The sequence below is a fragment of the Tursiops truncatus genome, chromosome 4 (genome assembly GCF_011762595.2).
Source record: "Tursiops truncatus isolate mTurTru1 chromosome 4, mTurTru1.mat.Y, whole genome shotgun sequence".
Lineage (NCBI taxonomy): Eukaryota > Metazoa > Chordata > Mammalia > Artiodactyla > Delphinidae > Tursiops > Tursiops truncatus.
In genome coordinates, this window is record NC_047037.1 from 86,755,787 (window position 1) to 86,827,875 (window position 72,089).

General features: G+C 37.7%; 1 long non-coding RNA gene across 1 annotated transcript; it reads left to right on the forward strand.

The window, feature by feature from the left end:
• The first annotated feature begins 23,348 nt into the window (after positions 1-23,348).
• On the forward strand, positions 23,349-52,012 carry LOC141278484 (uncharacterized). The gene is made up of 3 exons (XR_012331241.1): positions 23,349-23,413; positions 33,177-33,233; positions 51,936-52,012. It is a non-coding gene; the product is annotated as an uncharacterized lncRNA (long non-coding RNA).
• The last annotated feature ends 20,077 nt before the right edge of the window (positions 52,013-72,089 follow it).

A 72,089-nucleotide genomic window follows, 5' to 3' on the forward strand; every position in this document is an offset into this window, starting at 1 on the left:
ATATGAAGGAGTTTGGGAATCCCAGTAGTAAAGACATTTGTTTCCTCCAGCCTTTAATCACAGGACCATTTCTTCCTGTCACAGCTGTGAACATCCTTTGGAACTAAGGTTTCATTTAACACACTTTGGGAGGTATCATCCTGTATAAATCTTCCCATCAATCCAAAGAGTAACTGGAGCTTCTCTGGTTGAGAAAACATAATTTGTGTAGCACTTGAATGGCTTTAAATTTTTAAAACGTTTTAATTGGGAATTGCTGTTTCACGTTGTCAAGGGAATCCTTGTTGACAAAGCAGTACCTCAGTACCACAGATGATATCCCAGCCCTAGAAATACTGAACTTGATTGGTTATGGAGTTCTTTTAACACAATTTGCTAGTTTACTAATTGCGTTCCCTGTTGCTGACTTCATATGGTAGGGAAGGGTGAGGTTTGCATTTTCTTTTCACCTATAGCAATCTTTTGCTGGATGTTTTATGTGCGGGGGTATAGAATTGGTCAAATGATTAGTGTAAATTGAATGGTAATGATTATTTCAACAAAGCCAGGGGAATTTTCCCCTCATGCCAGAGGTCATTTTAAAGTGTTTTTTTTCTCTCATTGTTACACACAAAACATTCTAAGCTTGACTGGAGATATGAAACAAAGAACACAGTGCCACATGCTGACCTTCCTGCAGCCTTGAGATTCTGAAGATGTGCTGTGTGTTCACACGGGTTGTCACTGCATGATCTATTGCTTGATAAAGAAAGAGTCTCTATTCTCTGACCCCAATTCCTTCAAGCCTAGAAAAATTCTTCACATTAGATATTTTAAATTGACTTATCAAGTTACCATTAACTTCCCATGTATATTTGGGAAATATTTCTCAATGTATTTTAAAGAAAATACTTAGGTGTTCATGTTTCATTTTCCCATTGAAAACATGTAATTCATTTTGTTACTTTATGCTTTTCATAATTCTCTGATGTTGTCTATCCCTTGAGAAAATTTCTCTTTTTAAGATTCAGCTTCAGTAAGGGATACTATTAATGATTTTTTTAAAAAAATAAAGTCATAGTGTGGCTGAAATCAGAGAAATTTTACAGAAATACATAGATAACTAAAGGAGCATTTTCTATTAGGATTCTAGGTGTCTGATTTTTAGGGGTAAATTTTGAAGTGAATCCTGTGAATACAGGATTCTCCAGAGATTTAGTTTTCTATTTTAACCTTTTCATGGCATTTTATCACTAAACTTAAAGACACAGAAAAAAAGAGAAGAAATTGAATTTAAAGAGAGAATTTAGCTTCATCCTTCTATAATTTTGGACATATGATCATCATTTACTCATTCACTTATTCGTTGATTCACTGACTTATGAACATTTATGGAGCACCTGACTTTCTCAAACAAAACTTCCAATGTAATTGGATAGATATGTTACCTGTCTTGTGGCTTCCACCTGTCGTGGTCCTTGGAATGTGTCACTCATTTCCGCCCTTAAGTTTTTGTTCCTATTATTCTCTTCGGCTGTAAGTCCTTCCTTTTGACTCTCTGCCTATTTAAACTTTATGCATGATCCAAAGAGCGGTTCCAATCCCATCTCCTTAGGAATTCTGCTCTGTCTCACTTAAATACTTATTTAATAATCTTTCCTCTAAACTCCCACAGCACTTCCAGAATGAACCATATAATTTAGTAGTTAATTGTATATAGTCTCATATCATTTATCTATAAAAGATTTGTATTTCTTGTTGCATCTTTACGCTGTACAGTCATAAACACCAAAGATTCCTGTTTTTTAGGATCCTTCAGAGCACTGAGAACACAGTAGATGTCCAATAAATGCATGTTTATCGATTTACTGATTATTTTCATTTGTTTGGGGGGTACAAATCAGTTTAAGGGAAAGGACTTTTTTATCAGACTAACTAGACTGAAATCTCAGCCCTATCATTTACTGGCTGTACTTTGGGTAAATTGCTTCAATAAATTTCCTCATCTGTTAAGTGAGAGTAACAACAGACCCCCTGCACACATCATACAGGTTGATTGTGAGAATTAAGTGACATAGAACATGTAAAATATATACGTACTAGTGCCAGGAACCTGATAAAAAACTCAATGAATATCAGTTGTATTATTATTAATGCAACTAAATCAATACTCTTCTTTTTCATCTGAAATGTTTTGCTGGAAAGAACATTACTATTCTTTTTCAGAGGTCTAATCCTCTCTTAACATCTGTTTCTCAGAGGACTCAAATTAACACAGCTACCTAATTGGTTGTTTTAAAAAATATTGTTTACTTCTATTCACATATCACATATGTATAGGTTCTTGTGCTTCTGCTTACATCCATGATTTTGATTTAGAACGTTCTGCTATTTATATTTTAATACCTTTGTCAGCCATTTTGTAATAAGAGACCTCAGTCAGATTCCCCTTTGTGGAACTGAAGAATCCATAATTAAAATTAATAAAAAAAAATTAAATTAATAGACTGAAGACCCATAAAAAAGTAATACTTTTTTCTTTCTCATGGGAAATAAATGGATTAAGAAATATTAAAGCACTCCAAGGTTTTTTGTCCCTTCCCTTGTCACTCAGCAAGAGAACAGGATGTGTGTTGCTTGCAAAACTCCCACGAGAAGACTCTCATTGTCCAGAAATTCTGCTTACTTATAGCTTAACATTTCTACCAGAGAATAGAGAGGAGCTGTCCTGCAGTGTCTTAACTGAGGTTAGGAAGTTGTGTTTGGATATCACATGGAACTCACGTCACATGAGATGAGAGTTGTGGCTGGATATTACCCAAGGTTCATGACTTCCGTCATTGAGAGGTAAAAAAAGAGGGCAGGTGACCTCTTCTCTTCGAAGCACCTGCTCTTCATGCATAGGAGCTTGTCTGTGGGTGCACCATTTTGTCCAAACAAGCTTATCAACTTAGGGATCTTGGACCTACAATGTTTGAAGTAAAGCTCATCACCTTCAGTTGAGGGCTGGAAACAATGCAAGTGTTATTTAAATGGAATGTCTTGGGCAGGAAACCAATGAATAAAAAAAAATCCTTTGGTCTTTGTCCCTGGGTGGCTTAAAACTTTTATTTGGTGACATTAAAAAATCACAGCAAATGCCCAGCCCAGACAGGGGAGTTGCTGTTCACTTTAGCAATGTTCTATGACACTTTGATCTATTTCATTTTTTCAGCAGAATGAGGCTCTCAGCTCAATCAGCAACCTTGTAACTACTGCTCTTGAATACAAACACAACCTGTTAGAAAATTAGGATTTGGAGGAAGAGTATGTGGTTGTATCTGCATAAATAATATCACTATGCTGCTTTAGAAATTGGAAGAGTAGGTAGAGTTCTCTCAAATGGTTTTGGTAAGTTTGTTTACTGTGTCCTTTTTGAAGCATCAGCTTTACTCATCCAGGAACCATCCACAGAAGAGGCAGGTTGAGATTGAATAATGTATCTGTTTTGACAATTCTATAAAAAATGTGTAATCCAAATTCTTTGATGATGTGACAATTGAGAAGTCTAGGTAGGGAATATGTTTGCTTTCTTAAAATTTTGGTTGCCGACTTCCGGGAAGATGGCAGAAGAGTAAGACGCGGAGATCACCTTCCTCTCCACAGATACACCAGAAATACATCTACGCGTGGAACAACTCCTACAAAACACCTACTGAACGCTGGCAGAAGACCTCAGACCTCCCAAAAGGCAAGGAACCCCCCACGTACCTGGTTAGGGCAAAAGAAAAAACTAAACAGAGACAAAAGGATAGGGACGGGTCCTGCACCAGCGGGAGAGAGCTGTGAAGGAGGAAAAGTGTCCACACACTAGGAAGCCCCTTCGCGGGTGGAGACTTCGGGAGGCGGAGTGGGGGAGCTTGGGAGCCGCGGAGGAGAGCACAGCAACAGGGGTGCGGAGGGCAAAGCGGACAGATTCCAGCGCAGAGGATCGGGCCGACCGGCACTCACCAGCCGAGAGGCTTGTCTGCTCGCACGCCGGGGCGGGCGGGACTGGGAGCTGAGGCTCCGGCTTCTGTCGGAGCGCCGGGAGAGGACTGAGGTTGGCGGCGTGAACACAGCCTGCAGGGCGTTAGTGCACCGCGGCTGGCCGGGAGAGAGTCCGGGGAGGGGTCTGGACCTGCCGAAGAGGCAAGAGACTTTTACGTCCCTCTTTGTTTCCTGGTGCACGAGGAGAGGGGATTAAGAACGCTGCTTGAGAGAGCTCCAGGGACGGGCGCGAGCCGCGGCTAAGAGTGCGGAGCCCAGAGACGGACATGGGACGCTAAGGCCGCTGTTGCCGCCGCCAGGAGGCCTGTGTGCGAACACAGGTCACTAGCCACACGCCCTTCCGGGGAGCCTGTGCAGCCCGCCACTGCCAGGGTCCCGGGATCCAGGGACGGCTCCCCGGGAGAGTGCACGGCGCGCCTCAGGCTGCAGCGTCACGCCGGCCTCTGTCGCTGCAGGCCCCGCCCCGCACTCCGTGACCCTCCCTACCCCCCGGCCTGGGTGAGCCAGAGCCTCCGAATCAGCGGCTCCTTTAACCTCGTCCTGTCTGAGCAAATAACAGACGCCCTCCGGCGACCTACACGCACAGGCGGGGCCAAATCCAAAGCTGAGCCCCTGGGAACTGTCAGAACAAAGAAGAGAAAGGGAAATCTCTCCCAGCAGCCTCAGAAGCAGCGGATTAAAGCTCCACAATCAACTTGATATACCCTGCATCTGTGGAATACCTGAATAGACAACGAATCATCCCAAATTAAGGAGCCCTGTGGATGAAAGGCTCTTGGTGCTGCAGCCAGGACTCAGTGCTGTGCCTCTGAGGTGGGAGAGCCAACTTCAGGACACTGGTCCACAAGAGGCCTCCCAGCTGCACATAATATCAAACAGCAAAAATCTCCGAGAGATCTCCATCTCAACGCCAGCACCCAGCTTCACTCAACGACCAGCAAGCTACAGTGCTGGACATCCTATGCCAAACAACTAGCAAGACAGGAACACAACCCCACCCATTAGCAGAGAGGCTGCCCAAAATCACAGTAAGTCTACAGACACCCCAAAACACACCACCAGACGTGGACCTGCCCACCAGAAAGACAAGATCCAGCCTCATACACCAGAACACAGGCACTAGTACCCTCCACCAGGAAGCCTACACAACCCACTGAACCAACCTTAGCCACTGGGGACAGACACAAAAAACAACAGGAACCACGAACCTTCAGCCTGCAAAAAAGGAGACCCCAAACACAGTAAGATAAGCAAAATGAAAAGACAGAAAAACACACAGCAGATGAAGGAGCAAGATAAAAACCCACCAGACCTAACAAATGAAGAGGAAATAGGCAGTCTACCTGAAAAAGAATTCAGAATAATGATAGTAAGGTTGATCCGAAATCTTGGAGATAGAATGGACAATAGAATGGACAAATTGCAAGAATCAGTTAACAAGGACCTAGAAGAACTAAAGATGAAGCAAGCAACGATGAACAACACAATAAATGAAATTAAAAGTACTCTAGATGGGATCAATAGCAGAATAACTGAGGCAGAAGAACGGATAAGTGACCTGGAAGATAAAATAGTGGAAATAACTACTGCAGAGCAGAATAAAGAAAAAAGAATGAAAAGAACTGAGGACAGTCTCAGAGACCTCTGGGACAACATTAAACGCACCAACATTCGAATTATAGGGGTTCCAGAAGAAGAAGAGAAAAAGAAAGGGACTGAGAAAATATTTGAAGAGATTATAGTTGAAAACTTCCCTAATATGGGAAAAGAAATCGTTAATCAAGTCCAGGAAGCACAGAGAGTCCCATACAGGATAAATCCAAGGAGAAATACGCCAAGACACATATTAATCAAACTGTCAAAAATTAAATACAAAGAAAACATATTAAAAGCAGCAAGGGAAAAACAACAAATAACACACAAGGGAATCCCCATAAGGTTAACAGCTGATCTTTCAGCAGAAACTCTGCAAGCCAGAAGGGAGTGGCAGGACATATTGAAAGTGTTGAAGGAGAAAAACCTGCAACCAAGATTACTTTACCCAGCAAGGATCTCATTCAGATTTGATGGAGAAATTAAAACCTTTACAGACAAGCAAAAGCTGAGAGAGTTCAGCACCACCAAACCAGCTCTACAACAACTGCTAAAGGAACTTCTCTAGGCAAGAAACACAAAAGAAGGAAAGGACCTACAATAACGAACCCAAAACAATTAAGAAAATGGGAATAGGAACATACATATCGATAATTACCTTAAATGTAAATGGACTAAATGCTCCCACCAAAAGACACAGATTGGCTGAATGGATACAAAAACAAGACCCATATATTTGCTGTCTACAAGAGACCCACTTCAGACCTAGAGACACATACAGACTGAAAGTAAGGGGATGGAAAAAGGTATTTCATGCAAATGGAAACCAAAAGAAAGCTGGAGTAGCAATTCTCATATCAGACAAAATAGACTTTAAAACAAAGACTATTAGAAGAGACAAAGAAGGACACTACATAATGATCAAGGGATCGATCCAAGAGGAAGATATAACAATTGTAAATATTTATGCACCCAACATAGGTGCACCTCAATACATAAGGCAAATACTGACAACCATAAAAAGGGAAATCGACAGTAACACATTCATAGTAGGGGACTTTAACACCCCACTTTCACCAATGGACAGATCATCCAAAATGAAAATAAATAAGGAAACACAAGCTTTAAATGATACATTAAACGAGATGGAGTTAATTGATATTTATAGGACATTCCATCCAAAAACAACAGAATACACATTTTTCTCAAGTGCTCATGGAACATTCTCCAGGATAGATCATATCTTGGGTCACAAATCAAGCCTTGGTAAATTTAAGAAAATTGAAATTGTATCAAGTATCTTTTCAGACCACAACGCCATGAGACTAGATATCAATTACAGGAAAAGATCTGTAAAAAATACAAACACATGGAGGCTAAACAATACACTACTTAATAATGAAGTGATCACTGAAGAAATCAAAGAGGAAATCAAAAAATACCTAGAAACAAATGACAATGGAGACACAACGACCCAAAACCTGTGGGATGCAGCAAAAGCAGTTCTAAGGGGGAAGTTTATAGCAATACAAGCCCACCTTAAGAAGCAGGAAACATCTCGAATAAACAACCTAACCTTGCACCTCAAGCAATTAGAGAAAGAAGAACAAAAAAACCCCAAAGCTAGCAGAAGGAAAGAAATCATAAAAATCAGATCAGAAATAAATGAAAAAGAAATGAAGGAAACAATAGCAAAGATCAATAAAACTAAAAGCTGGTTCTTTGAGAAGATAAACAAAATAGATAAACCACTAGCCAGACTCATTAAGAAAAAAAGGGAGAAGACTCAAATCAATAGAATTAGAAATGAAAAAGGAGAGGTAACAACTGACACTGCAGAAATAAAAGAGATCATGAGAGATTACTACAAGCAACTCTATGCCAATAAAATGGACAATCTGGAAGAAATGGACAAATTCTTAGAAATGCACAACCTGCCAAGACTGAATCAGGAAGAAATAGAAAATATGAACAGACCAGTCACAAGCACTGAAATTGAAACTGTGATTAAAAATCTTCCAACAAAGAAAAGCCCAGGACCAGATGGCTTCACAGGCGAATTCTATCAAACATTTAGAGAAGAGCTAACACCTATCCTTCTCAAACTCTTCCAAAATATAGCAGAGGGAGGAACACTCCCAAACTCCTTCTACGAGGCCACCATCACCTTGATACCAAAACCAGACAAGGATGTCACAAAGAAAGAAAACTACAGGCCAATATCACTGATGAACATAGATGCAAAAATCCTCAACAAAATACTAGCAAATAGAATCCAACAGCACATTAAAAGGATCATACACCATGATCAAGTGGGGTTTATTCCAGGAATGCAAGGATTCTTCAATATACGCAAATCTATCAATGTGATAAACCATATTAACAAACTGAAGGAGAAAAACCATATGATCATCTCAATAGATGCAGAGAAAGCTTTTGACAAAATTCAACACCCATTTATGATAAAAACCCTGCAGAAAGTAGGCATAGAGGGAACTTTCCTCAACATAATAAAGGCCATATATGACAAGCCCACAGCAAACATCATCCTCAATGGTGAAAAACTGAAAGCATTTCCACTAAGATCAGGAACAAGACAAGGTTGCCCACTCTCACCACTCTTATTCAACATAGTTTTGGAAGTTTTAGCCACAGCAATCAGAGAAGAAAAGGAAATAAAAGGAATCCAAATCGGAAAAGAAGAAGTAAAGCTGTCACTGTTTGCAGATGACATGATCCTATACATAGAGAACCCTAAAGATGCTACCAGAAAACTACTAGAGCTAATCAATGAATTTGGTAAAGTGGCAGGATACAAAATTAATGCACAGAAATCTCTGGCATTCCTATATACTAATGATGAAAAATCTGAAAGTGAAATCAAGAAAACACTCCCATTTACCATTGCAACAAAAAGAATAAAATATCTAGGAATAAACCTACCTAAGGAGACAAAAGATCTGTATGCAGAAAATTATAAGACACTGATGAAAGAAATTAAAGATGATACAAATAGATGGAGAGATATACCATGTTCTTGGATTGGAAGAATCAACATTGTGAAAATGACTCTACTACCGAAAGCAATCTATAGATTCAATGCAATCCCTATCAAACTACCACTGGCATTTTTCACAGAACTAGAACAAAAAATTTTGCAATTTGTATGGAAACACAAAAGACCCCGAATAGCCAAAGCAATCTTGAGAACGAAAGAAGGAACTGGAGGAATCAGGCTCCCAGACTTCAGACTATACTACAAAGCTACAGTTATCAAAACGGTATGGTACTGGCACAAAAACAGAAAGATAGATCAATGGAACAGGATAGAAAGCCCAGAGATAAACCCACGCACATATGGTCACCTTATCTTTGACAAAGGAGGCAGAAATGTACCGTGGAGAAAGGACAGCCTATTCAATAAGTGGTGCTGGGAAAACTGGACAGCTACATGTAAAAGTATGAAGTTAGATCACTCCCTAACACCATACACAAAAATAAGCTCAAAATGGATTAAAGACCTAAATGTAAGGCCAGAAACTATCAAACTCTTAGAGGAAAACATAGGCAGAACACTCTATGACATAAATCACAGCAAGATTCTTTCTGACCCACCTCCTAGAGTAATGGAAATAAAAACAAGAGTAAACAAATGGGACCTAATGAAACTTAAAAGCTTTTGCGCAGCAAAGGAAACCATAAAGAAGACCAAAAGACAACCCTCAGAATGGGAGAAAATATTTGCAAATGAAGCAACTGACAAAGGATTGATCTCCAAAATTTATAAGCAGCTCATGCAGCTTAATAACAAAAAAACAAACAACCCAATCCAAAAATGGGCAGAAGACCTAAATAGACATTTCTCCAAAGAAGATATACAGAGTGCCAACAAACACATGAAAGAATGCTCAACATCACTAATCATGAGAGAAATGCAAATCAAAACTACAATGAGATATCATCTCACACCAGTCAGAATGGCCATCATCAAAAAATCTAGAAACAATAAATGCTGGAGAGGGTGTGGAGAAAAGGGAACCCTCTTACACTGTTGGTGGGAATGTAAATTGATACAGCCACTGTGGAGAACAGTATGGAGGTTCCTTAAAAAGCTACAAATAGAACTACCATATGACCCAGCAATCCCACTACTGGGCATATACCCTGAGAAAACCATAATTCAAAAAGAGTCATGTACCAAAATGTTCATTGCAGCTCTATTTACAATAGCCCAGAGATGGAAACAACCTAAGTGTCCATCATCGGATGAATGGATAAAGAAGATGTGGCACATATACACAATGGAATATTACTCAGCCATAAAAAGAGACGAAATTGAGCTATTTGTAATGAGGTGGATAGACCTAGAGTCTGTCATACAGAGTGAAGTAAGTCAGAGAGAGAGAGACAAATACCGTATGCTAACACATATATATGGAATTTAAAAAAAAAAAATGTCATGAAAAACCTAGGGGTGAAACAGGAATAAAGACTCAGACTTACTAGAGAATGGACTTGAGGCTATGGGGAGGGGGAAGTGTAAACGGTGACAAAGCGATAAAGAGGCATGGACATATATACACTACCAAACGTAAGGTAGATAGCTAGTGGGAAGCAGCCGCATAGCACAGGGAGATCAGCTCGGTGCTTTGTGACCGCCTGGAGGGGTGGGATAGGGAGGGTGGGAGGGAGGGAGACGCAAGCGGGAAGAGATATGGGAATATATGTATATATATAACTGATTCATTTTGTTGTGAAGCTGAAACTAACATACCATTGTAAAGCAATTATACTCCAATAAAGATGTTAAAAAAAAAAAAAAAAAAAAAAATTTTGGTTGCCAATAACTAATAATAATAATGTACCTTAAACCTTCCTTTAAGTGATGAGCTGTGTACTTCTTAATGTGAAGCGTGAATGAGATGAAGTAATAAGAGTCAAATAAAACACTATTTGTACAATCGTTTTTTTTTTTTTTGGCTGCTTTGGGTCTTCGTTGCTGTGTGCAGGCTTTCTCTAGTTGCTGCGAGCAGGGGCTACTCTTCATTGCGGTGCATGGGCTTCTCATTGCCGTGGCTTCTCTTGTTGATGAACTTGGGCTCTAGGTGCGCGGGCTTCAGTAGTTGTGGCTTGCAGGCTCTAGAGCGCAGGCTCAGTAGCTGTGGTGCATGGGCTTAGTTGCTCCATGGCACGTGGGATCTTCCTGGACCAGGGCTTGAACCCGTGTCCCCTGCCTTGGCAGCCAGATTCTTAACCACTGCGCCACGAGGGGAGTCCAATTCTCACAATCTTAATTGATTCTCTGTGCGTGTGTGTGTGCAAGGTGCAAAATGCCTATATTGTGGTCTGTGTTGCTTATCTCTTCCTCAAGGTTTCTTTGCGAATGACAGAATGATGCTTAAAGAACTGAATTCTCTAAATTTCAATAGGTTGTTCAAAAACAGCTGCAACACCAAGAAGAGAATGTATACACTTAACTTTGAGAGAATTGCAGATTTACTTTTCCATACAGTGTTTTCCATGAAGGTGCTCAATAAATATTTGTCAACTGCTCAATTTGCCCAACATTAAAAAAACAAATTGTGAAGGCATGAAACAACTCTTAACCATTCCTGTGCTCACATCTATCTTTTCATTTTACAATTCTTTCATTTTGCAATACTAAAATCTCTGACATTTGCACATGTTTTCCTGTGAATTTTTGCAGATAGCACAGCGATGTTACTGTAGAATATTAGAGAAGGAAGGGAGATCTTAGAGTATCTAGTTTTCACGTATGGCTTCTATCTGCCGGCATTAATATCCCCCAGGAAACTTGCTGGAGATGCAAGTTCACAGGCCCTACCCCAGACCCACAAAATCAGAGACTTTCAAAGGTGAACGCAACAACTGATGTTTTAACAAGTCCTCTGGATGACTCTGAGGCACACTGAAGTTTGAGAACCACTGATCATATCCAATCCTTTCATTTTACAAAAACAAAATGGTGACTGAGACTACCTCAGCGCTTTTATTCTGTGCTCTCTCCAGGCTTTCATATCACATACAGCTGCAAGTACTATCTATATGCTGCTGACTTCCAAACTGGAATGTCTAGACTTTTTTCCTAAGACACATATCCAACCGGTTGCTTGACACCTGTACTTGAGTGTCACAGGTACCTCAAATTTACAGGCACAAGCATTTTATCTTCTCCAGTGTTACATATCTCAGCAAATGTGCATGCTTTTGCCCAGCTGTTCAAACTAGAGACCTGGGAATCTTCTTTCATACCTTTCCCTCACCCTCCTTTATTCAATTCATCAAAATGTCAGTTGTACTTCTGAAATAGCTCAAAATAATTCCTTCTCCATCTCTACGGCTACAAGCCCAGTGCAAGCCATCATCATGATCTCTTATCTCCTTCATCCCTTGTTCCTCTTTTGACCATTCCGGTGATTTCTAAAGAGAGGAGAAAAAGCAATCTTTAAAAATTGGTCATGTCAGTTCTGTTTAATAGCTTTACATTGTACTTAGGATAAAATCCCAAATCCTTCAGCTCGCTTGCAGAGAGACCCAGATCCAATGTCTCTGCCTAATGCATCTCCCAGTGCATTCCTTTTAATTCCTAAACATGGCAGGCTCTTTCCAGTGCTTTGACAAATATCATTCTTTGTGCCTTGAAAACTTTCCCGTGTACTCTCTACTCAGCCTCTTCCTACCATCTGACATCAGCTGAAATGTGTGGTCTCAATGCCGGCTGCAAATTACATTCACTTGGGTGAGATTTTTTTTTTTTTTTGCGCTACGCGGCCTCTCACCGTTGTAGCCTCTCCCACTCCGGACGCGCAGGCTCAGCGGCCATGACTCACGGGCCCAGCCGTTCCGCGGCATGTGGGAATATTCCCGGACCGGGGCACGAGCCCGCGTCCCCCGCATCGGCAGGCGGACTCCCAGCCACTGCGCCACCAGGGAAGCCCACTTGGGTGAGATTTTAATAAATAATACTACCTGGACCTCAATCTCAGATTCAGTTCCTTTGATCTGATATGGGGTCAAGCACTCATTGATTTTAAAGCTCCTCCAGGTGATTTTAATGTGCAAACTTTAGAACTACTGGCTTAAATGTTATTTTCTCAAAGAAGCCTTCTCTGACTCACTTCCTGTTAGAATTCCTAATTGACTATACTTTTTGTTTATAGTATTTATTGCACATTATAAGATTGTATTTAATATTTGTCAGCCATGCTCAATTGTAAGCTTCAGGAGAGCAGAGGCCCTGTCTCTTTCCTTCGCCTGTATTTCCAGCACTAAAGAGTGTCTAGCTTAAGGTTGGTGGTCCGTAAATTACTGGTGAATAAGTTACTAAATTAATTTATAAGGTTTTAAAACTAGTTTATGGTAGAACCCCATCTAAAGCCAAGCTTCTATGACATTTCTGCTTGTATAATCTTAGAATGCAGAGGATCCAATGGTTTTTTAAATCTTACATGCCCAAACTGGGACAGTTCTAATTTAGCAGCAGCCTCCTCTGGTGGAAGATGACGTGGGCTGTTAGTTCCACTCTTTTTAATAGCAACCCCACACCACATGGCTACATTCTGCTTCATTTCTGAACCCTAAATTCCATATTGGTCCTAATGTCTCCTGAGCATATCCTGGACTCTCCTAATAAAAGATGTACTATTGGATTTTTATGAGACTTAGATATACTTTGACACAAACTTCAGTTCAAATTTTGTGATACAGAGAGCTATCAGGAAATAGTAGCTCTTTGGTAAAGAGGTGGTATTAGAAGATTTAGCTAGTTCATGTTCACATACGTACTATTTTCCTCTTTAATGTGCCACCTTATATTCTATTGTATTTCATTGATACATAGCTACAAGCAAAGAGAAAAAGAACATTCAACCGGTCAGACAATACTCCTTTGGAAAGGTCAAATTCATACTTTTGAATAATAACCCGCTTTCCCCCAAAATAACATACCCAGTAGGCAATAGTGGTTTGGCAAATAGCACTAATTATGGATACTGATTACTGTTCAAGGACTCATGGTGCTTCTTCTTTTCATCGTTTCTTTTTTTTTAAACATCATTATTGGAGTATAATTGCTTTATAATGTGGTGTTAGTTTCTGGTATATAACAAAGTGAATCAGCTATATGCATACGTATATCCCCATATCCCCTCCCTCTTGTGTCTCCCTCCCACTCTCCCTATCCCACCCCTCTAGGTGGTCACAAAGCACAGATCTGATCTCCTAGTGCTATGCAGCTGCTTCCCACTAGCTATCTATTTTACATTTGGTAGTGTATATATGTTAATGCTACTCTCTAACTTTGTCCCATGTTATCCTTCCCCCTCCCTTTGTCCTCAAGTCCACTCTCTACGTCTGCCTCTTTATTCCTGTCCTGCCCATAGGTTCCTCAGAAGCTTTTTTTTTTTTTTTTTTAGATTCCATATATATGTGTTAGCATACGGTATTTGTTTTACTCTTTCTGACTTAACTTCACTCTGTATGACAGACTATTAGGTCCATCCATCTCACTACAAATAACTCAATTTTGGTTCTTTTTATGACTGAGTAATATTCCATTGTATATATCGGCCACAACTTCTTTATCCATTCATCTGTCGATGGACACTTAGGTTGCTTCCATGTCCTGGCTATTGTAAATAGTGCTGCAATGAACACTGTGGTACATGACTCTTTTTGAATTATGGTTTTCTCAGGGTATATGCCCAGTAGTGGGATTGCTGGGTCGTATGGTAGTTCTATTTTTAGTTTTTCAAGGAACCTCCATACTGTTCTCCATAGTGGCTGTATCAATTTACATTCCAACCAACAGTGCAAGAGTATTCCCTTTTCTCCACACCCTCTCCAGCGTTTTTTGTTTGTAGATTTTTTGATGATGGCCTTTCTGACTGCTGTGAGGTGATCCCTCATTGTAGTTTTGATTTGCATTTCTCTAATGATTAGTGATGTTGAGCATCCTTTCATGTGTTTGTTGGAAATCGGTATGTCTTCTTTGGAGAAATGTCTATTTAGGTCTTCTGCCCATTTTTGGACTGGGTTTTTTGATATTGAGCTGCATGAGCTGCTTGTATATTTTGGAGATTAATCCTTTGTCAGTTGCTTTGTTTGCACATATTTTCTCCCATTCTGAGGGTTGTCTCTTTGTCTTGTTTCTGGTTTCCTTTGCTGTGCAAAAACCTTGAACTTTCATTATGTCCCATTTGTTTACGTTTGTTTTTATTTCCATTTCTCTAGGAGGTGGATCAAAAGGATCGTGCTGTGATTTATGTCATAGAGTGTTCTGCCTATGTTTTCCTCTAAGAGTTTTATAGTGTCTGACCTTACATTTAGGTCTTTAATCCATTTTGAGTTTTTTTTTGTGTATGGTGTTAGGAAGTGTTCTAATTTCATTCTTTTACATGTAGCTGTCCAGTTTTCCAGGCACCACTTATTGAAGAGGCTGTCTTTTCTCCATTGTATACTCTTGCCTCCTTTATCAAAGATAAGGTGACCATATGTGCATGGGTTTATCTCTGGGCTTTCTATCCTATTCCACTGATCTATATTTCTCTTCCTGTGCCAGTACCATACTGTCTTGATTACTACAGCTTTGTAGTATAGTCTGAAGCCAGGGAGCCTGATTCCACCAGCTCTGTTTTTCTTTCTCAAGATTGCTTTGGCTCTTCGGGGTGTTTTGTGTTTCCATAGAAATTTTGAAATTTTTTGTTCTAGGTCTGTGAAAAATGCCATTGGTAGTTTGATAGGGATTGCATTGGACCTGTAGATTGCTTTGGATAGTAAGGTCATTTTCACAATGTTGATTCTTCCAATCCAAGAACATGGTGTAATCTCTCCATCTGTTTGTATCATCTTTAATTTCTTTCATCAGTGTCTTATAGCTTTCTTCACACACGTCTTTTGTCTCCTTAGGTAAGTTTATTCCTAGGTATTTTATTCTTTGTGTTGCAGTGGTAAATGGGAGTGGTTCCTTAATTTCTCTTTCATATTTTTCATCATTAGTGTATAGGAATGCAAGAGATTTCTGTGCATTAATTTTGTATCCTTCTAGTCTACCAAATTCATTGATTAGCTCTAGTAGTTTTGTGGTAGCATCTTTAGGATTCTCTATGTATAGTATCATGTCATCTGCAAACAGTGACAGTTTTGCATCTTCTTTTCTGATTTGGACTCTTTTTATTTCTTTTACATCTCTTATCAATGTGGCTAAAAATTCCAAAACTGTGTTGAATAATAGTGGTGGGAGTGGGTAACCTTGTCTTATTCCTGATCTTAGAGGAAATGGTTTCATTTTTTCACCATTGAGGACGATGTTGGCTGTGGGTTTGTCATATATTGCCTTTATTATGTTGAGGTAGTTTCCTTCTATGCCTACTTTCTGGAGAGTTTTATCATAAATGGGTGTTGAATTTTGTCGAAAACTTTTTCTGTATCTATTGAGATGATCATATGATTTTCCTCCTTCAGTTTGTCAATATGATGTATCACGTTGATTGCTTTGCATATATTGAAGAATCCTTGCATTCCTGGGCTAAACCCCACTTGATCATGGTGTATGATCCTTTTAATGTGCTGTTGGATTCTGTATGCTAGTATTTTGTGGAGGGTTTTTGCATCTATGTTCATCAGTGATATTGACCTGTAGTTTTCTTTCTTTGTGACATCTTTGTCTGGGTTTGGTATCAGGGTGACGATGGCCTCGTAGAATGAGTTTGGGAGTGTTCCTCCCTCGGCTATATTTTGGAAGAGTTTGAGAAGAATAGGTGTTAGCTCTTCTCTAAATGTTTGATAGAATTTGCCTGTGAAGCCATTAGGTCATGAGCTTTTGTTTGTTGGAAGATTTTTAGTCATAGCTTCAATTTCAGTGCTTGTGATTGGTCTGTTTATATTTCTTCCTGGTTCAGTCTCGGAAGGTTGTGTTTTTGTAAGAATTTGTCCATTTCTTCCAGGTTATCCATTTTATTGGCATATAGTTGCTTGTAGTAATCTCTCATGATCCTTTGTATTTCTGCAGTGTCAGTTGTTACTTCACCTTTTTATTTCTAATTCTGTTGATTTGAGTCTTCTCCCTATTTTTCTTGATGAGTCCACCTAATGGTTTATCAATTTTGTTTTTCTTCTCAAAAATCCAGCTTTTAGTTTTACTGATCTTTGCTATTGTTTTCTTTATTTCTTTTTCATTTATTTCTGATCTGATCTTTATGATTTCTTTCCTTCTGCTAACTTTGGGGGGTTTTTTGTTCTTTTTTCCCTAATTTTTGTTCTTTTTTCTCTAATTGCTTTAAGTATAAGGTTAGGTTGTTTATTTGAGATTTTTCTGTTTCTTGAGGTAGGATTGTACTGCTATAAACTTCCCTCTTAGAACTACTTTTGCTGCATCTCATAGGTTTTGGGTTGTTGTGTTTTCATTGTCATTTGTTTCTAGGTAGTTTTTATTTCATCTTTGGTTTCTTCAGTGATCTCTTGTTTATTTAGTAGCATATTGTTTAGCCTCCATGTGTTTGTATTTTTACAGTTTTTTTCCTGTAATTGATATCTAGTCTCATAGCGTTGTGGTCAGAAAAGATACTTGATACAATTTCAATTTTCTTAAATTTACCAAGGCTTGATTTGTGACCCAAGATATGGTCTATCCTGGAGAATGTTCCATGAGCACTTGAGAAGAAAGTGTATTCTGTTGTTTTTAGATGGAACATCCTATAAATATCAATTAAGTCCATCTTGTTTAATGTGTAATTTAAAGCTTGTGTTTCCTTATTTATTTTCATTTTGGATGATCTGTCCACTGGTGAAAGTGGGGTGTTAGAGTCCCCTACTATGATTGTGTTACTGTTGATTTACCCTTTTATGGCTGTTAGCATTTGCCTTATGTATTGAGGTGCTCCTATGTTGGGTGCATAAATATTTACAATTGTTATATCTTCTTCTTGGATTGATCCCTAGATCATTATGTAGTGTCCCTCTTAGTCTCTTGTAATAGTCTTTATTTTAAAGTCTGTTTTGTCTGATATGAGAATTGCTACTTCAGCTTTCTTTTGATTTTCATTTGCATGGAATATCTTTTTCTATCCCCTCACTTTCAGTTGGTATGTGTCCCTAAGTCTGAAGTAGGTCCCTTGTAGATAGCATATATATGGGTCTTGTTTTTGTATCCATTCAGCCAGTCTATGTCCTTTGGTTGGAGTATTTAATCCATATACATTTAAGGTAGTTATCGATACGTATGTTCATGTCTCTGAGACTGTCCTCAATTCTTTTCAATATTTTTTGTTTATTCTGCTCTGCAGCAGTTATTTCTACTATTTTATCTTCCAGGTCACTTACCCGTTTGTCTGCTTCAGTTATTCTGTTATTGATTCCTTCTAGAGTATTTTTTTTTTTTTTTTTTTTTTTTTTGCAGTACACAGGCCTCTCACTGCTGCGGCCTCCCCCGCCGTGGAGCACAGTCTCCTGACGCGCAGAGTATTTTTAATTTCAGTTATCGTGTTGTTCATCACTGTTTGTTTGCTCTTTAGTTCTTCTAGATTGTTGTTAAATGTTTCTTGTATTCTCTCCATTCTGTTTCCAAGATTTTGGATCATCTTTACTATCATTACTCTGAATTCTTTTTCAGGTAGGATGCCTATTTTGTCTTCATTTATTTGGTCTTGTAGGTTTTTACCTTGCTCCTTCGTCTGTAACATATTTTTCTGTTGTTTCTTTTTTGATTTGTGGGGCTGTCTTCCTGTCTTACTGGTTGTTTGGCTTAGGTGTCCAGCACTGGAGTTTGCAGGCAGTTGGATAGAGCTGGGTCTGGGTCTTGGTGCTGAGATGAGGACCTCCAGGAGGCCTCACTCCAATTAATATTCCCTGGCGCCTGAGGTTCTGTGTTATTCCAGTGGTTTGGACTTGGAGCTCCCACCACAGGAGCTCAGACCTGACCTCTGGCCTGGGAACCAGGATCCCACAAGCCGGTCACTGGGGGGGGGTTTCCCATCCGCTTAGGTGTCTGTGATCCCCCACCAGTGCCTGGTAGGTGCCCTAGTTTTGCAGAGATGTGAAATCTGTGTCCTCCTAGTCTGCCATCTTGACTCTGCCCCTCCATGGTACTTCTTTTTTACTGAGAAAGGAATCTAAAGTCAGTGACAAGCCCTGGAATATATTGTCAGCTTCTGTTGTGAAGACGTTCCTACATAACATTATTTACTCATCTATCTGGGTTGTTCTTAAATCAGATTACAAAAATTTCTGGGACAGTCCTGATTTTAAACACTGTACCTTACTAGTGTCTTAAAACAGCAAAATGCCACAGGAATTCCCAAAATTTGGCAATAACAGTGGAATGACTCAAGGCAGAGGTTGAAGAGAAATGGAAAGTTCACAGAAACATATGCAGGAGATTTTATGTGCTTTACTAATCTTCCTCTCTTCGAAGACATCCCTAATGTTAATGCCAGGGCAGTTGCTGTGTCTGCCTGAGCAAGGCAAAGCTGAGTCACTGATTCAAGATGATAAGGATGACAAATATTTCCAAGTGTAATTGAAGACAGTTACTTGCCTACATTGCTAGCATTCTTTGAAATGTGTTCAAAAGAAATTATATTTCATATTTATGTCAAAATGAATTTAAAAGTCAAGAAAATGTATACTTTTCCAGCAACTGGGTAAAAGGAATATCCAGTTAAAATAATAACCAGTAATCACAAGTGATATTGTGCACATTGTAGAAATGAGATATAGTCTGCTAGCACTGGGAATTTGATACGCCTTCATATACTCAGACAGACAAAGAAAAATTGATTTATTTTAGGCTCTATTAACTTACAAGTAGAAAAAGGGAGACTTTTATTTTGTAAATTCAAGGAAGGTTTTCTCACTTTTAAGGAAATAATCTTTTAAATAAACACGTTCTAAAATTATATTTTAGTGAGAGTTTGTGAGCAGAATAAGGTGAGTAGAAAGACTCTACAGAGCAGAGTTGGCTAAGAGGATATAAAGATGTTTGGCATAAGAATATTAGGATTTGAAGCACATGCAAAGACATTATGTGGTTCATTGTCTCATTGTTATGTACAGATGCTATGAAAGAAAGGTTGTTTTCCTTAAAAAATAACTTTTGGACATCAGAAACAAAAGAGCTGCCAATTTTTTTAGGAGAAAAAACAATATATAAATTTTTAAACACCAGACTAAAATTTTTACTAAATCTAATAAGATATTATCCATTTTACTAATAGTGAAATAACTAAAGTGGCAACCTAAATTTAAGTGATTATTTTATTGAGTTTTGTGTTGCATTTCATATAATTTTATTTTTTCAGGAAAAAGTATTTAGTCATGTGATTGATACAATTTTATCATATGATCTTCAATATTAACTTAGGTATGGAAAATATTTTTTAACAATGTGTCTCAAATTTTGTCATGAAACAAAACATATAGATAATAAGTAACATGTGATAACTTTCTATTTTTACTCTCATTCTGGATTTCAGTAACTGAATTTCTTCACTTTGGAAGTGAGTCTTCTAACTGAGAGAACTTGTTTATCAGTTTTAGAAAATGGCTGTAGGGTTGAGATGTTCAGGACTTGGTGTCTAGAGGTACTTCCTAAGGACAAAGTATTGTGTTAAGTGTTGAGGCCTCCAGAAATGTCCAGAAAATTTTTCCTTCTGTGGAGAGGAATCTCATCTAATGATGAAGGCAGTCATGAACACAATTAACCACATAATTAAGTCAATTAGTTACTAATGACTTAACAACAATTAAGTCATTAGTTACTAATGTTGAGCAATAAATAAAGAACTTTGGAGACAAATACACAAATAAGACTAATTCTGACTGAGTCCCTGGCATCTGACTAAAAAAATAATCTTTCTGTTCCCATGTTGTCTAGTACTATGTCTTGCCCATAGCAGGTGTTCCGTTATTGGGCTAATGTTAAGTCAGTGCATGTACTTGAGCCATCTTGCTGTGGGGCTGTGGTGGAGAAGGCCACTGGACTGTTTTCGAGAAAGGGGCCTACTAGTTTTAGTTTCACTCAGCTGACTGAATCTTAAAACAGCAAATTAAGCTTAAACATTCCCTTTAAGTTCAAATATTTTAAAAGAAGTTTTTACCTAATATTTTTCATCAACAGAGTAGGTGGATCTTGAAATGACATTATCTGGGAGGAGCTGGGAAAACCATGTGCCTCAAAATATATTCCTCTTTACTTACTTAAAATTCTTTGACTGAAGGTTAATTTCTTTGCTAAAATCTCAACTCCTTTTGAATACAAATGTCCCTGAAGAGGGTCACACATCATTCTGTTATAACATCTGAATGTGAGTCAATTGGCTCCTTTTCAGACCACAGTTTTGTTAGTATAAAGTCAGTAAGACATGTCCAGGGAAGCTGCAAACTTTCACGGAAGGTAAGGGCACCTGGGCCAGTGTGAGACATTGAGAGGCAGACTCAGAAGAGGGGAGCAGGGTTTTGGAAGAGGAAAGAGGAGGCAGGTTTGCCAAACTTCACTAGGACTTGTTCTAACTGTGAGGTTTTGCACATGTTATGATTGTTTGATAAACCTAATCACTGCATTCTACAAACCTAAATCCTTCCAATTACTTTAACTTAAATTGAATTTAACTTAATTGAAAGAGAAATTACTGAAATTGAAATCAATTGGACATTCTGCAGGTTTGGAGGAAGGTTAGGATCCTTTGTGAAGGTTGGACTCTGAAGCTGCTGGTTAATGACAAGTGCCGGGTCAAGCATTCATAGTCACACTGGGGGGGGTCACATTATATAGAATAAGGTGATGCCCGAAAAGAACAAAGGTATAAACTACTTAAAATAGCCCACTCTTCCTATTTTTATCCCTTCTTTTTATGAATGGTAAGTCATACTATATTTGATACTGAGGATAAATAACAAAATTTATGTAACTAGTTAGCATTTATTAAACACCTACCTGTGTGAGGCTTGGTGGCAATACCTGTCATGCAGTGTCCTATTTGCACCTCACCAATGAGGCTCAAATCAAGTGACCTAGACTCACACAAAGAGTTAACATAAAACAGAAGCAGAATTTCAAAGCAGGACCAAGTCTGATTCAGACCTTTTAACCACTCTGCAATATCACCTTCAGAAAGGATTGGAAAGAAAGACAACTGTGACCCCGACTCTGCCTCAAACTCACTCCATCTTTGTGTTGGTCACTTACTCTCTGACAACCACGTGAATCCAGGAGGCTGTATTACGTCAGCCCAACTGCTCTTCAAGCTCAAGCATTCCATGCTTCTCTGTACCTTGGGGTCTGTTAGAGGTGGTAATGGGGTGGGCATTATCTCTGAGGGAACTTTATCTCTTACTTCATGATAAGCACATTTGGCAAATGAGAAGAATGAGCCATTTGCTCTCTTGCCCATGCAGAGCTCAATGTTCATGACCTGCGGGCCTCCCAGAGCCTGCTTTCTCTGCAGAGCCCCTGGGCTGTGAGTCACAGGGCATGCCATTGCCGTATATGGATGGATCATTGCGCTGCACGAGTTAACTGGGATTACCAACGACCATAATGTTGGTGTTTTGATCCTCAGCCACTCGGCTTTGAAGCTGAAGGGCAGGGCACAGGAATACTTGCGTGTCTTAATTTGGTAATAATAGCATGCTTTTCTGATGACAAGGAATGCTGTGAATATCCTAGTTTATACTAGGCATACTGTTGATATTTGATACGACATTAAGTTAAACTGTGGCTTGTCCATTTGTCTAAATTTTGTCACTTAAACTCCAAACACTTGTTATGAATAGACTTGGGGTGTGGTGGAAAAGTAATTAGGAATTGGACCTTCTACTTTTCTATCTCAAATCATACTTTTGTAGCCTTCTTAGATATTTTCAGGTGATTTTGCTTATCTTTGTTTACCCGTAGTTGTTAGATGAAAATAAATATTCATTTGACGTTGCTTTGTTTTGAAGTTACCATAGTCATAGGCTGATATCACTGCATGGATTTTTAGACCCATAGAATATTGCTGCTCAAAGCAATCTCAGGGATCATTTAGCCTAATTCTTTTATCAGGACATTTCTCCCTATCCCTAGGAAAAAAGTGTATAGATTTTAGCAGCAGAATTGCATTCAAATTCTTGCCTTGCCACTTAGTAGCAACCATGGGCAAGTCATTGGACCTCTCTTAGCCTAAGTATCCTCACCTGCAAAATCAATTATACCTATCTTTACAGATCTGTGCAAAGTACAAACCTATTATGTAGCTTAGCTTCAGAATATTAGCTCAATAGTTGTGTTTTCTGCCTTCTATTTTAACTCTACAATAATATGCTTTATTTTAATTTAATTTTAAATTAAACTAATTATATCATGAGACAATTAAATAGTTTTATATATATAGTACTTTCTTCTTTCCTTTATTCTGAGGATGTAAGAGTAATCATAAGATCAGATATGGGGGTCTATCTAGATGGAAAAAGAAACTTGTGGGAGAATAAAAGAGGATATGCCTTATTTTAAATTTCCAGAGAGTAGAAATAGGGATAGTAAAGTAAAGGAGGGAGAATGAGTTTCTGAAAAATTCCTGGGGTGGAAATGGGTATGAATTTATATATAGACTGGAAGTATAATTTAAATAATACTATGAAGGGTAAAGATGTAAGATAAAATTCATGACAATAAAAAATGAAATCCTTTGATATGAATAGTATAAGCCTCCTAAAACTTTTTCATATTCTAAAAACCATGTAGGAAACAGAGGATGAAAGCCTGAACTGAACTTAAAACAGATTCATCAAACCCATTGTCTAGAATTAATCGAAGAGGGTAAGTGGCAAATTTTTTCCCTTCCTGTGTCATTTTCTGGAATAAAGACATAAATTGTCAGATTTAGAAACATGACTAAAACATGTTAAAGTATTAATTAATATTTCTACTTAAGGCACTATTAATCCATTATGCATTCATTCATGTATGCATGCATTACTGTATTCAACAAATATTTTTGAACATCTATTGGACAGTCTTCTGTGTGCTGGGAGATAGAAGTAAATAAAAACTGAAAATAACCCTGGTCCTTATGTGTTAACAACCTGGTAGGGAGAGAAAGGCAATCATTATACACATACACACACAGATATAAAATTATGAGGATGAATGATAAGTGCCACGTAGAAAGGGAAACCTAAAGCAGGGGAGAGAGATAGGGAGAAACAGCAAAGTAGAGGGCTACAGTTTTAAGCTGTTAGGTCAGGGAAGTCCCGTGGTTGAGTGCACCTTGCATTCTTGAAGGCAAGCTTGGAGGCCGCTGTGGCTAGGGTAGAGCTGGTAGTGAGGGATTAAGTAGTCATGGGAGATGAGGTCAAATAGGCAATAGGAACCACATAATGCAGGCCTGGTAGGGCATTGTAAGGATTTTGGCTTTTACACAGAATATAGCAATCAATTTATAATATTTTTAAGAATGGCAGCAAAGAAAATTAATCCGCCTAGTTGTCCCAGAAAACCCTCAGACCTGTTAACTTCATCTTTTTCTCCTTGTCTGCTTGCCTGATCCAACCACCTACCAAGGGCTGAGCTTCCCTTCTCTATCAGCCCTGACACTATCTTAGTCCCGGCCCTCATCTTCTGTCATCTGGACTCCAGCATTAACCTCTTAACTCCTTTCTCTGCCTCTGTATCTCTGTTATCTTGAATCCATCTTTCTTACTGCCAACTGATGTCTTTCAGAAACACTGATCTGTTTGTATTGTGCTGCTGATATATCCTTTGAAGTTTGCACTTTTCTAAAGTCTGGCCCTTTACCAGACTCTCGGCAATCTAGCTTAGATGCACATTTCTAGTCTCAACTCCGGTGCTCCTCAGTGTGTACCATGCTCCTGAAGTCTGTTCTGAGCTTTCACACTTGGGGCTTGTACATGCACATTCCTCTTCCTAGAATGCTTTTATGTTTTAAGTCTATCATACTCTTATTCCACCTTGAGGCTCAATAACAATTCACCTTCTTTAGGAGCAGTTCCAAGCTTTTTCAGGTAGAACCAATGTATCTGTCTTCTGGTGCTCATTAAACTGTTCTTATGCTTTGTCATAGCATGTCTTACTCTTTAATTCCTTTTTACATATATTTCTTTCTGCCAGATAATAAGCTCCTGAAGCATAAAGACTATGTCTTATTCCCTACTGTATCCATATTACCTAAGGACCATGCCTAGTACTTAGAGAATGCTCAATAATTTTGATAATATATCAATAAATAGATAAATATATTACTATATGAATGGGTATGTGTGGCTAGTTGGATATGACTATGTTAAAATAATTAATATGAGCAAAAGTAGTCAGAGAGGGTTATCAGATATCTGGTAAGCTTTGGGAAAATTAATTTCTTTTGATCAAATATTTTGGCCTTAGGGTTTTTTCTTTGATAAATTGGGAGGGTTGAATTGGATGGTCTTTAAGATCCCTTTCAGCTCTAAAACACTACTCATTCATTCATTCATAATTAGATGCCTTTGATGTGCAAAGCATATGACTTCACCAAATCACGAACCATTCTTTTTATTCTATTTTGTATTTTGACCTAAATACTATGATGAAAACATAAATAAATGTATGGTATTTCTTTCCAGTCTGTCATAAGTTTATAAGATTAGAACATGTTTAGATACAACCTAAATAAACAGCATTAAGGGAATTAAAGGCAGAAAATAGATACTAGAAATTTAAAATAGCATTTCATGTTGACTGACATCTTAATACCACTAAGACATGGAAAAATCCATGTCATCCTTTCTACATAAGATAAAGGGATTTGGAAGAATATCTTGTTACTCTACATGCTGGAACATATCCATAGAATTGCTATAAAAACATTTCCATTTTCTAAAACAAATTTTTTTCATTTAACAGATGAGAAAATGCACTGATATCTATACTACTTGAACCTGAAATCTTATAGAGGGAAAGCAAGGAATGAAATTTATAATAGAATTGACTAACCTAAAAATAATCTCCTGAAATCTGTCAGTAGTTCCCCAAAAGTAGAATTTCTTTTTTAAACAAAGAATCCTGGCCTTGAAGACTGCTATTGACATAAAACAAAGGGGAACAAACTGGAAACATTTTCTAGGAGTGAATGGAAGTTGACATTATTTTCAGATTAAGAAATACTAATTATAGATTATTCTTTCTTTTCTCCTTCAACTCTCATTTTAATGCTATTTTATTCAAATTTATTAAACAGAAATATGCTATTATATAATGCCTATTAAAAATAATTTGGGGGCTTCCCTGGTGGCGCAGTGGTTGAGAGTCCGCCTGCCGATGCAGGGGACGCGGGTTCGTGCCCCGGTCCGGGAAGATCCCACATGTCGCAGAGCGGCTGGGCCCGTGAGCCATGGCCGCTGAGCCTGCGCGTCCGGAGCCTGTGCTCCGCAACGGGAGAGGCCACAACAGTGAGAGGCCCGCGTACCGCAAAAAAAAAAAATAAAAATAATAATAATAATAATAATTTGGATCCAAATTAGGTATTCCATAAATCTGTCTTTATGTTACTTGGTATCACACTGATGCTAACCAAGGAAGTGACCACTGTGTGGTTGACTATGGAGAATATGTCATCATGTGGGATTTTCTACAGCAGAAAGAGTCATGTATAGAAAATGAGGCAAATTCTTATATGTACCAGAAGGTTTCTGGTTTTTATGCTGCAACTTCTTGCCTCCAGGCCACAGCTTCTTGCATTCTAAATTAGTCCACAAATATTTTGTTACTGAGGGCCTTTATAATTCACACCAACTTTCATGGATACCAATATTAATATATATATTTTTAATCAAACATTAAAAGAATAATAATTCATTTTCTCCTTCTTTCAAACTAAGCAATCATATGGTCTTTCCTCTATTTTTCTGAGCCTATCTTGACAATGTTTCTACTCACTCACTGTCATCTCCACTGTCATTTCTCTTCTTTGAGCTTGCTGAACTTGTTCCTGCCTCAAAGTCTTCGCTCTTGCTATAACTTATGCCTGAAATATTCTTCATCTAGATTAGTTATTCTCAACTGGGGGTGATTTTGCCCCCAAGGGGACATTTGGCAATGTTTGTAGACATTTTTTCATCATCAGAATCTGAGGTGGGGGGTGCTACTGACATCTGGTGGGTAGACACTGGGGATCCTGCTAAACATCCTGCAGTACACAGGACAACCTTCTTCTCTTTCTTATTTGGCCCCAAACGTCAACATTTACAAGGTTGAGAAACCCATCCTTAGATTTTCTCATAACTAATTCTTTATAATCATTTAGAAAGCATTCAGGTTGTAGTTCACACAACACCTATCCAGATGAGGCTTTCTCTAACTATTCAGTGTAAATGGTTCTGCCCCTCCTATCACCTGATCACTCTTTGTTCTACTAACTTGTTCTTATAGCACTTAGTTTTTCTAAGAGTAAAATTTAATATAATGGTTGTTAAATATAAGTTTTATAGATAAGGGCTTTATCTCATTCACAATTATATCACTTCTTACGGGAGTGACTGGCACATAGTTGACAATATTTTTGAATGAATATTGGAAGACAGATAAGATCAGTAGGTCATAGTTAAGGGTTATACATACTTAATTCATAAAATTTCAGCTCAAAGGGAAAAGAAAGTTCTTCCAGCTCTCTCATGAAACATGATGGCAGAAAAGGTGTGCTTTCTTCAAGCTTAAAACATCTTGAAGAAGTTATGCTTTTAGTAATGGTAGAATAGATTATATTGGACTATCCTCACAAATAATAATTATAATCTTTGGACAAAATAATGAAAGGAAACAAACACATGCATACACAACTATTCAAAGGCAATAGAGAGTGACAAGACAAAACAAAAACACAACAGAAAAAGAAACTGTGGCAGACACTGAACTGGGTCAGTTTGACTTTTATTTGGTTTTTCACCTGAGGATATTCCCCAGTCCAACTTAGTAGAAACAGATGAGCTGAACCAGATGTTGGAATTAGAAGACTAAGACTTAAAAGCAGCTTTTATAAATATGACAGGGGTGTAAAGGAAATCATGGTCTTAATGAATGATCAGATAAGGAATTTCAGCCTAAAAAAGAATCGAATGGAAATTCTAAAATTTAAGAATGCAATATTTAAAATGGAAAAATTTACTGGATGGGGTTAACAGCTGATTGAGGTGGCAGAAGTGATGTTCAATGAACTTAAAAAGAGATCAATAGAAATTATACAATCTGAAGAGCAAAGAGAAAAACAGATCCCCAATAATCTTACAATAATATATTTTCATTTCTCCCCTCTTGGTCTATAAGCTTGGTCTCATATATTTTATTTCTCTTTATGCTATCATCCTGATGTTGTATGGTTATTTTTCTTCGGTTAGCTTTTTAAATAGTCACTTATATTTTAAATGTCTTTAAAAAACAAGAGAAATATATGTTTACACACAGAGTTATCATTTCTAGTGTTTTCCATTACTTTGCATGATTCATATTTCTCCATCTTGGATCATTTTCCTTCTTCATGGAAGATTCCTTTAAAATTTTTTGTCTTATAGGTCTGCTGGTGATGTATTCTTTCAGTGTTTGTATGTCTGGAAAGTCTTGATTTTGCCTTTGTATTTCATAGACTTTACTTTTTAGAACAGTTTTAAACTAATAGAAAAATTAAAAGATATTATAGAGAGTTCCCATGGATCTCACATCCAATTTTTTCTATTATTAATATTTTACCTTAGCATGGTGCATTTGCTATAACTGATGAACCAATACTGATATATTTTCATTAACTAAAGTTTATTCAGATTTTCTTAGTTTTTATCTAATGCTCATCTTTGTTCCAGTATCTCATCCATTATACCACAATACATTCAGTTGTCATGTCTCATTAGACTCTTTTGGCTGTGATACTGAGACTTTCATTATTTTGATGACTTCAATAGTGTTGAGGGGTACTGGTCAGGTATTTTGTAGGATGCCTGTCTGTTGGAATTGTTTGGTGTGTGTGTATATTTCATGGTTAGACTGTAGCATCTATGCTTGAAAGGCGTTTTCACTGGATATAGACTTCTAGATTGACAGTTTTATTTTTTTTAAGTGTTATTCCTCTCCATGTATTGCGTCATTTTTCTCAGGCTGATTTTAATATTTTCTCTTCGTCATTTTTTGAGCAATTTGTTTAATGTGTGACTTAGTGTAGTTATTTTCATGTTTCTTTTGTTTTAGGTTCATTGAGCTTCTTAGGCTGGTGAATTTATATATTGGGTTGGCCAAAAAGTGCCTTCAGTTTTTAAGTAAAAATGAAAGACACATTTTTTATTTTCACCAAGAACTTTATTAAACAACGTATTCACCCTTTTGTTCCACTACCTTCTGCCATTTTTCAGGCAACTTCATAACTCCATCTTCCCAAAACTTTGTATTTTTTTGAGCAAAGAACTGTTCCAGGTGCGTTTTACAGTCATTCAGGGAATTGAAATTTTTCCCATTAAGAGGATTTAATAAAAACCTCAATACATGGAAATCCAAAGGTGCAATATCTGGTGAATATGGCAGATGAATCAGAACTTCCCAGCCAAGCTGTAGCAGTTTTTGCCTGGTCATCAAATAAACACGTGGTCTTGTGGTATCCTGATGGAAGATTATGTGTTTTCTGTTGACTTATTACGGTTGCTTTTCGTCAAGTGCTGCTTTCAGTTGGTCTAAATGGGGGCAGTACTTGTTGGAATTAATCGTTTGGTTTTCCGGAAGGAGCTCATACAAGAGGACTCCTTTCCAATCCCACCATATACACAACATCACCTTCTTTGGATGAAGATTGGCCTTTGGTGTGGTTGGTGGTGGTTCATTTCGCTTGCCCCACAATCTCTTCCATTCCACGTTATTGTACAATATCTACTTTTTACTGCCTGTCACAATTTGTTTTAAAAATGGAATGTTTTCATTACATTTAAGTAGAGAATCACATGTGGAAATACAGTCAAGAAGGTTTTTTTCGCTTAACTTATGTGGAGCCCCAACATCAAAGCGCTGAACATAACCCAGCTAGTGCAAATGATTTTCGATGCTTGATTTGGATATTCTGAGTATGCTGGCTATCTCCCAGGTGGTATCACGTTGATGGTTCTCAATTAATGTCTCGATTTGATACCTATGAACTTTAACTGGTCTACCCGACTGTGAAGCATTGTCCAGTGAGAAATCTCCAGCACGAAACTTCACAAACCACTTTGACACAGTCAGTCACAGCAACATCTCCATACACTGCACAAATCTTTTTTCTTGCATTTCAGTTGAGTTTTTACCTTTATTGAAATAATATGTTGAAAATGTTGCTGTTTTTCTTCCATCTTCAATAATAAAATGGCTACACAAAAATTCACCAATTTTGGTAAGTCTTTTTTTAAATGCCCGCTGATATGACAGCTGTCACATACAGTCTAACAAAATTGTTTCAAATGAAGTTAAAGACAACTAAGTGCTACTAGAGCCATCTTATGGAAAAAACGGAATGAAACTTTTGACCAACCCAATATTTGGAAAAATTTTTGCCACTATTTCTACACATATTTTTTCTCCCCTCCTCTCTCTTCTTTCTTTTTGGTACTCAAATTACACTTGTACTAGGCTGCTGGAATTTGTCCCACATCTCACTGATATTCTGTTCTTTCATATTTGGAATCATTTTTTGCTGTGTTTTCTTTTAGATAACTTCTATTTTTATGTCTTCAAGTTTATTAATTTTTCTCATATAATATATAATCTGCTTTTAATCCTATCCAGTTTATTTTCATTTTAGACACTGTAGTTTTCACCCCAAGAAGTTAGATTTGGGTCATTTAATATCTTCTATGTTTCTACTTATCATGCTTAGTCTTTCCTCTAGCTTTTTGAACAAATAGAATACAGTTGTAAGAACTGTTTTAATATCCTTCTCTGGTAATTCTAATGTCAATGTCAGTTCTGGTTTGGTTTTGACTGAACTTTCTTCTCATTATGGCTTACATTTTTCTGTTTCTCTGTATGTCATGTAACTTTTTTTAAAAATTTTTTCATTTTATTTAATTTATTTTTTTATACAGCAGGTCCTTATTAGTCATCTATTTTATACACATCAGTGTATACATGTCACGTAACTTTTGATGAGATACTAGACATTGTGAATTTTAACTTGTTGGATGCTGAATATTTTTGTCTTCATAAGTTCATATTTTTGTCTTCAAGTTCAATGTTCTTGAACTTTGTTCTGGGGTGCAGTTAAATTACTTGGAAAGAGGTTGATACTTTTGATTCTTACTTTTAAAGTTCGTAAGTGGACCAGGACAGCATTCAATATAGAGCTAATTATTTCTCACTACTGAAGCAAGAGCCTACTCTACCTAATGTCCCCATGAAGGTTTTACAGTCTGGTTAGTGGGAAGAGGCATTACGTCATTCCTATGCAGCTTCTGAGGACTGTTCTGTTTTATCCTTTTGGAAAATTTTCCCCAGCTTTATGTTAGTGTCCTTACATGCATGCACTGATCAGTACTTTGAGAAAAAATTATAAATTAGAATTTATCCAATTTAGAAATATATGCTCATCCAAAGGCACATTTAAACAAATAAACAATCCATACACTGGGAAAAATATTTTCTAAACCCATATTTCAAAGAGGACCTATATCTAGCATACATAATAAAATTACTATGATGCAATTATAAGACAATCCAATAGACAATAAGCAAAAGACTTGAACAGATGCTTCAAAAAGGAAGGTAAATGAATGGACATAAGCACCTGAAGTGTGATCAACATCATTAGCCCTTAGGGAAATGAAGATTGGAACCACATGAGATAATTCTACACAGACACTCTAGTGGCTAAAATGAAAAGAACTGACAATATAAAATGCTGGTGAGAATTTAGATGAGATAGAATTTGGTGAGAAAATAGATAGAACTAATGGAACTATCATTTGGAAGAGTACAGTGTTACCATCATTTTGGCAAAAATGTTTGGCAATTTCTCATGAAGTTAAATGTATACCTACTCTATGACTTAGCAATTTATTTTAAAGCTATTTCTCCAAGACAAACTAAAGTATATTTCCAAAATAAGGCTTGTACATGAACATTCATAGCAGCTTTATTCATAAAAGCCCCAAAATGGAAATGATCCAAATACTTATTAAAAGAATTGATAAACAAATTGTAGTATAACAATTGTAGTATAACCATACGATGGAATACTACTCAGGAATAAACTGCTGATATAAACTACCACGTGTATGAATCTTACAGAAATGCTGAACAAAACAAGCTGGAAACAAATATATTATGTGATATATTGGCACACATATATTGTGTGATTCCTTTTACTTGAAGTTCTAGAATAGGAAAACTAATTTATGGTAAATAAAAGCAGAGAAGTGCTTGCTCTGGGAATGGGGGATTACAAGGGATCTTTCTGAGTTGATGAAAACGTTTTGGCTGTTGATAGGGTATAGGGTTACATGAATATATGCATTTGTCAAAACTCATCAAATTATATACTTAAGATTTATGAATTTCATCATATATGAATTTTACCTAACCTCGTACACTGTTATGCAAATACACAATTATAATTAGTAGGCTTCATTTTTGCATTGCTGTGGTTTAACAACTCTGTAACCATTTTGTGTAAATTCTAGGATTAAGCAAATGAGTAAAAGCAGTGGGAATAATAATGGCAGCCAGATTTTGTGCAGTTAATAACAGATTTACAAAAATTAAAAGAGGTAACACTTGAATGTATCCTATGGCTTTGGATTGGAATTGGTGATATTAGTATGAATTCACAATTTTGAATAAATATGTGTATATTTATAATATTTTATGATTATATATATATTTATTTTTCTAGCATTGTCCACTGCTGAGAGAGCCTAGAAACAATGATACACCAGTAACAGTGAACACACTAGGGTCAAATACTGGTTTCTTCATATAACTCTCCATTAACAGGAACCAGGGCTCCTGGGAGAAATGACTTATTCTGGGGCTGGGATACAAAAAGTACAAGAAAAGTCTGGAATGTCTGTGTGCCAGAAAGTGAGGAAATGATAAAAAGAATTGTGGAGGTATATTAAAAGAACACATAACTTCTCTTGAAGGGAGACCCACTAACCAAACTTGGAAAAATTTGAGCATTAAAATCAATAATGATAGTAATGGACTATAGCCCATTAAATAAAATAAGAATGCATAAGTTCATATGAACATAAATAAGTAATTGAATAAATAAAAGAGGATGAAGAGAAAGCTCTTTCTGACTCTTGAATGGCGCTTAATAAATGTAGAAGGAATGATGAAGTTAGAAATAATCAGTGGATACTAAAACTAGTGAGGGGAAGTCTGATCAGAATAATGATGATCAGAATAATTATCTCCCCACAAATTATTAATTACAAAGAAAAAATAGTAACTTGGGGGGAAGAAATCTGGCATGTGCTATTTTCTTTTTAAATTGAAGTATAGTTGATTTAGAATGTTGTGTTAGTTTCAGGTGTATAGCAAAGTGATTCAGAGATATACATATATATATATTATTTTTCAGATTCTTTTCCATTATAGACTACTACAAGATATTGAATATAGTTCCCGGCGCTATATGGTAGGTTCTTGTTTTTTATCTATTTTATGTATATAATGATGTATACCTGTTAATCCCAAACTCCTAATTTATCCTTCCCTTCTCCCCCTTTCCCCTTTGGTAACCATAAGTTTGCTTTCTATGTCTGTGATTTTATTTCTGTTTTGTAAATAAATTCATTTGTACCATTTTTTTAGATTCCACATATAAGTGATATCATATGATATTTATCTTTCTCTGTCTGGCTTACTTCACTTAGTATTATAATCTCTAGGTCCATCCATGTTGCTGCAAATGGCATTATTTCATTCTTTTATATGGCTGAGTAATATTTCATTGTATATATGTACCATATCTTCTTTATCCATTCATCTGTTGATGGACACTTAGGTTGCTTCCATGTCTTGGTTATTGTAAATAGTGCTGCTATGAACATTGGGGTGCATGTTGGCAGATATCATCTTAACTAAGTGATTAAAACTGTGTGTTCAATATTGGAAGAAAAATATTTCATATGCCTTCTGAAATGATACACTGAGGAAGACATAACAACATTTCTCTTTTATTCCTGCCCAAGATATCTGACCTGAATCTAATCATGAATAAACATCAAACAAACCAAATTGAGAGACATTCAACAAAAATATATATTTTTTTCATTTTCAAAATAGAAAGCTTGAAAACTTTCACAGATTAAAGGCGATAAAAGAGAAACAAATGCAGTGTATGATCCTGAACTGTATTCTGGACCAGAAAAAGAAAAGTTGTTAAAGATATTATTGAAACAATTGTTGAAAGTTGAATGTGGACTGTGGATTAGAGGATAGTATTGTACGAATGTTAAATTTCCTGATTTTGATCATTATACTATGGCTATGCAAGAGAATGTCCAAAGCTATACAGACTGAGGTATACAGGGGCAAGGGGACATTATATCTCCAACTTACTCTCAGATGGTTCAGAATGATAGAGCAAATGAGACAAAATGTAAACCATTGGTAAACCTAGGCAAAAGGTACACAGAAGTTTCTTCTAACTTTTCTGTATGTTTGATATTTTGTCAAAATAAAACAATTATAAAAAGATTTATAATGTAGGTTCAGGATTCCTGATTGGGAAGCATTGGTCTGGTTTGTATATGGGACGGCTCAAGTCCCTACTCAGAGTTTCTTGACTTCTAGTGCTATCATATTTCCCAATGGAGACCTGCAATATTCTTTTCTCAGAGAGATGTTTAGGTCAATCATTTTAAAACTTTTCCTGGAATGTTGAGTAGAGTGTGAAGATTATTTTTTCTGAGATAATGGAAACGTACTATATGTTGACAGGGGCAAGGCCTTCTTTCAAGTGTTTTTACGTATATTGTTTCCCCTCATCCTCACAACAATTTAGGATTTGGGTTTTGTCATCACTATTTTAAGCATCAGACAACTGCAACTTGTTCAAAGGACTTGGTTAGTAAGAAGCAGAGTCATAATTTGAAATCTGGTTTATTTAAAGACAAAATCCTAGCCCTCAACCCAAATGACACGTTCCTTCCCTGACCTCAGGTCTGACTTCTCACACTGAACTGTAATCATTAGTCTCTTTTCCCTCCAGGGAGGGAGCTTGGAGCAAGAGGGTTTCTCTTACTTTCTAACTTTTCTTTTTCTTTGTCTCCAGAACCCAGGACATTGCTTTGCCCATGACAGCTTAGTCAATATATGTAGTCTAAATAACATTTTTAAGCCCGTCAAAGGCAAAGATTCTGTCATAAATATATATTTTATAGCACCCATTCCACCCAGTATTATGCTAGAAATATAGTGTCCTTATAATGTATAGTGTACCATTAATTACATTAATGGTAAGATGGATAGGTGAAACTGGTGAAATTTGTGAAACTAATCAGGTGTAAAAGGAGCTTTTCTTTGCAGTATAATTTTGCTTATTAAAGAAAATGCAGTGTTTATTTCACATAGTTATTCATTCATTTCAAAGACTATGATAAGCTCCTATTGAAGAGACTTCATTGGGTCTGCTTTATTTCCATCAGTTATTATGTAGTAGACCCCTCCCTTAGCTGATTCTTCATTTGACTTCTAGTGATTTATTCATTCATGCAGGCCCTAGTATGGTAGACAGGGTACAATGGACATTTCCACTAGTCTTCACAGCACACAACACTACGTTTTTTGCACAGTGGTATAACTTTCCTTCCTGCTGGTAAGATTTGGTGTTGATATTCTCCCTGTGACTCAAGACTCTTAGCACATCTGTACACAACATGCAGCAGTGCAGAGATGTCGAAACCCAGCCCAACATTTGACAAGTAGAGTGTTATTAGCATTGGTAATAAGACTACCTGAGTTTGTCTGCAGAGGTCCCTCAGCTTGGGATCATTCACATTCACTGCACATAACGTTCAAACCAGGCTCTTAAATGAGGCAGCTTTAGGGAAGACAATAGAAACCCTGACAATAGGCTGAAATATTTGGGTAGAAATCCATTCATTCTAATTAAGAGAACCTCTCAGACCTGCCTCCTGGCAATTAACACAGTTGTGTGTGGTCCTATTATTTGAACTGACAACAGCAGTCTTAGGTTCTACAGGCTCAGGGAGCCCTCTCTCCTCCGAACTCCACAGATCAGCTCTCCTCTCGGTAAACAGATTCTCTTTGACTTGCAACAGCAAACACTTTGAACATTTGCATTTCACTCATTACTTGTGCTGCTACAGGCTGAGCATGACCCTGTTATAGAAACAAATCCAGCTGAAAACCACACAATGGCATTGGTTATATAACTATTAGACTTCCTTGAAATATACTTCTTAGGACCAAAAGAAAGAAATGGGATCTTTGCACCATGGGATTAACTTGGTCTGGTCTCGTTTTTCATTTCTCTTAGTAAAACCACTTTCTCCTTAAACCTAAATTATAAGAACTCAGCTCTCGTCCATAGTAAGAAGTCATCAGAAAGAATGTCAAACTTTGTATTAGAAAGCATGGTGGGAATTTACAACAGTTTTTAATGCAATTTTTTCCCTTGACAGTTATTATCTTGACAGATGAAGATTAGGGTGTTTAGGAGTGGTAGGCAACTCGATTTTTTATGTGTGGAATAAAAGAAATCTCAAATTGAGTTGCAAAATCTCAAATGGTGCCCTTCCTTTGATCTGTCACATTGTGTTACCTTCCATCACATTATTGCACAACTCCTCAAATTGAAAGGAGCCAGCTGTTTCTTTTTCCAGGTCATATACTAATTTAGAAATTTGGTGTGAAGTAATGATGAATAATGGATGAATCAGCTTTCTGAATTGAAGTCCCAGATTCTGAGGGACTTGGGAAATCTTCAAAGCTGGGTGGGATATCTGAACTTGAATGCCAGGGAGAGACCCACCTGAAGGAACCATTAGCTTCTCTACCTGCCTGGCTCTCTACTCACTGCCAGATGGAGTTTGCGTCACTTAGTTTTGAGAACAAGTCATATTGTCACATGAGAAAATGGAGAACTATTTGGTTCTAAATTCTATTTGTGTCTAGAGATCCTGCTTTCTTAAATTAACTGCTAATACACAGAACTCTGGCATAAGTTTGGAAAGTACACCATATTGCTTTCAGGAGTCTTTGCTTTGCCAATAAGATCAACCAAAATCTATTTCTGCTTTGCATGCTTGATGTCTGTGTGGGCTTCACATTCTTTTTAGATAAATTTGTCTATTTCTTTGATGAACAAATGACACTGAACTAAGGTTTTTTTCTTCAGAAGACTTGCAGTAGTGCAAGGAAGTTGCATCAATACTAAATATTCATTTGGAGTATAGAGTATAAGATTATTGAAGTTTGAGCTTTTGAGCTTTTAAAAATTCCCCCTGAAAAGATATCAGGTAATTTAGATATTCCCAGCTAATCATAATGTTTTACTGCTTCTCTAAATTTTCTCCATCTGTATTCCTTCTGGAAAAGGCATTCCATGGTAGCCTCCTGGATGCAATGGAAAAATAGAGTGATAGTATTATTAGAAGATTTGAAACTGGTTACATTACTAACTAAGGGTAATGAAGAGTGGCTTCAAATTATCCTGCTGTGGGGCTTCTCTCAATTTTCTTAAGCCTTGTGTTGTCAGAGTTTTTAATCTATTAAAATATAGATGATGTTTTATTAGATTTATAGATGACCCAAAGATGGGAATGATAGTGAATATGCTAGATGAGAGAATCAGGACCAAAAGGATCTTCACAGGCTGAAGTAAAGGCTGAGTCTGTCAAAATGAACAAATTTGAGCTCTTGCTTTTGGGTCCGAAGATAGCTTCACAATACCTAATGTAGGAGATGTTTCTTTAGCAGAGTAAAGAAGGGATCCTGCATCACAGTAAGTGCAACGTGAGGCAGCAATGTAACGTGGCTACACAATAATATTGTAATTTTAGATATATTGCTAGATGCACAGTACAAAGATGAAGAAAGTGACAGTGTGTTCCTGTTGGTTCAAAACCTGGGGAGTTCCTGTGGTGGTATCTGAAACTACTCCTCCACTACATGTACACAAGGAGAGGCAAAAGAAAGAGGCAGCCTACTCTAGATTAGTTGGCAGTAAGTTTAATACGAGGAACCGTACATACGGGGGCTTGTCTTGGGAAGCCAGGAGAGAGTAGATCTCTGCACCCATCTGCCAAAATGTTGAACATTTATATAGAGGCCTTAATGGTGTTCAGTCACATATCCAGTCCAGAAGGTCTCAACAACACATTGCTCTCTCTAGGTGCATCCTTGAAAATGGATCTAGCTGTAAGAACAGTGGGCAAGAGATTCCAAGGACAGAATTGGGGGTGAGGAGACTCTGATTGCCTGGGTCCAGGTTATTATGGGTCAGCTGGCCTTCGCATCCTCTTGATGATCTCTTCCAGCAGTTCTTTTGGTATATTATTGGTCTTCACAATTTGTAAGACAAAGACAAGCTATAGTGTGATAAGCAGCAATCAACATGGTATCTTACATGGAAGAGTCAAAGCTATAAGAGAACTTTAACCAGGAGATAAGAAGCTTCAAATTGATTTGATGCCAATATTTGTAAGAAATGTCAAATGGAAGAAGGATCAGACCTTCTTTTTTTTTTTTTTTTTTTTTTTGCGGTAGGCGGGCCTCTCACTGTTGTGGAGCACAGGCTCTGGACATGCAGGCTCAGCGGCCATGGCTCATGGGCCCACCCGCTCTGCGGCATGTGGGATCTTCCCGGACCGGGGCACGAACCCATGTCACCTGCATCGGCAGGCAGACTCTCAACCACTGTGCCACCAGGGAAGCCCAGGATCAGACCTTCTTGAGATGACTTCAGTGAGTTGAACTAGGAGAAATGGGCAAAAGTTAGGGGGAGATGGACTTATGTAACTTAGAATAATAAGGGGCTTTCTAATCGGGGTGGCAAAAGATGAACAGGCCACCTTGCTGGAAACATTCAAACCAAAGCTAAGTGCTTACTTTGAAGAAACCTTATAGGGAGAATTCAGATGGCCATTGAATTTGATAGCTGGTTGTGGCTATTTTTTCCCTGGAATTCCTCACTATTCATCTTATAATGATAATATGCCCAAGTGAAAAAACCTTGTTTTTTTGAACTTTGGTGAGAAATTTGGTGAGAAATTTGAACTTTGGTGAGAAATTACTGTCCATTATACATAAGAAACAGTTATGCTATAGAGATGATAGAACAGTGATCCCAGCAAGTCCCTGCTTTTGGAAATTTTTAAGCATAGGAAAGATAATTACTATCTTGACTTAGAAACTTTCGTGGTTACAGACAGACATCTGAAGCAGTTAGTCTCTTGAACCATCTATGGTTACTTGTGTACCAGGGATCTGTATCGTCTCTTTAAAGTTGTTGTTCAGACCTTTTTCTACAAGTCTTTAACCTCAGTCAACCTTGTATACTTTCACTTTGTGACATGGAATGGGCTTCTCATTCCAACCTCTGGCTCATGCCAGGCAGAGAAAAAAAGCCTGGTCTATAATTGTTTGCTTCCTCCTCATGCGTTGCTCCCCATGCCCTCTTATCTTGAATGGTTTCAAGGATGTGAGTTAGAACATATGATTTGATACTTACTAGTATTATAAGTTCTATCTGTTAGAAAAAGATATTCATAACTCTAATATTAAGATTCTTTGACATATGGTGAGAAGAAAATAGTGATGAAATTATTCCGAGAGCATAGACAACCAGTTTGAATTAAAGTTATATGATTTTGGCTCCTTTACCTTGATGTGTACATTTGGGGAGAAGGGACAGGAGGATACAGAATCAAGGTCAGGGAGGATCACAGTAATGTTCACTGGCAGTTAGCCAGAATTTACTGATCATCAAAGTTACCTGGGGATTAAAAATTCTCTGGGAAAGTTTCTGATTCAGTAGCTTTGGAATGGGGCTGCGGAAGCTGTGTTTTTAACAAGTATCACTGCGGGTTCTTATGATCAGACAAGGAGGATGCTATTCTAGACAATTTCAACTTACAGTTCAAGCAGGGTAGAAAACTATAGATGGGAAGGATGCTATAATAGACCAACCTGGTATACAAGTTAAAAAAGACATCACTGTTTTCCAAAAAGATATCCAGAATTGACCTGCTCATTTATGCAAGTGGCACTACCTAAAAACTTTATGTTTAAGTCTTTAAATCATGAATTATTGAATTGACTCATGTATCCTACTTCTGCCAGAACGTTTCTTTCCATCTGCATTTTGGAAAGAGTCTCAGGTAAGCTATTTGCCATGCATGAATCCATCTTGTTACTTTCAACACAAATAAGTTTTTGTTTTTTCAAGTAACAACAAAGCCACTAGCAGATGATTTAATGAGCAAAATGTGCCTTCTCCTTGTGAAGGAAAACAAAGGGCATGATCAGCTGCTAACGGTGATGTGTGGGAGGAGGTTTAGTCAATTCTTTCTCCTCTGCTCTTGCCAACTATTTCTCAGGTCCTTGTTCCTTCCTTTCCCTTATTTTTCATAGACTGGCCATTTGGTGCTTTTCCTTCTTAATTCACATCCTCCTTTATGGGCACAGCTATAGCACTCAACTGTGCTTGAGTTGGCTGCTAAGTCTTTTTCCCTTCAGAATAAAATCTGAGACAAAAACTTGAAAGGATACATTATAAAAACTATATTTTGATGAATGCAAATTATGTTCCTCTCTTTCTTTTTCTCACAAAAATACCCATAACCTTTATGAAACAGACTTTCTTGAATATCTTTTTTAAATGGATAGGTACGACTTCCAGAGCAAGTAGAAATGTTATAAACTCTGGATGACCGTGAACTTTCCACCAACAATTGTTCAGTTCTCACGAGTCTTTGCTGTTCAGCAAATGAAGAAAGGATCTCAATGACTACTGTAATTTGAAGGGTTGACAATAGAGAAGAGATCTAGACATGAATGTTAATTTCCTTCTTTTCCCCTACTTTTAAGGAGGAAATATTCAAAAGAATAGGCTGAAGAGATGATGAGATTAAATAGGGTGGCTTATACTGAGAAATGATACAAAGATGAATCATGGGAAATACTTCTGATAAATTCCCTACTATTTGAATTGAAGTTCACATCACTTAAAGTGGCACTTAGAGTTTGGGACTCCTCTGTGCTCTTCCTGACTGTGACATTGCATGCAAAAGACATTTATTATTTTTCTCTTGCTATCTACATTGGTATTCCTTGTGTTTGAGGACAGAACCTGGCAATATTCTTTAAGATTATTTGAAGGTCAAAAACAACTTGAATCCAGCTCTATGAGTTACATTATTTTATAAAATTCTTCCTCTTAAAACTTCTGTTTCTCACCATTTGAAAACGTCCTTTAAATGATTTTCACGCTGTGTAATATTGAGTCATGTCAAACTGAATATTTCCCTGCAAAAATTTGGTAGCCTTGTTTCAAGAAGTCTTGTTGTATTACTTTCCGATAATGACTTTAAATAATGACTTTAAAAAATTCATTGTATTTGATTGCATTGTTTTAAAAAAATCTTATTGATATATAAAGCTTTTATATTATTTTCTTCTAGAAATTCTCATCTTTCAATTAATATTTATATTAGTGTTTGCTATTTAATATCCCTTTATGCTTTACAAATCAAACATATGGATATTATAAATGTAATCTTATTAATATATTTATATTTGTAAATTATTTTATTTTATGTATTGATGAAGAGGGTAAATAGTACACACATATATGCACACATGAAAATTAGATAATATATCTTGTAAATGAGTGACTTGAGATTTAGTGAGAGAGGTAAAGTGCTTTGTCCAATGTTACATAGTCAGGGAATGGCTCAGCTAGTCTGCACGCTCGGCTTCTTTGACTCCATGTCCAATGCTATCTCTGCTTACATTAATGGTAATTGCTACTGTTGCTTTTGTTTTAAACATATTGTATAGCTTATTTGAATTTCTCTTTTGTAACTTATTGGCATTTGTTTCTTTAATTCGTCTAATTTTTAAGCTATTGGTGGCTTATAGAGTGAATTATGTAATTTCTTCAAAACTTGTATTTAAGTAATAATCACTAAATTGGTTTGCAACCTGAAGATCAGTTTATTTAACTGATAGCTGGTGCTCTAATTAGTGATGCCTAGTAAATCAGATGCAGATGTTTAAGGAAATCAGATAAGGATACAAAAGAGCATAAACCAACATGCATTTTAGCTTATTAAGTTCACTGAAAATTTACCAATTTGGAAAATATTGGGGAAAATTATGAATAAGTTGTTAAAATTTCTGAACCAGAAAACATTAATTCCCTAAATATTATAGAGCGTATAGGATAGCATGAAAAAATATGCATATTTTAAAATACTTGTGACCTTTATTTTCAAGTATACACAGTAAACTGAACTTACAGAATTATTTATTGCCAAGTATGTATGAGAGAAGTAGTCCGGGGTAGTTGAAAGAAATGGGTTTTCCAGTGAAGTGCCCTTTTCCAGTTTTATTCATAGTTCTGAATGTAAACTCTTTCTTTATAAAACGATGTTACTAACACCCACTCCACAGGGGATTAAATGAGATCATATAAGTAAACTGCCTATCACGAAGTCGTTGATCAATCCCTCCTTCCCTGCTGCTCCTCCTTTGCTTTCTCAGCACTGTTCTGAGATACAGCAAAGAGAAAAGACAGACTACAGACTGCATCTCTTGAACGTTAGCTGAAATGCATCTTTTTGGTGATATACCCCTCGATACTTCCTTTTTGTTTTTCTTCATTCATTCACTTACCTATCATATATTTATCAAGTGCTCATGATATGCCAGGTACTGTGTGGTGAATAGAAGCAATAAGGAACACATGCTTGAATTACTGGCTGAGGTCGTAAAGGTAGTTTGTTTGACTCCAGTCCAGGGCTTTTTTTTTTTTTTTTATGTTGGGGTTAGGAGTTTATTAATTAATTTATTTTTGCTGCGTTGGGTCTTCGTTTCTGTGCGAGGGCTTTCTCTAGTTGTGGCAAGCGGGGGCCACTCTTCATCACGGTGCGCGGGCCTCTCACTATCGCGGCCTCTCTTGCTGCAGAGCACAAGCTCCAGACGTGCAGGCTCAGTAGTTGTGGCTCACAGGCCTAGTTACTCCGCGACATGTGGGATCCTCCCAGACCAGGGCTCGAACCTGTGTCCCCTGCATTAGCAGGCAGATTCTCAACCACTGCGCCACCAGGGAAGCCCCCCAGTCCAGAGCTTTTTACATCGCCCATGCTGTAAAGCAAGAAAAGCAAGAATCGTACAAAGGAACCAAGAGTGAACTCTTATAAACGACTGTGTAATTAAAATTCAAACTGTTACCCATAAATGCTTGGGGAATCTCAGCAAGCGGACTGACCCATCAGGCTGGAGGTGCTGTGGTGGGGGTCGATGGGAGCCAGTGGGTTTTGGGGGGTTGGGAAACATAAGATATTCCCTGGAAGGAGGGCATGGAGGCAAGAAATCACATGTTCTTATCTAATAGTGAAGTGGCCAGCATAATGCATGGGAGTTCATGTTGTAAAACCACCTGAAATAGGACTATTAGGCCGAGATGAAGTTTGATTTAGGGAAACTTGAAAATGAAACAGATGCATTTTGTTATAATGATGATAGCTAATATTTATTGCACATTAACTGTGTGCCAGGCATTATTCTAAATGCTTTTAATATATTAACCCATTTAATCCTTGTTATAAGACTATGGTATAATTATTATTATCATTTTACAGAGGAGGAAACGGAAGCACAGAAGGTTTGACTCACTTGCCAAAGGCCTTACAGCAAAGATGTTGCAGAGTTGGCCTTTGAATTCAAGTAGTCTGGCTCCAGAATCCACGCTTTTTTTTTTTTTTTTTTTTTTTTTGTGGTACGCGGGCCTCTCACTGTTGTGGCCTCTCCCGTTGTGGAGCACAGGCTCCAGACGCACAGGCCCAGCAGCCATGGCTCACGGGCCTAGCCGCTCCGCGGCATGTGGGATCCTCCCGGACCGGGGCACAAACCCGTGTCCCCTTCATCGGCAGGCGGACTCTCAACCACTGCGCCACCAGGGAAGCCCCCAGAATCCACGCTTTTATTGCCTTTGTTACACTAACTATCTCATAAGCATGGTGTAGGAAGGAAATGACAGTTTTCGATGAGGGGACTGACGCAACTAAAGCTATACATAGGGAAGTGTGTATGTTGGGGAAAAGTAAGATCAGAGACCCCAGGTGGCATTTCAGTAATGAGTCTATAGGGTCTATAGCCTAGGGTGGGGTTATTGGAATGGAGACTTTGGGAACTTACTACATGTGAGCTATGAGGATAAAAGTAATTCTAAGTTGCTCCAAGTTATTAAGACTGATTGCTTGGCAGAAGGATGGTGCCGTTGACAAAGGTAGGGAAATTAGGGCAGGTGGCAGTGTTGGGGAAAAGCACAATGAATTTGGCTTTATACGCACAGATTTTGGTTTAGCTTTTGAACTTGTGAGGCTAGCACTTGGGAAGGATTGAGAGATAGATAGGAAAGTTTTGGGAGCCATTAGCAGCGAGGTGATAGTGAGAGTCACAAGCATAGATGCGCTCACTCTCCAAGGGAGAGACTGTGAAGAGAAAAGAACAGATGGAGCAGGTTAATAAGTAACTCCGGCTAATGGCTACCCAAAGGTTGCCAAGCAAAGAACCTGCCAGATTTGTTTAAACAATAGTTTTTAAATTGTGTTTACACTAGTAATTTGCTTAGCAAACCCTGTCCTCCACATAGTTTATGGGGAACTGGGCAACTGAGAATCAGTTTCAACAGTCAAAAGTTAGAGTTCTGAGGAAGCCAAATAAATGAAGTTTGTACTAAACACACCCCCTTCTCCCCCATCCCTACCATCACCTTACTCCTCTTAGTACGTACCCCTCATCTTCCCAAAGGAACCACATAATTCTCATATTGAATCTTCTCTCTCCTGAAAGCTTCCTTCCATTTTTTTACCTAAAAGACAATTAAAACAAATTCAGTGGCTCAGCATTTTACCCATTATGGATTTAATAGTCCTAATTTATTAAGGAGCTTACGTGGACTCTTTTTCTTCCCCCTTAAAATATTTACAATAATCTATTACTCATTCTGAATTTTAAGTCACTTAGCTTTCCCTGGAAATAGCAATCCATTTTATGTATCACTTTTTGTTTACCACCATTTTATCCTTCATTCTCCAGTCTTCAGACAAAAAAGTTTACTGATACTTTTTGTACTTCCCTTAGAAATAGAAAATGTTTATACATTATATATGTTATTTTATTCCAATGTGTAATTCTTTAAAATATGCCTTATCCCAAGTGATTTCCCTGAATTGTGTGCTCTATTAATCAAAGCTTAATTTAGTAAATGCCACCCTCAAATTATATCTTGATTCCTTCCTTTTTTTTTTTTTTTTTTTTTTCCTGCGGTGCGCGGGCCTCTCACTGTTGTGGCCTCTCCCGTTGCGGATGGAGCACAGGCTCCGGACGCGCAGGCTCCAGACGCGCAGGCTCAGCGGCCATGGCTCATGGGCCTAGCCGCTCCACGGCATGAGGGATCTTCCCGGACTGGGGCACGAACCCGTGTCCCCTGCATCGGCAGGCGGACGCTCAACCACTGCGCCACCAGGGAAGCCCTCCTTCCTTTTTTTTAATTGAATACTAGGTCCTTCCAAAATGGTCGTTCTGTCTTTTTTGGTGACCCTCCACAAATCTTTGATGATGCTCAGTTATATGGCTTGATAATTTTATTAATAAATAATAATAACCCATCACATTACTATGGTTTTGAACTTAATTATGAGCAGTGTACTATATATGTTTAATCTTCTTTTGAATCTTCAAACTGACCTTTAACTTCTTTTGATAGAGCTTTAGCTAAACATCAGCCTCCTCACAATCAAATTGCTTATAATTTCCACATCATTTGTTTCCAGATGGTGAGGGTTCCATTGTGCCTACTTTTCATGAAGAGCTGCCTTAATTTCTTTTAGACTTCAGATCACAGGGCTGGAGGTGCTGACAGTAAGCCTATCTTAAAGAATAGGCCATGTCCAGCCAGTTGGGTTTTTTTTTAATGGTTGGTTGTTCTTTCTTTTTTAAAATATTTATTTATTTAGACTGTGTTGGGTCTTGGTTGCGGCATGCGAGATCTTTAGTTACAGCATGCGAGCTCTTAGTTGTGGCATGCATGTGGGATCTAGTTCCCTGACCAGGGATCGAACCTGGGCCCCCTGCATTGGGGAGCACAGAGTCTTAGCCACTGGACCGCCAGGGAAGTCCTAGTAAGGCCATCTTAAAGGAGTGGTGCTGCCATTAGCACTTCTTTACCTGCTGCAAATCTTTGCAAACCACGAAGAGACAGATTGGGACAGAGCTTGCATATCTACCGGGTTAGGCTTTGAAATTTCTTAGTGCATTCTGGTTGATGGTTGGGACTCTGTGGTTTATGGCAGCATTTCTCAAAATGTATGCCTAAATGCTGTAGTGTATAAATAAATGTTACAAATAAAAGGAATTCTATAGTCCAATATGTAAAATTCTGGGTTTATCAATGCTGAGAAGTTGTCCCTGCTCTCTGACTTCTCAGAGCCCTCAAATACACTAATATGTATTGTGAACTTCCACGAGGGAGATGTTGTGTCTTCTGCATCCCCAACTTTTTCTCCCTTCTTGCATATTATAGGACCATTTCATCAGACCACATTTTAGGAAATGCAGGTCTAGTTATAGTTTCCAATATAAACATTTTTGATGGGTTGATTTGTTTTTTCCATTAGTTTTCCTTAATCCCAGGACCATATTTTAATTTTGAATATTTTGTCCTAAACTTATTTTAATTTCTCCATTTCTCAGTGAAACTGTAGACAACCAGTTTAAATTTTTACCTTTGCAAACTATTTTAAAATTTCATTAATAGTTAGAGCAGCCTGGAGCTTTTGTTAAGTTGAATAGTTTTTTTCCATAACAGGGAATTACTGTCCTCAGTATTCAAAAATTACTTTTACTGACATCGTCACTAAATGCATTTATTTGAGAAATATTTATTGAGTACATACACTCAGTCATAGGGTAAACAGCCTTTCCAGTCTGCCTGGGACTGAAGCAGTTCTGAAGACACAGGGCTTTGTGTGCTAAAACTGGGGAACTGCCAGACAAACTGACACTAGTGTGTCACCCTCAGCAATGTAGCAGTAAACAAGGACATTCTAGACAAAGGAAACAGCATGTGTCAATGCCCTGAGGCAGGAACAAGTTCATTTTAGCCAAGAATAGAAGTGTTAAATTAAAGGGGTTTCTGTCAGAGAGATAGGTAGAGGCCAGGTCATGTAATGCCATATGTTGAGAATGGGATTATGATTTTATTTTATGGACAAATGGAAGCAACTGGAGGATTTTTTAGTAATGACCTGATGTTTTAAATAAAAAAAATCACTCTGGTGAATGAGTGGAAAATGTACTATAAGGTAAAAGGAGGTTATTGTAGGAAGTCTAGGTGATAGATGATGGTGTCACAGAGGAATAACTAGGAGGGTGATATAATTAGGAAGTATAATTGACTGGAATTGCTTAGCAATGGTATCTGGGGTACACCTGAGTTTTAGGACAGGTGAAATGGATGGATGGAGGTGTAATTTACCGAGATGGAGAATATCAGAGTAGGTACAGTTTTGGCAGGGAGAGTATTGTGGATCATGATTTCTGATTTGGAAATGTAAAGTTGAATTGCAGGGCAGCAACCAAATGGAAATGTCAAGCAGAGAGTTGGATATAGAAGTCTGAGTTTATTGGAGAGGTCAGACATAGAGCAATATATCCATCAGCACATATACAGTATTTAAGGTGATGGGACTCTATGATACTACCCAGGTGGAGAGTTTAAAAAGTAAAGTAAAGGGGCCCCATGAGTGAGCCTTGAGGTGCTCCAATAATTTAGATGTTATGTTAATTCTTCTGAAAAAATTTACTCCCTCAGTCCAGACTCTGAAAATAAAGATTAGCCAAAGTCTATTTGGAACCATCTTGGAGAGAGTGCATTCAAATTCCTGATGACCAGCCTTGGTTTGTAAACAGAATTATCTGTAGAATGGAAGAGGTGACCCATCAGGCTATGGCAGCTAGACGAAAATTCCTCCTGAGAGTGAAGCATTTATTTACTTTGTCCTTATTTGATAGTTACATTTTGGAAAAAGAGAACTGTGGTCCCAAGTGGGTCTTAAAGAGCACCTGTGAAGTCATGAAAGTACCACATACCTATATCTGGAAACATGTACCCTCATTATTGATGCTTACATGTTTGGTATGTTTCAAATATAAGCCAGTAAAAATAAATATAATTAAAAATATCTGTACCAATCCCTGAAGTATATACAAAAGACAGAAAAACATGCTTTAAAAGGATGTAGGTTCTGTATCCAGTATTGCTGGGTAGAAGTCAGGGGAGGGCTTTTATGGGAAGGGACCTTTGGGGTCTATCACAACCATGGCTTTTCTCTTGACAGGTGTATCCCTTCTGTGGAGAGAGATGATTCATCAGAATGTACAGTCTGATAAAAAATTCCTCACAGCCATGTAATTTCCTGTGTTTTAGTTTTGTTTCACTAATAGCTTTGGAAATTTATTTAGTTTTCTCAAGTAGTTTTTCCCAGTGGGAAGAGAAGGCATCAATGAGCAGTATATTTCTCACAGAAAATTAATAAATAAAGTGGCACTTTTGTAGAAATTAGTCTCTGGGGCTCAGGAAGCATGAGAACTTTTTCTGAGGATGGTGTACTCCTATGAGCCAAACGTCCAGGTTTTGGACCTGAGAGAAGTGAAAGACCCATCAGGGAATGGCAGAACCCAGCAAGCGAGGGTATCTGACAGAGCTTAGTGTGTGTCACAGCTGCCTTCACCTCACAGGCTCAGGTGAAGTCTCCTTCTTCCTTGGCATCTGCTTCAAAGTTTATTTATTTATTTTTTTGCGGTACGCGGGCCTCTCACTGTTGGGGCCTCTCCCGTTGCGGAGCACAGGCTCCGGACGCGCAGGCTCAGCGGCCATGGCTCACGGGCCCAGCCGCTCCGCGGCATGTGGGATCTTCCCGGACCGGGGCACGAACCCGTGTCCACTGCATCGTCAGGCGGACCCTCAACCACTGCGTCACCAGGGAAGCCCTGCTTCAAAGTTTATTTTGAGCATTTGCCTCCCAAACCTGTTTCCTCTTTAGGGTCTGTGATGTGTCGTACATTTTTGATTCTGGCCATTCCTTTTATATAGAATTTTGGGCCCTTTTTTGCTACTGCAGACACACTCTCCCCACCTTCTCCCAGGGATCAAAACTGTGGCCACCCAAAACAACTCCAACTGAATTCTAGAGCCGCCTCTGTCTCACCTCTTGTCTTCCTCAGATGCCTTAGGACTCAACACAGGATTTCAAGCAATGTAGCCCAGAGGAGACATGGTTAAAATTAGTTTGCTGGATTTGTCTAGGGCTCTTTTCAGTTTTCTAGAAATTAGTGAAGTGTCAAGAGAACTTAAATAATATGAGCCAATTTTTTTTGAAACTTACATCCTTTCAAATGAGCAACCCTTGAGGTGCTGAGTTTAGTTGCTACATGGGCTTCCTAGGGCTGGCGTAACAAAATATCACAAACAGATGACTTAAAGGAACAGAAATGTATTGTCTTACAGAAATCCAAAGTCAGTGTGTCAAAAGGGCCATGATCCCCCCAAAGGCTCTAGGGAAGAATCGTTCCTTGCCTCTTCCTGGCTTCTGGTGGAGGCTGCCAATTGTTGGCATTTCTTGGCTTACGGCTATAGTTCATCAGTCTCTGTTTCCATTACCGCATGGTGTTCTCCCCTTGTGTGCCTATGTTTCCATGTCTATTCTCCTCTTCTTATAAGGACAGCAGTCATCTGGGATTAGGTCCCACCCTAATGAACTCATCTTAACTTGATTACATTTGCAAAGACCCTATTTCCAAATAAGATTTTATCCAGAGGTACCAGGGTAAGGACTTTAACATATCTTTCTGGGGAGACACAATTCAACCCCTAGCATTCGGTATAGAGATCAGACTTAAGATTTAGTGTTGAGAAAATATCCCATCATTATCTGGACATGAAGATATGGACCTGGCTCCTCTGACTGCAGGTATTATCACACATGCTCCCTTTTCTCAAAGAGGACTCTTCCTCTTAACGTTATAGCAGAATAAGAGTTTGTCATTGTTTCACCCTTGGAAATTTATTTTGCCCCGTATCGTTATTTCATTGGGATATCTAGACATAATACATAAACTCACCAAGTAGGTAAAATAAAGAAAACATTTATTTATTGACTTTTGAGCTTCAGAAGCTAAGGACCTTGAATAAAGCAACAGAGTTGGATAAATGCTTCCTGATACAAATTTTTCCTGCATCAGTGGAGGTGAAAACTCTATGATTTGGAGGGAAAGGGAAGAGCTCTAGAGGAGTACAATATAAACAGTGAAACTGAGGGAATAAAAACAATAGGAGTTGCTGGTATGGATCTCTGAGAGAAGACCCTACCTCTGCCTCCTCAGGTTGGTGAGATCAATAGAATTCTTTTACAGATTCAGGATATGAGAGTAAAGGAGCCCTGTACTCGCTTGTTTTCTGGGAGCCCTGGGCAAGGCAGCTTTACAGATATTTTCCTGTATTATCATTATGTCAAATCTCCACGAAAGAGAGTTTCAAGGGGTACTGAACAGAGAGGTCCTGAGACAGCCTCAGAATGGGTCAGCAGTTTTTTTTGTAAATCTGGGAAGGGTGTAAAGGACAGGTAGGAGGCCTGATAGACTTGATGAAGTCTTGAGGCAAGGATGACTGTGCAGCTAGATATCAGGTGGAAAGGTGGATGACCCTGCAGTCTTTGGTGTTAAGAGCGTAGTGATGGTGGAGGTGACAATGTGATAATAAATCTTTCAGTAAGTACCAGGGACAAGACAATTCTCCTGACCAGATAGCTTAAGGCTACGTAGTCCAGGGAAGGAAATGAAACTTCATGGGAAAGAGCAAAGGAAGAAACCCTGAGATGATGGGGAGTTCACTCCAAACTACCCAAGATTACCTTTTTACTACCTGACAGAATGAGATCTCAAGATAGAAACTAAGTTCATTTATAGAAAAATAAAGTTACCTCCTTTTGTTGCCTCAAATATCATACCTACTACAACATCTCTGCAGTAAACAGATGAGCAAGTAAACATCTTACTCATCTTTCCTGGGAAAAGTAAACATCTTTTCCCAGTAAACAAAAGAGCTCCAAGGTACTCTGCAGAGGATATACCTGTGGATCAGACAGTAATCCCCCAGGAGGACAGGGTCAGTGTTTCTGTCATGATTATATCTCAAGTGCATAACATGAGGTGCCCTGATAGAAGGCATATTTGCTAAATAATGAAGGGGTGGTTCAATGTTCTTTAGGTCCAAAGGAATCCTGTGGCATGATAAAATGAAACATCATATATAGGAGAGCATGTAAGACACCGAAAAATGAAACTAGTTATCACCATTTTCCTTCTGACAGAAGTAGCCAAGCCTGGAGTTTTGTGAGCACTGACTCAAGGAATAATAAAATGTACTTCAACATTTCTGAGCTCTAATTGTCTCACATGTATCACAATAATAATTTCATCTCTTTAACTTCTAACTACCTAGTTTATGATAATATAATAATAACTAGGATTTAAGATAAGCACAAGTGTGTTAACCTCAGCTCTTTGTGTATTTTATCTCATTTAAGAGGTACAACAATTCTATGAGGTAGTAATTGCTCAGTGTCACTTTTCAGATGAGAAAATGAGGCTGAGAGAGGATAGGTAACTGACTTCTACAGCTGGTGCATGCTGAGACACAAAATCTGGGCTTGCTTTTAGCCTTTCTGTTACATTGCCTCCAGGCAGTGGAAAATATATTTGGAAGCCATTTGCTTTTTAGTTTTTGAATTTTAATATTATTTAATTTTTTTTTTTTTTTTTGCGATACGCGGGCCTCTCACTGCTGTGGCCTCTCCCGTTGCGGAGCACAGGCTCCGGACGCACAGGCTCAGTGGCCATGGCTCACGGGCCCAGCCGCTCCGCAGCGTGTGGGATCTTCCCAGACCGGGGCACAAACCCGCGTCCCCTGCATCGGCAGGCGGACTCTCAACCACTGCGCCACCAAGGAAGCGCTATTTAGTATTTTTAAAACACTTGTGGTATCCACCTGCTTCAGTAGTTGATACCACCCTCTCTTTTCCAGCCTATCTCTATGGCAGAGAGGGGAAGAACAGTCCTGCCAAGGAGCTAACTGCAAACCAGTGAATCTATTGAAGGCACAAAGGAAAACTGCTACTAAGAAGGTCACTGACAGCCATCATTGGTTGTCCTCTTCCAGTGATTGCAGAGCTGGGTCTTGCTGACCATATTTGGGCTGCAGCAAGTGCTAAACCATTCCTGTAGAACCCCTTGGGTCACACTAGTAGCTTAGGGAAAGTATCAAGCAAACATGCCTTTTACCTCTTGTTTTCAGTTCTTCCAAGGCTACTGGGGCGGCTGCTCCAGTGGTGCACCTGTCTCCCCTTCATCCTTATCACACCTTGCTTCAGTTGCCATTAAGCACTGAGTATCTGCTTTGCTGAAATGGATGGAATATCGTTTCAGAATACAACCTCATGCAATATTTATACCCTCTTCTTCTCCCTAGCTCAAAATAGGACTTTAAAATTGCCTACTGCACGTTTTCCAACTTCACCTTGTGAGTTTACCTACCACTTTCCCCACAATATACAATTCCCAGCAGTGCTGTAGCTAGATAAGAGTTTGTCAGGCATGTTATTTCTGAAAACCTGGCCCTCCTCCACTAGCACGGTTCTCTCTATTCCAACTCCAGTCTGCTGAAATGGTCACTTTCCTTCTGAGCTTTCTCTTCCATGTCTCTTCTGAGGGGATACAGGCATGTTGCTGGGGTGGGGATTTTATCGATAGAATGAAAGCTTTCTCTGAATGTGATGCTGATGCTTTGCGACTTAGCAGCCAACAGGGTGGCCAAGTTTCAGGTTCCCCCACAGATTGCAGCTCTCTGCTTCCAATGCTCAGTGGTGGGTGTGTTTACTAATGATCACCCTGCCCCAACCCTTTCTTAAAAAGTCTTTGCTGCTCATAGTGTAGCTGTAGACCAGGGGTCAGCAAATTATAGCCCGTGGAACCAATCTGGCCCAACACCTATTTTTGTAAATAAAGTTTCATTGGAACACAGCTACACCCATTCATATGTATTGCCTGTGACTGCTTCTGTGCTACAACAGCAGAGTTGAGTAGTTTTGACAGAGAATATATGATTCCCAAAACCTAAAATATTGACTATATGGCCTTTTACAGAAAAAAACGTACCAACTCTTGTGTACGCTACTGCCATGACCCTTATTATGCATTATTTCCATAACCCCAATGGCCAACACTCAGTGTACCAAGAGAACCAATCTGGGAAGCTTGTCTCCTCCAATCAGATTCTTTCCCCAAGGAATTTGTGATGATAATAGTCAGGGGTCCATTTGTAAGCAGAATTTAGGAAGTCGATCCATGTCAAGACTGAAGAATGAAGCCAGTCTGCGGAGAGAAAGAGAAAAGTTAGATCTTGCTTCCCTGAGAAAACAAAAATGTTGGAAATAACAGCTGTGTTGGCTCCCACTGACTTTCCTTTTCTTGGTGTTAGTCTCTCACAAGGCCCAGCTGCATATTTTGACCTTGGATTTCAGGAGATAACCTTGTATTCTTCCAATAAATTTCCGTTTTCCCTTAAGCTCATTTTGTGACCAAGTCAGTGAGATTAGGCCTTAGGTATGCTTAGGGTTTTCCTTCAACATCCTTTCTTTCATAAAGTTTGCTTCATCTTCCCTTGGCTGCACAATTCTCCTCTTAAACATTTAAATCCAGTCATAGCATATCTGACAACAATATTAATTAGATGGGAAATTGATTCCTGTCGGGGGAAGGAAGGATGCTGATGGGAGAATAGGGTTAGGAAATGATCACTTTGTGATCATTTGGGACTTTTTCAAATTGTATGCAGAAGCGTACAGAACATTTCACTCTATTTACTTTTGTGCTTTTGTGAGAGTACAGATGGAAAATATTTTTTGTTCACTTCGAAATAACACAGCCCTGTGTTTTTCAACATAATGTTTTTGGCCTCACTAATCATGTGATTTTTCTCCATTTTAGTACTATTTGGATTTTTTCAAATGTATTCCCAAAAATATCGGGGAAGAGAAAAATCTCTGGGCTTTGGTGAGCTTCCCCAAATATCTAATTTGCATGGTAAACAGCTGAAACATAAAATGATACTTTGGTTAAGGCAGGTAGGTGTGATGTCCTCTTGCCAACCCTCTTTTTTTTGCCATTGATTTTATTAATTGTTACTCTGAAATTTGGGTCTCATGAACTTTTAAAAAATAACATAGCAAACACGCAAATAATAACCAATAAGATTGCTGTTAGGCACAGTCACCAAAATCTCTCTCTTTGGTTATTCACTCTTTAAAAATTGGGTGTTGCAATCTTTTGTTTCTAGATATAGGCAGACATCTGATGAAGACACAGCCTGAGAAGAAATTGACAGAGTTTAGGGGACATAGTGCTTATTGATCTCTGGATACTTTCAAACTTCTGTGGGATTTATAAAATTTATAATTTTTCTTTTCTGTGACAGTATACGGCACTGCTCTCCTAGAATACTTTAAATACAATGAATGGTTTACTTAAAAGGTTTTAAGCAATATTTTATGGGTTGTTGGAAACATTAAACTTAATTTCAGAGAAGTCACACTAGCTATATAAGGAAGCATGAGGTTTTTTGAATTTTATCCAATAGAATAATTTTAATGCAATATCCTAATGACTAAAGAAATGATAAAACTCTTGTGCCCATATTATTTAAAATTTTCAAGAAATTTGAGGTTTATTCCATATTACTTAATATATTTCTACAGATTATAAGATGTATGTATTTATTATTTTGTTTGGATTTCTCTTTATTCTTAGTATTTTAGGTAATATTTCAAAGGTGTTTATATACCTTATATTGTATGCTGAATTAATTTTATTTCTTTAACAAGCACAAGTTCTTTCTGTGTGCTGGACACAGTGGTATATAAGTACTTTAAAAATATAGCTAATTTAATCGCCACAACTATATGGGGTAAGTGCTGTTATCTCTGTGTACAGTTGGGGAAACTGAGGCGCAGGTTGATTAGCGTAGCTTGGCCAAGGTCATACAGTCAATAAACTGAAAGATCAAGATTGAGCTAAAAATCATCCAACTCCGGAGCTGATGCTTTTAGCCACTCTTGTGTATTAAATGTTAGCACTCATTCATTCATTCATTTTGTAGAGAGGTACAGATGTTGCTCCTCAGGAAATTACCTCTCATAATATTTGTTCTGTAGAGTCAGACATAGGATCTCTTGAAGCATGTCAAAAAACAAAGTACACTTGTGAATCAGTGAGCATTCTTGCTCAGATTCAGCCATCAGACATTTCCAAACACACCACTCTGTCCTGGGCACAGCAAGGAAAGAAACTGGGTGACAAAATCATTGCCAAGGTCAGTGTCAATTCCAGACACAGGGCAATGCCAACTCTATTCTGTTTGGAGGCTAGATTGAGGTTAGGACAAAATGATCAGATGAGCAGTCCTCTATTCTAAACTACTTCTCTGGGTCTGAAAGGAGATAGATTTACTTCAATCAACCCAATTTTCTTGCATTATCACCATAGGTTCAAGTTGTCATATGAGTTAAAGGCAAATGTGCTCAAGATCTTAAGGAAAAAGTTTGTTTCTGAGAACTTTCTTTCTTAACCAACAAGAGAAACTGCTTTGTTTCATTAATTTAATTTTTTTCACCATCGTAAATTTAGAAGATTATTTGACTTAAGTTTGAATTGAGCATACTATTTTGTATTTGCCTTTTCCCAAGAAAAAATGTAGGTACTGGAATAATCTCACACTTTCGTCTCTTTCTCCCTTCTTCTCCTTCCTTCTTTCCTCCTTCCTTCCCTTTATGTTGAGCTTCTTTCAGCATTAGGAATAACAAGGTGATTTAGGTCTTAATGCCTGCCCAAAGGAGCTCAGAGTCTTACAGGAGAGATAGACATCAAAACAAAGAACTGTAAGTCAGTGAAATGAGCACCATAATGGGGATATGCCCAAGGTGTATGTCAGAGACAAGCCCCTTAAAACCATGCCAGGAATCCATACTAAAGAAATGACGGTCAAATGCAGAGCCAGTCAGAGGCAAGAGCAGAGAGTAGAGAGGGAAGCCACAACCAATGCCTGGTATCAGAGAGAACCTGGGAGTGTAGAGGAACAGTACTACTCTCAAAACCCTGAAGTGATCCAAAGAAAGAAACAATTATGAATAAGTGGAGGAAAAATGTCCGGGAGGTTTATTTTAATCCTACTAGACTGAGTCTTGCTACCACAGACTCCTTTTAGAGGAGCAGGAGTGATAAGGCTTGCACACAGAACTTCTGTTTGCTCTATGGATGTTGGATTGCATGGGACACCAAAGGAACACAGAGGAGAGAGTGATTTATTCTGCCTCTAAGGACTGAGGAAATGTTGCTGAAAAGATAGTTCATTGCTTGAGATTGGCCTCATAGATTGATAAATAGCAGTTCTCCAGAAAGAGGGTTGGGAAGTAGGGATGGAAAGAGGGGCAAATTATAGAGACAAAAGAGTGCATGGAAAATTTGAAAAAGGCTGTCCTGTACTGTTCACTATGGTTGGAATATAGAACCTATCTCAGACTGTTGTTTTGATCTGCCTATTAATCCCTCTTTCTCCTACTCCATAGTACCTTGTGATTCTGGTGGGGGCTGTCATTCCCAGTACTCCCCTATTCCCCATGGGGACTCATCAACGACTTAGGCATAGCCAATCAAAATTCCTTTTCCTCTGACCACAGTGAGTCCTGTAGAGATGCTTGGATAGCAGAGTCTACCTGTTGGGCTTTAAATTCCGGTCCTGCCATTTCTTACCACAGTGATCTTGGGCAAGTTACTCTGCCCCTCTATGCTTAAGTGTCTCAACCTCCAAATTGGGGCTGATGATAGGGTTTTTGTGAGGACCAAATCACTTTATATATATGGCATGGAGAACCATATATATATATATTTTTATATATATATATATATATATATATAAAATGATTATATATTTATATATGGTTCTTTATATATATATATATAAACTTTATATATATATATAAAGTGATATGGCATATATATATATATATATATATATATATGGCATGGAGAACAGTGCCTGGAACATGGTACACACTCTCCATGGAGGCATTTATTTACTTAGAGTGGAGGAAAATGTGCTTTGCATTTTTGGTCAAGTGGTTGGAAGAAAGTGAGGTAGGGACTGAGGACAGACATTTATTCTGCCACATGGATCAAGTCTGTCTGTAGCAGGGGTGAATGTGGCCAGCACCTAGGGAACAACAGAATCAAGATAGCCATTCACCCATCAGTTTATGTGTCGATCTCTTTATTAACATTTATCTATTGTGGGACCAACAAATTCCTTCACTAGTTTGGGTTGGATTCCTGTCACCTGCTACTTAGAGAGACCTGTGTGAGGGTTTATAGGAAGGCTTGGAGAGAGTTGAGGCTGAATAGGATTGGTTGGGGAAGGGCTGCTAATTGAGTTTGGACTTCATCCTTTAAGCTACGGTATAACATTAAAGCTTTTCAACATGGAATGACACAATCAGAGAGATGTGATGAAGAAACAAACAGACAAAACTCTGGTCACCGGGTGGAGAATAGAGTGATATATTCAGGCTTTTTCATACCTGTAGCTACACTTGTGCATATTTCAAAATTATGCTATGGAGCTATATTTGAGAGATGATTGCTATAATGAAGAGACTTATAGCCCAAATGACTTTTTTTTTCAGAGATAACCCCGATGATTCTGGGTTTGATTCTCTTTAAAAGTAACAATGGGGCTTCCCTGGTGGCGCAGTGGTTGAGAGTCCGCCTGCCAATGCAGGGGACGCGGGTTCATGCCCCGGTCCAGGAAGATCCCACATGCCGCGGAGCGGCTGGGCCCGTGAGCCATGGCCGCTGAGCCTGCGCCTCCGGGGCCTGTGCTCCGCAACGGGAGAGGCCAAAACAGTGAGAGGCCCGCATACCACAAAAAAAAAAAAAAAAAAAGTAACAGTGATGAAATTAGGAGCACAGAGGGGTAAGGCTTGACTCAAGAAGGAATTGCCTTTTACATGCAAGAGTGTTTAGCATTTTTATGAGAAATATTGAACTATTACACAATGTTTTGCTACTCAGCTGAGCTGCTTTGGAAGAATTTTGGGGGTTTCAGGTCCTACTTTAATATTGCAATATTCTTCTAATCGAACAGCTCCTCCTCTGTTTTAGTTGCTCTTCCAGATGGAGCCTCCTAAAATAGTACTCTGAGAAAGCATATCACTTCCCCACTGAGAGGTTTCAGTGACTCTCTTGTCTATTGAAGAAAATGCAAAATCCTTAGTCTGCCTTTGAAGTTACAATCTGGTTCTTACTGCCGTTGGTGAGCAAATATTTTATTGAGTACCTACTGTGTGCCAGGAATAAGATAGGACATCTCTAATAGAAATATAACAACTCACATATATAATTTTAAATTTTTTAGTTGCCATATTAAAAAAGTAAAAATAATTAGTTAACCTTAATTTAAATAATACATATCATTTAATCCAATATATAAAATATCAAAATATAAAGAATATTAAATATTACTAATGATATATTTTACATTCATTTTTAAGAAATCTCAAGTATCAATATATATTTTACACTTACATCACATCTAAATTCAGAAGGCAAATTTTCATTGAAAATCCTTAATTGGTATTTAGATTTCATAAGATGTACAGTTGAAAAAGCAGACCCACATATCTACGTTGCTCCAAACATACTTAAGAATTTTCAGTAAGTAGGTTGAGTATCAGTTTTTAGATTTAAATTTTATTTAATTGAAATTAAACACAATTTGAAACTCAGTTCCTTAGTCTCTATAGCCACGTTTCACAATCTACGTGTGTCTCATGGCGGCATGTTAAATAGCACACTTTCAGAAGCATAGGCCCTACACTCATGAAGTTTACATTAACTCATTTCCAGCTCTGTCTTCTACTGCTTCCCTACAATGGCAGATGTATTAAACCTGTCTCGAGACCTTTATTCATGCTATACCAGGTAAGCTTGTTTTGTCCTTCAAAAGATGTACTTCTTCCCAGCTTACCCCTCCCCATCCCCGTGTCCTCAAGTCCATTCTCTACGTCTGCATCTTTATTCCTGTCGTGCCCATAGGTTCTTCAGAACCAATTTTTTTTTGTTTTGTTTTTAGATTCCATATATATGTGTTAGCATACGGTATTTGTTTTTCTCTTTCTGACTTACTTCACTCTGTATGACAGACTCTAGGTCCATCCACCTCACTACAAATAACTCAATTTTGTTTCTTTTTATGGTTGAGTAATATTAGATCAGCTCAGTGCTTTGTGACCACCTTGAGGGATGGGATAGGGAGGATGGGAGGGAGACACAAGAGGGAAGAGATATGGGGATATATGTATATGTATAGCTGATTCACTTTGTTGTAAAGCAGAAACTAACACACCATTGTAAAGCAATTATACTCCAATAAAGATGTTAAAAAAAAAAAGATGTACTTCTAACCTATTGAACTCTACTTACCTTCAGAGATTAGCTCAAATGTTAACCCACCTAGGCAAACCCTTCTCAATCTCTAGTCAGGAAGTGTTCTGTATTTTCCAAATATCTTCAGAACTTGGATTGCACCTTTCTTTTGACACTGATATCATACTACCCTGTGGCCTTTGTAGTCAGTAAACCCAGGTTTGATATCTGGTCCTGCCACTCACTGGCTGTATGATTCTGGGTCACTTCCTTCATTTCCCAAAGCCCCTATTTCATCATCTGTAAAATGATACAACAGTATCTACATAATTGGAATGTTGGAGTGAGATAATGCTGAAAAGTGTTTAGATCAGCACTTAACCTATTAGCAGTATTATTCATAGATATTCCTTGTCTCTATTAAGTATAATGATCTACAAACAATAATAATAGTAATAATGATAATAACAATGATAATAAGTTTGTGCTAGTTCCTATTCAACTGCTTTATCATATTTAATCCTCCAAACAATTATATTATCCTCATTTTACAAATGAGGAAACTGAAGTAGACAGGGATTAAGTAATTTGCCTCAACTAATATCACACAACCAGATGCAGTTTGAAGAGATGCAGTTGGTTTTAAATAATAGAAGAGATGAAATATAGTTTGAATACATTTTATTAATATTTTCTTTCCTGTAGTTTGGAGGTGATGTAGAGGAATTGGCAAAGGATTTGGAATCAGACATATTTGATTTTGAATGCTAACCCTGTCACTGACCAGGAATATGATCTTGGGAAACCCACTTAATTGCTCTGCATCTCAAGTTCTTACTCTGCAAAATGGAGCTAATAAAATCTAATAGGAAGTATATAATGTAGAGGTTAGGTTCAAAGTGTCTGCTGTTAAATTCAAGTTTCACCTTTGAAATTCCTAGTTTTGCAACATTTAGCAAGTTTCTTAATCCCTATGCTGCAATTTCCTCATCTAAAAAAATGGGAAAATTAATATTATTAAGCTCATAGATTTGTTCTAAATATTACATGATTCAATCAATATAAACACTCAGAATTATAACTAGATATAGTAAACAGTCAGCAAATATTAGCTATTATTATCAATATTCCAACGCAGGGCTTGGCATAGATAGAGTACTAAATATGTTTAATTAACTTTCCGTTTTCCTCCACTTCTCCTTCCTCCTTATATTTATATCTTTATATTTGTATCATTTACAGAATATAATAATAAATTTTGCATATGCTGTGTACTCAATAATATTCAACTGAATAAGTGGACATCTCAACCACCCTTTTATATTATTTGTATTTTATACAAGTACATCAATATTATTTTCAGAAAGTGTAAATGCATGTGAAGTAGAGATAGTAAACTAGTTACTAGTACATAGTATTTTATACTTCCCTTGGGCTTGTAGTGATTTTAGTTACGTTTGAGGCATTCTGAATTTCATATGCATAAAACTTCCTATTATTCAGTCAATATGGTCCTCTGTCCAATTCTGATAAACTTAAATTAGAATATCTTTCAAATTCAACCACAGTACCAGACTGTACTGAAAATGAATTCATAAGGGAGGCAAATATTGTCATAAGCAGTGATAAAAAGATTTGAATAATGTAAAATGCTACAGCAGGAACTGTAGAGGTGTAATGAATATTATACATATTGTGCTGTATTTCTAGTTCTTAAATATGACCTTCCTCCTGTTCTGAATCTTTTATTGTGCTCCCAATTTTATTTGTCAATTATTATGATCTGTTCAATCTCTGAGCAAAATCATTCTCCTCATCTTTAAAAACCTGAATTTCTCTCTCTGCTTCTCATTAGATCTTTATTTGGACTCCGACTTTCTTAAGTTAAAATTATATACTTATGCTCATGTCTTGTTCTTGTGCATTGGCAAGATGGAAGTTTTTAAAAACTCAGTAATCACTTTTCTGACCATAAACAAAATGTATAGCACTCTACCAGGTGTTACAGACCAGGAAGAGGACAGTCCCTGCCATTTAGGAACTCAGAGTCTAGTGATGGTGACATCACATGCGTATATAAATGTAAAACAAAACCGATGACAGTATATTTTATCATAGTAAACCCAACAAGTTCTTTGGAAATGTGGGGAGGGAGTGATGGGTTCTACTGGTAGTGAATAAGGAGGAAGGCAGACTTCTTAGAGGAATTGAGCTGGGTCTTCCTTACCTAGCTGGTAAGACTTCCACCTAAGAGGCAGGCTGAGGGAAGGTCTTGAGCAAAGACACATAAAATGGGAAGAAAACAGTAGTAGACAGTCAATATGATGAGGTCAATAAGGTGGAGTTAAGTCACAAATTGGGAAAAAAACAAAACAGAATCCAGTTGTGGAAAACATTGTAGTCTACGATTTATTTTGATGTATTGAGATACCACTGAAGATTTCCAGTTGCCTTGAGATAAAAGTGAATGAATGCTTTTGAAACATTGCAAGTTTTTAGTTTATTCCATAGCAATTTACCTATCCATAATTAAATTAAAATCTATTACTTGGTCCTGCATATCATTTAATTGAAGATATTTGTATATATTTTAAAAACTGAAAATGCAGGTAATTTCAAACCTATGCAGCTTTGACAACTTTCTTTTTTGCTTGATATTTAAATTAAAACTCTGATAAGGAATTTTTTTTAACTGAAGTGTAATTGACATACAGCATTATATTAGTTTCAGGTGTACAATAATGATTTAACATTTGTATACGTTGCAAAATGATCAACAAGGTAAGTCTATCTTTCATTTGTCACCATACAAATTTACAAAAATTTTAATAACATTATTCAACTTAGTAAATCAAATGATTATTTTGAAAATCCAGTTTTTCCCATTTATCATATTATTATTATTTTTATTGAGAATGTACAGCATTTCTGTATTATGCTAAATGATTATAGTAGTTTCCTAGTGCTATATAACAAGTTATTACAAACAGTGGCTACAAAAAGACATTTATTACTTCACAGATCTGTAGGTCCGAAGTCCAGGCACAGAATAGCTGAGTCTTCTGCTTGGGGTCACACAAGGCAGAAATCAAGGTGTCAACTGACTGCATTTTCATCCAGAGATGAGAGTGCTCTCTCAAATCAGTTCAGTTCTTGGCTGAATACAATTCCTTGTGGTTGTAGGAATGATGTTTATATTTCCTTGCTGGCTATCAGCAGTGGATCATTCTCATTTCCTAGAGGTCACCCTCAACTCCTAGCCATGTGGCAGGAATTGTTTCTTCTCACAATGAAAGCATATGACCTCTTACTTCTCAGGGAAAACCATTGTGACTTGTAAACTTCAGATCTGTGCATACACACACACACACACACACACACACACACACATATAGATAGATAGATAGATAGATGTATATATACATGTGTTTAAATATATTTTTATAAAAGTATGATCATGAAATGCATCATAAACATTTTATATGCCAATAAAAACATATTGAATGATTTTTAATGACTAAATAGTATCCTATGATATGGTTGCACTATAATTTATTTAGTTCTTTTATTATTGTTGGATATTTACTTTGCCTTAAGTTTCCAACATTACAAATAAAGCTGGTGTCCACAGATATACTGTACCTATGCCTTGTGTAGTCCTGTAGGATAGATTTTAAAGTCTTTAGGTGCCAAATTTACCACTGCTGGTAGGCATCACTGAAGGTTATGATAACTATCACATTTAAGACAGTCCCTATGTTAGTGTTGAAACAGGTTGCAGTGTAACTCATAATACTTCTAAGCAGTTGTTAATATTGTTAGTAAATCAATAGTTTGGGACAGTGGCTGAAAGGATAGGTGCAGTGCTAGCATGTGTGTGATGGTTAATTTTATGCATCAACTTGACTGCGTCACAGAGTGGTCAGATATTTGATCAAACATTATTCTGTGTATATGTGTGAGGGTGTTCCTGGATGTGATTAATATCTGAATCAGTAGGCTGAGTAAAGCAGATTGCTCTCCCTAAAGCGAGTGGGCTTCATTCAATCAGTTGAAGCCCTGAATAGAACAAAAAGACTGAGTAAGAGGGAACTCCTGCCCAACTCCCTTTGAGTTGAGACATCTATCTATGTATCTATCTATCTATGTATCCATCCTATTAATCTTGTCTCTGCAGAACCCTGATACAATGTGCTTTATTTGGAATAGGTTCTTTTTTTGGCAGTATTAGAGTCTCATAGGCAGATAGAAGCACAGTGTACTACAATCAGTGACCTTTGGTTTTCTTTTCTTAAAAGACGGATGGAAATCTTTTATTGTGTTATCTGAACAGATTGGATTCTCAGTTTCCTCATCTGTAAAAAAAAAAAGGGGTTTAGTTGTAAGTTTTAAATGAGATTGTTTCATGGACCATGGTGCATGGTAAGTACTTCATAAAACATTAGTGCTTTTTTCTCCTTCTTCTTAAGAATCTTAAAAAGCAGGCAGATTGACTGTTTCATATGTGCTCAGAAGCTGAGCATCAAGATTCCTTCATTAGAGGCCATGTTTGATCGTGTGCCAGCAGTTCTTGAGAGTGAATTTACACTGCCTACTGTTGCTGAGTTACTTTTTAACAATATCCCATTCGTGAACACATGGAGTGGTACTGAATAACTGCAACAGAAGTAAAGGATGACTCTCTTCAATAAAAAGAGAGTTTTATCGCTGTAAATATGATCTCGCTTAACCCCAACATAAATCACCACAGCATATAAGTACAGGAATGCCAAAGATGCATTAATGCTAACCCTGAAGTGTGGACTCCCCTGGCATTTATGTATAATGTAGGAGCACAGGTCAGATTATTCCTGCTTTATTAAATTTAAATGAATGTATATTTTCAAGTTCTGTTCCCCCAAAATAAATTGAATGGAGAATGCTTTATTACATGTTCAGCACATATAGAAAATGACTCTTAATTTGATTGAATTAAAAATACTTTGCTATGTCTTAAAAATATGAAATGCAGCATTTTTATTAAAAGAGTAAAAAACACTTGAGTAATTTAGAATTCTATTTGTTAACTTAAAGGTCTGGAAAAGCTAATTTCCAGGTGCTCTGCATCTTTAGAATTTTAATTTGATTTGAATATAGTTTTATTTAAATTGATCCTTGCCTTTTAACTATTAACCCTTGTTAGAAATGTCAAATATTGTGCTTGTAGCACTAATAATGCCTTTTTTTTGAATGATCCATTTCAATTGTATAATTGCCAAATAAGTGGCCTTTTGCTTGTTGACATGTACTCAGTGATTGGTTGTTCATGAAATGTTGACATTTGCTTCACTTGTGTATCTCTTCAATCATCAGTCAAGCATTGTCTCCTTTCCTTGGGGAGTTGGCAATATGATACAACATTGAGTAGCAAGTCAAAAAGGTTTTCAGTCTCCATGCTTTTTCATCCATTTTCTGGTTGTTATAGTCTAGATTGGTCTTGCTTCAGTTCTACATAAGGCTCCCAATAATTGTTCCAATAAAGTGTCTTCACTTTATCTGTTGTAGATGTTCAGGTCTGTTGACAAGAAGAAAGCATTGTATAGTGGAAAGAGCATGGATTTGATTTAAAGACAATCCTGGATTCAAAGTCTGAGCCCCACTGCTTCATGGCTATATTACCTAGGGCAAATTATTTACACTTTTAAACCATGTGCTTCTTTAACTATAAAATGGACTATAATGTATCCTGTGCTGATTGACGACTATGAAAAGAGTATCTATCTATCTATCTTATCTACCTATCTATCATATACTGAAGTGTGGCACCTGATAGTGTGTAAGCATTTGACTCAAACTAGGGGAAAATTGCCAAAGGTTTTGGCTAGTCTCAGTGATTTTTGAACATCTCAGAAGAGTCTGATCTAAAGGAGGATCTATTGTCCAAATGTTGTTTGAGAAGGAGAAGGTAAAACAAAGAGATCTAGAAGTAACTAATGTCATCAGTATTTCATTTTTTCCAAGAATGACCAGGTCCAGTGTAGGCATGCTCTCTTCCCAGACTTCTTCTCTTCCTCACCTTCTCTTTCCCACAGACAACCATCTTGAATACTTAGGGCTTTTCTTGACTCCCAGCCTGTCAGCTCTATCCTATATTAAATTTTAAGGGGCTGCTAATAAAATGTACTTTGCTAATCTCTAGTCTTTCCAAAATAATGTATATAGAAGCCCATTTTTCTTTAATGTAACTATTGATACGGTTGTATTTAGGTCTGCCATCTTGCTATTTATTTATTATTTGTCTCATGTCTTTTTGGTTCCTCTATTCTTCCTTTCTTGCACTTTTTATATTTAAAAATCTTTTTAGTATATATTTTAGTTTCTCTTTTGAATCTGTTGTTATATATGTTTTCATTATTTGTTATTGATTTCTCTAAGGATTATAATATGTATCTTTAACTCATTGCAGTCATCTAAGATTTAATGTTGTAGGCTCTGGGTAAGATGGAATAAACACATGTCAACCTTCCTCTCCTATTGCAATTATGAAAACTTGAGAAACTATAGACAGCATTCCCTGAAAAGAACTCCAAAAAGTAAATGTTGGCATGAAAATTGGGAAAGAATACCAGATTCTGAAGTACCACTGAACTGACAGAGAGTTTACCAATTTTTACTTCCAGTATCCCCCAGCCTAAACTCAAGAGCAGTCTGAAACCCTGACATGGGCAATGTGGGACATACAGAAAGAGATCCAGGAGAAATCCTCCAGTTCTGGCTTGAGGAGTAAAACAGGGAAATTTTAAAGCTCACTGGGAAAATACCCCAGTGTCTCAGTCCTTTTGGGCTGCTGTAACAAAAATAGTATTAGACTGGGTAACATATAAACAACAGAGATGTATTTTTCACAGTTCTGGAGGCTGAGAAGTCCAAGATCAAGGCACCAGTAGATCTGGTGTCTGATGAAGGCTGTCTTTCAGGCTGCAGACCGCTGACTCCTCTCTCTGTCCTCACATGGTGGAAGGGGTAAGGGATCTCTCTCTAGGGTCTCTTTTAAGGGCACTAATCACATTCATGAGGGCTCTGCCCTGATGACCAAATCACCTCCCCAAAGCCTCATCTCCTAATACCATCACCTTTAAGGTTAAGATTTCGACATATGAATTCTGGGGGGCACACAAACATTCAGCCCATAGCATCCAGTTTTTTTCCTCTCCCTTTACCTTATTCTCAAATCCTCAGGACCTGGCTATTGTGCAATGAGGGCAGTGGCATGCCAGGAAGAGCAGCTTCCTCTCCTTTTAGTGCAGCTGTGGCTATGAGGGCGTGGCCAAAGCCTGTTGGTTTTCACTTTCCTGTCTCTCTGGTCTCCCTCTACATGGGCCAGGATGTAGTACAATTATAGAAGTGGGCAGTTTCTGGCCAGGAGACATAAAAGAGGAGGCACAGGGGATCAGAAACTGCTGCAGAAGTCTCAGAAAGGGGGAAGCACACAGGAAATGTACTGCTGGGCTCATCCTTGACCTGTACTTACTGGAGTCTGATCTTTATTAGCATACTAATGGCTTTGAGAACTAAGATGAAGACATATAGATATATATATATTTTTAATTTGGGAAATAAGATATAGACCACCACTGGGTAGCTAACATGTAGGACAAATTCAAAGTCTGCAAATAGGGCCGCCAGATTTAGCAAATAAAAATACAGGATGCCAGTTGAATTTGAATTTCAGATAAATTCTATATACATACATACACATATATATATAAATAAATTCAGATAAAAATATAAATATTTTAGTATATGTATATCTCATGCAATATTTGGTGTCCTGTATTTTATCTGGTAGCCCTAACTACAAAGGCATTGATAACTGAACTAACTTTGAAACCATAGGCCACAGAAGATGGATTGGAACCTGTGGGATGAAACTAGCCAAGTCATGTGCCTGCTAAAACAAAAATATCAATATTCTCCATAGGGTTTAAACAAGATATAGATTCTCATAAGGAAATATTCAAAATACCCAGAATTCAATGGAAATTATTCTGCATACAAAGAATAAGGCAAAAATATCAACTTTCATGGGAAAAGATGATTAACAGATGCCAATGGCAAGATAAGAATTACCTGACAAAGATTTTAAAAGCAGCTATCATAAAAGTTAAAACTGAAAGATTAACAAGGAAATACATAACATAAAGAAATGAAAATTTTGAACTGAAAAATATAAAAACCGGAAAAAACTTAGAACATCAGGAATAAAGGAAGAGAAATAAAATTACTAAATACAGTAGAGAAATCTTCTGTTGAATTCTTTAAAATATACTGGGCATTTGAAAGCAAAAAGGATAATATTTTCTGATGGGAATTTAAATGTTTATAGTTGTAATATATATGACAACTATAACATAAAGAAGGAAAAATAATAGCACCTGTATAACAATATGATTTCTACATTACAACTGAAATGGCAAAATATGATTCTAAATAGAGTGTGAACAGTCAAGTATGTATTTTATAATTACAAGAACAACCACTAAAAAAGATATAAAGATATATAGTCAAAATCACAGTAGACAAATTAAAACAGAATACTAAAGGTTGATATTGAATTAGTTGCAGTAAAATAAATATATATATATAAAATTAGACTATAGAATTCTATATTGATATTCTATAAAACATCAATATAGTTGTATACCAAAAATACAGAATAATAGTTTTTGCTTTTAACTATCATATGACTTTTAAAGAAATTAAGGGAAGACAAGAAAAAATATATGTATACACATAATCTTTTTTATTTACCATGGGAGAGGATAAGATCATAGGGTGTGCACCAAACCAGAAGAGAGAAATCAAAGAGCTTCTCAGAGGAGGTGAAAAGTCAAGGAAGTATGATCATGCATTTTGATGAAGCTTCAATTAGTTTTGTATGGATAGGACAAAGGTGGTAAGTCGGGAGTGAGGGGAAACAGATGAGAGAAACGGACAGGAGCTAGATAATGAAGGACTTTGTGGAATTTTCCTGTCTCTTTCCTCTGGTAAGCTTTTTCATGTAAATTTTCCATGAAATATAATAACTGTGTCAGTTTTGCTCAGTGTTGTAACCCTAGCAGTTATCATAGTGCCTGGCACATTGACTGCATGAATACATGAAATGAGTGTTCTGAATGAGGATACGTCTCCCATTCTGACCTTGTAACCACATCCTCACCATGAATCTGTACAGCTTTTTCCGTTTCTCACAATCCCTCCCCCACTATATCCATAGTCAAAAAACACGTACTTCTGAGGTCTGCAGTCTCAGTGCTCCTACACCAGTGGGGAGGGGTCTCCCTATGTGGCCAGGCATGCTCTTGGGAGCAATGTTTGTGGCTACCATTTTTAGAGCTCCTGCTGGGATTTGGGATTTGATAACTTTGGGGATCAGATTGATCAGGCCAACGCTCCCATTTTCCTGTAAAGTGGCTAGGCTCAAATGCTCTCTCCACCTGCCTCCATATATTCCACGAACACACACGCACACACACACACACACACACACACACACACACACACACACACACACGCTTTATTCTGACCAGCTTTTTAAACTTTAGAGCAGCTGATCTGGAAGAGAGAGAGAAAGGCAGAAAAAGAGAGTCTGAGAAAAGAAGTCAGAGAGAGATAATAATTTTAAACACATTTCTAAAATAATGTTTTTTTTTACAAATCTTTCTTCTATCATGGTTGGCTATGACATACAAGTTCTAGAAAACTCCATAAAATCTTGTGCCTGTGCTTGATCAGGCTGCAGTATTTTTCAGGAAGGCTAATTGTGTGGAGCAAAAGGTCCTGCACTCTGCCAGGGTCTGCTTAATTATTAGTGACTAGCGTTAAAAGTATGAATTGAGACTTGAAAAGTCTCAAGTTAGTTTGGGATGTGATTTCCTGAAATCTTGAGAATATCTTGTTTGAATGATTTCTGAATATTTAAATTAATTAATTTGTTATTTTTTTCTAAGGTCATTTTATTTTCTAAGATGAGATTTTGATTTAGATTTTCCTCCTGTCTTTAGTCTCCAGAACCCTAAATAAGTTAAGTCCTATACAACAAAAAGCCCAGGTTTGAAGAATGTTATAAAGCCTGGTTTTAGAGTAATGCAGTCCTAGTTCATTTAGAAATTAGATATCCTCAGTTGGGAATGCAGGGCTCATGTTACCATTTTTACCTCTGCTAGCTGATATATAATAACAAAACTGAAGAAACAGGGAAACACTAAGGCAATTTCCTTTGAATTGTAGAATTAAAAAATAATTGAGAAAATCTAACAAAATCAGTTCCTTTAAGTGCAGTTTATTGCAATTTTAATATTTTATGGTTGCATTTTAACTTTTATCTCATAAATTAAAGATTAACAGTCATGCCTAAACTGGAATATATTTTATCCACTTACAAAAATGTATTGACTAACGCTAATGAAATTTGTTTAATCAAGCTTAACAATGCTGCATGCTGTTACTCATCAGAAAGTAAGTACCATACACATTTCCCAAAGTGCTCAAGCTAGAACACCACGGATTTTTTTCTATTGGGGTATCCAAGGGTTCAGCCATCTGTTATTTACTCTAATTTTTAATAAAAATTTATTCATCTTTATTGCTAATCATTTGCCTTGCAAACAAAAAACATTTTATGATTATTATTATCATTTTAACTCCACCACAGCCAAGGAGACACAAAGGAAAATGGTTTGTACTCAATTGCACCACATTAATGTTTGCAAATGGTTTAGCTTCAGTGGCAGGAAGACATAGGTATTATAAAGGTAATACCTAATATCAAATTATACACAGTAACATTTAATCACCTTGCCCTAATGCCTTCAGCAGAACGAGGTTTTCCCCAATAAAGTAGGAAAATGTGATCACTCTTAACACCCTGAAGGACAGGACAGTGGCTGTGTCATTCTTTATCGTGTATTGCTTTTGTTCATAGCTAATCACATTTAGACTGTTTTAGTCCAGACCCTGCAGATATACAGTAAATCATACTGATAGAGAAAGACTAAAACCTGTTGATGAAATTGCCTTCAGGCTGCACTGAGCGCAAATAAAACCCATGGATTGAGATAGGTGGGGTCAACTTCAGAATGGAGAGAGGTGAATAAAGTTCTGTGTGAAGAGAAGTTACATGTTAAAGACACTTAGTGGGAAATTGCAGTGCAGTGTCTCCAATGATAATCTCCAGTACCTTGGTGGAAGGTGTGAAGCAACTGACTCCAGGGTGACATTTTAAGATGGTATCCAGGAAGGTTCATAATGTTCCAAAGAAGGACATGGTAACAGAAACTCAAGCATTAAGGGATTAAAAAGAAAGATAATAATAATTCCCAACACTTATTCAGTGTTAACTGTATACCAGATACTATATTAGGTGCTTGATATGTCATTTTATCTTTGTACTGACCCTCTGAGGTAACTATTTTCATATGATTTCTTCAGATAAGGGCACAGGCTGAGAGGAGTTAAATAACTTCTCCACAGTCACACAGTATTGACATTTGTAGCCTGCAAGTCTGAGGCTGTGTTCTTATTCACTTTGTTATTCAAGTGAGCTAACAAGGAAAGCAAGTCATCAGCCAGCATTTTCTAAGATTATTGGGGGAAAACAGCATGTTCCATAGAAGATACTTAACGACTCTCCTTCTGGAAACTGCAAAAGTTAAGATTAGTTTAGTAATCTTAGTAAATGTAATACAGAGACTAGGGCAAACATGGAATAATCTGGACTTCTGAAAATGAACACACGTTACAATAAGTGTAATCTATTTTGCCAAGGCCATGGAGCCAGTAACTCCCCACTTTTAGGGGTAGAACTGCAGTTTTAGGAGTAGCGTTTGATATTTGGAATGGTAAAAGCCATGTACGTTGCTCTCATGCATAAGTGCTGTTTAAGGAATTTTATTTCTCAGAATATGCTACCAACAATGAGTACAATAATGTGGGGAGGAGGGTGGGAGAGAAGAGACTGCCTCCTGTGCTTTTCTTTAATGTGTTGGCATCATAAGAGAGAGATCAAAATGCATATAACCGTTTCCCTGACCTTGGGGAGCTGATAACTAGCTAGAGAGATAAGAGGTGTATAGGTTGTAAAATAAAACAAGTGTAACATAAAGATGTCAGTCGTCCCCAAACCTTAACTCAGGGTAACTTTCAGGTCTTGCTTCACTTTTCAAAAAATCACTATCCTGGTGTTTTAGCTGTTAACAGCAGGATTTAAGAGCATCTTCCATTTCTTAGACAGTTCATTTTGAGTTCCTGATGCCAGAAAGGCTGCTTTTAATGAATTATTTTCTCTATTATTCTGGTCTAAGTTTTTTTTTTTTTTCTTCTTTCAGCTCTCTGGGAAACAGAGAGCTGCAGAGTGGGCCATTCTTAGCACAGCAGTGTCCATGTTTAGGAACGTTAATTGTCATTGTTTCCCTTGTTCTGCATTGAACCCACAACAAATTAAAAGTAGTTTGGGTCCTGGGTCTCCCTTTTGAGTGGCTGAGCATCTAGTGGGATATGGAATTGGAGAGAACTCCCCACCCTCTGCCTTCTTCTCGTGAGCCTGCTAGAATCTTCCTCTACTACCCATCTAGTTGAAGTCCTGGACTGGATTTTGGGAAACCCCTTTCTTCCTTTTTGGTCAAGCTAGCATGATGGCTAAGAGCTTGGGCTCAGGAGTCAGCCTGCC